The sequence below is a fragment of the Lycium barbarum genome, chromosome 11 (genome assembly GCF_019175385.1).
Source record: "Lycium barbarum isolate Lr01 chromosome 11, ASM1917538v2, whole genome shotgun sequence".
Classification (NCBI taxonomy): Eukaryota; Viridiplantae; Streptophyta; class Magnoliopsida; order Solanales; family Solanaceae; genus Lycium; species Lycium barbarum.
Window position 1 is genome coordinate 75,943,702 of NC_083347.1, and position 72,089 is coordinate 76,015,790.

Here is a 72,089-nt window from a genome sequence, read left to right on the forward strand (position 1 = left end):
TGTGTGCACAGATCTGGACTATCTTTAAAGCTGACTCAACAGGATCACAAAGGGCATACTAGCTTAGGCATACAGGATAGAACTGGAGGACAGTTCTTATTTTTTTTATTAGCTAGTTCATATTATAAACATGCTTAATAGACTGTTTTTTACATTATGCATATATTAATAAAAAGTTCTAACAGGCCTGGCCTGCTAGAGCACAATTTATTTTTTTAAAAAATAATGTTGCCTCTCTCTCTCTCTCTCTCTCTCTCTCTTCCTTCGATCAAAAGACCGACTCTTCCTCATCTCTCTTTCTCCAGCGCTCTTATCTCTTTCATCACTTTGTGGTGTTGATGATTTGCTGTTTTCTCCTCTCTCAGGTAATTTTTTTTTACTTTGACTTGGATCAAAGTTAGGGTTTGAGATCTAAAAGTGATAATGGTGATTTTACTTAAAGAAGAAGAAGAAATATGTGGATTTATCTTCAAAGTTGTTTATTTTGTTGTTTCATGCTTAAGAAAATTTTATTTGGTGTATTTGCTTAAGTTGTGATTTGGTGTTTGTAAATAGCATATACTGGTATGGAAATTATGTTTCTACTATTGTACTTGTTGTTGTTGTCCTTCTATGGTTAAGGAAAAAGGGACTTGCACTTGTTTTGATTTTTCCCAATAACTTAAGAAGTTGTTGCAACAAATTCAATATTTATTTGACAAAATCAAACAGCTGCTGAGGTTGCATGCTTAAAGAATCTCTTATTTGGTGTACTTGTTTAACTTATTGTGGTTGTGTGTTGTTGTTGTTATTGTTGTTATTGTTGTCCTTCTATGGTTTAGAAAAAAGGGAGTCGTATTGTTTTATTTTTTCCAACTGCTAAAGAAGCTGTTGCAACAGATTCCTCAGGACCTTAGTTGTTGGAAAAAATAAAAACAGTTGCTCAAGTTGCATGCTTAAAGAAATTCTTATTTGGTGAATTTGTTTAACTTGTTGTGGTTGTGTGTTTGTAAGTAGCGTACACTGGTAGTGAAATAGATATTGTTGTTGTTGTTGTTGTTGTTGTTGCTGTCAATCTATGGTATAGGAAAAAGAGAGTTGCATTTGTTTTGATTTTTTGCAACTGTCGAAGAAACTGTTGTAACAGATTCCTCAGGACCTCAGCTGTTGGAAAAAATCAAAACAGTTACTCAGGTTGTTGCAACAGCTGATACGCTCAAATTACACCTATTAATGGTATAACGCGGACGTTGTCAGATATAGTAACCCAACGAGGTTGGGGTCGAATCCCACAGAGAATATGGTGTGAAAAGTTTACTAAACAAGTATTATACTAATCTTGCGGTCCTGGTGTATTCCAGAAATGGGTTTTATAGTTGATTTGGTTTGTGGACTAATTTAAAATGATTAGAAATTTAAGGTTATAAATATATGGGTAAAAGAACCAAGGTTGTCCCCGTTAGATAAAGTGTATGATCATGGGTCTCGATCTTGATATACTTCTAATGGACTGTTTGTATGGATGCACTTAACCTCTATGTGAATCTAAACTATTTCCCAATAAGAAAAGATTATTTCTTTCTATGCTTTTTCCAAAGATAAGAAAGTATGCATAAAGAACGGTTAATTATGCCAAGTAAATTCCTCTTATTCCTAAGTGAATTTATCAAACAAGGTTTAAAGTCCTGAGTTCTTGTTATTTGTTCTTACCTAACCCTAGTTATTTTCCCAAATAAACTAAAGTTTATGGCGAGAGCTAATGTTTGCAACCACTAACTATATGATGAATACGAAGAACAAATAAACCCTAATAATCCATTATGTGTATATCTTTCACGACCCCCCATCACAAAACACCCATCCTTGGGTTCACAACCTTAGTAAAGGTGTTCAGCTACTCATGGCAATAAGAAAACAATAAAAGATTGAAGATTGCATAATTGAATTATTGTATTGAACTTACGAATAAAACTTGAAAGTAATGAATGTAATTGTCTGGAAGTCTTCAAAAGCAATAACAACTCAAAAGTAATTACTATAAGTCTAAAACTCCAGATGTCTGAAAATAAAACCTAAACGGGTATTTATACAAGTTAAAACTCGGAATAATCAATCCCAGTCCTGTTCCATCTCGGCTAGCACTTCGATGGGTCGTCTTTGCACTTCGTCGGTCGTCGACATTCTCGACGACCAACTCGACGATCTGAGTACACTTTTATCGCCCTACAGGAATTCCACCGTCGAAGCACTTCGACGGACAGTCGATCATGTCGACAGTGCAAGTCGACGATCTGAGTATGCTCTGATGTTTTTGTTACTTTGCAGGAACTTTTTGATGAGCCGATTTGACGGGCCGTCGAGCATGTTGACGGTCCATCCTTATGTTTATCAGACCAGATTGCCTAATTTCCTCGTTTTTTCGCTTTCCGAGCATTCTAACTTCAAAATACCTGCACAACACATAAAACACATCAAACTACCACGAACTTGCTCGAAAACAAGTAAAACCTAGAGTTAAAGAGCATTAGATGTGCCAAAATCCCGGCACATCAACACCCCCAACTTAAAGTCTTTGCTTGTCGTCAAGCAAGTCAACTAACAGACTCAATCTACAAATGTCTCGATATCACAAAGTAAAGCTGTCTACAGTGGTTGTGGAAATTAACTTCCAACATATCAAGTGTATCACAATGATTCTCCCCCCAATAAAGAAAAAACCAATCAAGGACTCGTTGCAACTAATCATGAGGCTTCGATTTATGACATCTAGTTATCACAGAACCCATAACACACACGAATCAAGACTCACGAGAAACCAATCACTTAAAAAATTCTATTGCCCTCACAAAGACCAAGGAATGTCCCAACATATATGTACACACAGAACGGGACAGAAGACAAAGGAGAAGAGAAACACTCACACTCACAAAGAAATTCTCTAGCTATACATGCAAATACCATAAGTTTGCCCTTATTTTCAGCGCCCTCGACTTTGGACAGTTTGGCTGTGATCACACTAGGACTTTTTCAAGGTTGTAATGTAGGCTTTGGGACGGGTAGGATAGATATTTGGATACTTGTGATTTACCTGTCCTTGAACACTACATCTTATTCTTCTCTTTTACCTTTTTCGCCTTTTGTTTTCTTCCCTTCTTTCGTTTTGTTGCCTCAGTGTGGTTTTATTACAATTATATTTCTCTATTTATTATTTTTTTTTTCTTTGTTTGCTGTTTTTCTCTTTGTTTTTTTTTTCATTTCATTTTTTTTCTAAACTTACCACACCACTGTCTTTTAACTAGGCATTTTACTTCAACCCCACCTCGATCCCCTTAGTCCACCTATCACCCCCAACTTAGGCTTTTAGCCTCAATAAATCTTATTATTTTAGTGCCAAGGAGGGACCGGGTGCAAAGAGATGGCTATTTTGAACGGGTATCGGCTTGTTACGGCTAGTGAAAAAACAAGTTTTCAGGCTCAAAATGGCTAATAAGGGATATTAATCTATGGGTCGGCTTATATTTAGGCTAAACATGGGTTCCTAACACTGTAGACAAACAAGGCCTAAGATCATTTCACAGCTTCACTTATCTTCAGAATGCAGGCACGACTAACCAGGAAAGTTCTAGATTACATACACAACTAGAGAATATATCTACAAAACCTCACAACACATGACATCAGAATTGTCAACACACTAGTCTCCCCGCTATAATTCCGCACACAGGTTAACCCAATAATCTAAATGTCACACAAAGAAGCATGCATGTCAATTAAACAACCCAGTCCATTTTTTCAAAATTTTCGGAGGGGGTACTTTTTCTCAAAATCAAAATACGACAGCCCTAAGTTAATCAAACCACCACCACATAAGTTAACAATACTCTACTTTATCTAAAAACGACCTAAACATTCCAGGTTCAACACGAAATAAACCCCTCAGGAAACGAACCATGGCAAAGAAAAGCCGAGGGGGTCCTAAACACATATGATACATCAAATACTCCCACTCCCAACTGAAAAAGTCTGCAATGTCCCCAATGCAGAAAAAATTAATACCAGGGAGTAGGAATACCTGTGGCGCACTAGGCGCGCTGCTCATCTCGCGACTCATCGGTCTGTGAGGCATCAGATGGTGCAACCGCACCAACAACAATCTCTGTAGCAACATCAGTAGTGGTGCCCGTAGGCACTGGCACTGGAGTAGGAAGGGGTGGTGGCAATGCCTCACCACTGGGAGCACTGCTCGAGGTGGCTCCTCTAGTCCCAAACTGGACATTCTCCACGAGCAATCTCTGAATGGCCTCTGCCACCTGCTGCTCCTCTATACTCGGACCCCTCAGACGAGTGCTCTCTCTCACCTCCTCCTCATCACGGGCCGCTCTCTTCCTCTTTCCCCGACCACCTGCTGCGGTAGGCGCAACTAACTGCACCACGGGGAGCTCCTCCTCAATCACCTCCGCAACAGACTGTGGTACTGCGACTAGGATCGGATCATGAGCCTTCAATAATAACATATCAGCCTTGAGCTGCTCCAAATCTGCCCTCAAATCATCTGTAGGAGAGGTCGGGTGAGCCATCTCCAATGCGGTCAATCTCATCTCAAACCCATCCAGCCGAGCGGACAGTTTCGTCGTCACAGGATCTAATGCTTCCTCTACTCTCGTCCTCACATAATCATCCATCTGGTTTACTATGATCTTTGACTGCTGGTCCACTGTAGCCGCCTGTTTTGCAAATTTCCTAAAGCTGTCCATTGAGAAGGCATATGGATCAACTCTAGCAGTACCCTGGGGCTGTGCAGCTAGACCCACTGGCTGTGGGACTGAACTCGGAGGCGGTGGAGCCGAAGTCTGTAGGTCAGGAATAGCAGTCTGAGTCTCAACGGAATCATCACCAACATCAGTAACTGGAGTCTCAGAATCTGCAGTCTGGATAGTCTCAATAATAGGGGCAGCAGTGGCGGGTAACTCCAGTGTAGAATCACCCGCGGCCCCAGGATGAACAGGCTCCTGCGGTAGAGGTACCCCTCCAAGTGCGACTGGGAACCCATCCGCTTCCCCTTGGCTCTCATCAACGACCTCATTCTTGCTCTTTTCTATCGAATAGACCGATGAAGCTGTAATTCGGTGGTCGATATCATCTATAAACCACACCTGTGACCTCCGAACAAGCTCAGTAATCAGGCATGGAAATATCAGGGAAGTGTTGGGCTGGGAAGCCCTCAACTGTATCTTCGTACTAGCCAATGCCCCGAAATCAATCGGGTATCTGCACATCAATGCGGCCACAACCACCTGTCTATCAACTGTAAGAGCATTATCAGCCTGAGTGGGGAGAAGCCGCAACTGCACCACGCTCCACCAAAACTTTCCCTCTAGAGTCAACCACTTCTTCTTTATCCAATTTTTCAAATTAGTACACTCGGCTCTCTTGGTCGGGTGACCCACCATTGTAGATACCCAGTCCCTGACGGACTGTTCCTTACACCTCCGTAACTTATCTTCAAGCTCAATCGTCTGCCTCGGGGCGGTGTAGTTATTACCGAAATATACTCTGTTGATAGCCTGGGCAGATATATCAACACTCACCCCTCTGATCTCAACCTCACTCCGCGGTGGTAGCTCCTTCAACTTATGGCGCATCTTTCTGACTTTCTTGATCAATGCCCCATATGCGGCATATATCTTACGAACCAAAACAGGACAATAGTCCGCAGGCAGCTCCTCTATGAACTCTAACTGATAGTGATGAATAATCTCTCTGGCTCTGGGTAAGATCTCGAGCCCCTCAAAACTGATCCGCCGCTCTTCATTTATGGTTTGTTTCTCATGTTGGGTGTCGTCACCTTTTAACTCAATGTTGTACTCATACAGCTCTCTGGCACCCTCAACAGTAAAGCGATCCCAGTGATCATTAACCCTCTTCCTTCTAAGCTCCCGAGCCCTGGCTGCCTCAGCATCAGTATCAGTATCAGCTTCATCATCACCAGGCTGTGAGCTCTGACGGGTTTGGGATCTAGAATGTGCCTGAGAGGACTGAGCAGCCTCCTCAATAGACTGCGCTCGCGCAACAGGTGAGGCATCTCTAGATGCAGCCTCTGATCCCTCCTCCTCGGATCCATCACCGGACCCAGATGTAGATAATTCCTCCTCGTCAGACTGGGAGGAACTGGGAGGTGTATGTGCTGGTACGATGACCTGCCTGTTCCACGGGGGAGGAGCAGCCCTGGTCTTTTTCACGGGCAGAACCTCGGGCTCATCATCCGACCCCTCGTCTCTAAGTGTGGGTTGGCCACTGGGCCTCTTTCGACCCGTTGCTCTTTGCGTTTGCCTCGAGCCACCCCCTCGGGTAGTTGTCAACTTGGGTGGCGCCATACCTGTAATCATCAAAAACCACAATCTAGTCAATCCGTACAAGTGAAATCAAAACCATTAGTTTCTGGATTTTTTTTTTTTGCTTCAGTTCTCTGATGTTCTGAGTCTGCAGACCGTGGATGTGTTTTGACGAGCCGTTGAACTTGTCGACGGACCGTCAAACAGCTCGATGGGACCGTCTTTGTACAAAGACGGTTCATCGACCTATCGACGGTGTTGTCAACATATTTACGGCCCTGCAGCAGCAAACAATCAGTTATCAGACATCGAACATTTGCTTCGGCTTTGCGTTTTCCACTTCAACCAATTAGAGAACCAATTTTTTTTTCATTATTAGGCACATTTGGGTTTTGGGATTTTCGGGTTACTCAGACTTCACCCTAATTTTCAACTTTAGGCAATTATCCGGGTTTTGTTTGGTGGGTATAACGATATCAAACCAAGGTTTTAAATCGAAATACCCTCCGACCCGTTGGAGTTACTCAGAATTCTCTCCCTAAGCATCAACAGAGAATTGGATTTTCCTTTTCGGACCATTGGCGGGCATAATGAACCAACAAGTTGATCAAAATGCTCACCGACTCAATGGGGGCACGATATTCTCGTCCCCACGAGTCCATCTAACAACAATCATACCAACTTCCCTTCCCCCATCCACAATTTCACAATTTTGCCAATTCAAACATAGATTTCATTCAACAAAGCATGATCTCTACCCTTAGTATTCATAGCACATATCTCACCCAAGTCTCCTAGTTAAAAGTACACCTGACTTACTTTAATACCATCAAATACAGCCTGGGTCCCATCCCTAAAAATTCCAATTAATTTAGGAACCCTAGGCCTTTTCTTTAGCAATTTTCAAACAAAACCCAGCATTTAAACCAAGAAAGGGCCAAAATTTATGCACCATACCTGATTATGCAAGGAAACCTTGAAGAAAAATTGGCTAAAACAGAAAAAACCCTGATCCAATTCAGAACTTTAGGGTAGAGGTGGTTTCTTTTTCAGTGGTGGTGAGAGTGAAGGGTTGTGGGATTGTAATGGGAGTGATTTATGGATGAAATTATAGAGATTGATGGAGGAAATAATGGGAAGTTATGGAGGGAGTTCGTGGGCGTAACTGAAACTTTTACACGTTTCTGCCATTTTAACTTGATTTAAATGCCAACTGTTTGCGCTACATTTTTTTTCGAAGTATTTGGACGAGGTCGACGTCTCGTCCAAGCATATTTATGACCAAAAAAATGTAAGGACAGAGCATACCTGTTGACAAGCATTTCGACGGCGTCGTCGAACGTGTCGACGGTCCGTCGATATGCTCGTCGATTTACTTACCTGCAGATGAGCAATTTCTAAGCCTTAGAATCTCAGCTCTGCATACCGTCATTGCACATTGACGGTCCGCCAACACGTCGACGGCCCGTCTTTATGCTCTGGTGTAACTTTGCTGGTTTTTTTTTAGTTTCAGTTCCCGCGCTCTCGACACCTGTAAAAAAATAAAAATCTAAAACCTACAAAAACAAAATTACAGAATTTTAAACTTGGGTTGCCTCCCAAGAAGCGCTTAAGTTAACGTCGCAGCACGACGGTGTTATTAGTTTACTCTTGGTCGGGACGCGCCGCTTCAGCATTCGTCCCAAGGTGCTTCAATCGATATCGGTCCACAATTCTATCTCCGTCAATCGTACCATGGTAGTGTTTCACCCTCTGCCCGTTCACCTGAAATTTCGAGTTCCGTCTTCGGACTTCAATTCAATAGCTCCATGGGGTGAGACACTTACCACTTCAAAGGGACCTGACCACCGTGATTTCAATTTGCCCGGGAGCAGCTTCAATCTAGAATTAAACAGCAAGACGGGGTCACCCTTGTAGAATTCCCGCTTCAGGATTTTCTTGTCATGATATTGCTTCATCCTCTCTTTGTATAGCGCTGCACTTTCTAATGCCTGATAGCGGAACTCATCCATCTCATTGAGCTAAAATAACCTGAGTTTGGTCGCTTCTTCCCAATTCATGTTCAGCTTTTTCAAGGCCCACATGGCCTTATGTTCAAGTTCAACTGGCAGGTGACATGCTTTTCCGAAACTAGCTTGAAGGGTGAAGTCCCAATTGGAGTCTTGAAGGCAGTTCGGTAAGCCCATAGAGCATCATTGAGCTTGCGGGCCCAATCAATTCTGTTTGCATTCACCGTGTTGGCTAAAATACTCTTTATATCCCGATTAGAGACTTCAACTTGCCCGCTTGTCTGAGGATGATACGGGGTTGCCACCCTATGCTTGACTCCATACTTCTCCATCAATCCCGCAAAGGCTTTATTGCAAAAGTGAGAACCACCATCACTGATTATTGCCCTTGGGGTACCAAAGCGAGTAAATATGTTATTTTTCAAGAATCCCATGACACTCTTGGCTTCATTATTAGGTAAAGCCACCGCTTCTACCCATCTGGAGACATAATCAATAGCCACCAAGATGTATTTCATGCCATAAGAGCTTACAAAGGGACCCATAAAATCAATTCCCCAAACATCGAACACTTCCACTTCCATTACAAAGTTCATAGGCATCTCTTGCCTCCTACCAACATTCCCCTGCCTTTGGCACTGATCACAAGAACGCACCATCAGATTAGCATCATGAAAGAGAGTAGGCCAATAATAACCACATTTGAGGACCTTTGCAACAGTCCTCGTACCACTATGATATCCCCCAACTGGAGAGTCGTGGCAAGCCTTCAGAATCTCCAATACCTCACTCTCTGGGACACAACGCCGACTAATGTTATCAGCGCAAGTTCTGAATAAGTATGGTTCATCCCAATAATACTGACGAACATCCCGCAAAAAATTCTTCTTCTGATATGATTTTATCTCGTCGGGAATGCTACTTGTTGCTAAGTAGTTAGCAAAATCAGCAACCAAGGTGCCACCTGTATAGACACCGCCAAAACTTGCTCATCTGGAAATGCAACTTCAATGTCAAGTTCTTCTGCTGGCACCCCAGTTTTTTCAAGCCTAGATAGATGACCTGCGACTTGATTTTCGGATCCCTTTCTATCTTTTACCTCGAAATCAAACTCTTGTAACAAAAGGACCCAACGAATCAGTCGCGGCTTAACTTTCTTCTTTGCCATCAAATATCTCAACGCAACATGGTCAGTGTACACCAAAACCTTGGACCCCAGCAAATATGACCGAAACTTCTCAAAAGCATAAACTATTGCAAGCAGTTCTTGCTCGGTCACCGTGTAGTTCATCTGCGCCGCATTACGTGTTCGACTAGCATAGTAGATCGAGTGAATAATTTTATTGTGTCTCTGACCAATCACAGCACCTATCGCAAACCCACTAGCATCACACATCAGTTCAAAAGGTAAGGATCAATCCGGAGTAACTATCACCAGAGCAGTAGTGAGACGCTCCTTTAATTCATCAAACGCCTTTCGACACTTGTCATCAAACACAAATTTAGCCTTTTTTTCAAGAAGCTTGCACATCTGGTTAGCAATCTTGGAGAAATCCTTTATGAAGCGCCTGTAGAACCCAGCATGTCCTAAGAAACTTCGGACACCTTTGACTGAGATGGGTGGAGGAAGTTTTGCAATCACATCTATCTTCGCTTGATCAACCTCAATTCCCTTTTCAGAGATTTTGTGACCGAGGACGATCCCTTCCTTCACCATAAAATGGCACTTCTCCCAATTTAGCACCAGATTTGTCTCCTCACATCTCTTCAGCACTTGACCCAGATGGTCAAGACAATCATCAAACGAATCACCAACAACATAGCAATCCTCTATAAATACCTCTAATAAGTCCTCTACCATGTCAGAAAATATCGACATCATGCACCTCTGAAAAGTGGCTGGTGCATTACACAACCCAAAGGGCATTCGGCTGAACGCAAACGTCCCATAGGGACAAGTAAAAGTTGTATTCTCTTGATCTTCCAAGGTAATGTTGATCTGATTATAGCCCGAGTATCCATCTAAGAAGCAATAGTAAGACCTCCCAGCCAACCTATCCAGCATCTGATCGATGAAAGGCATGGGAAAATGGTCTTTACACGTGGCAATATTCAGCTTCCTATAATCCATGCAAACACGCCACCTAGTAACTGTATGAGTGGGAATTAGCTCATTCATTGCATTAGGCACCACAGTGATACCTCCTTTCTTTGGTACACATTGAACATGACTTACCCACTTGCTGTCTGCAATCAGATACACTACCCCAGTATCTAACCACTTTATGATCTCCTTTTTCACGACCTCTTTCATGTTTTGGTTCAATCTCCGCTGATGCTCAACACTCGATTTGCTATCCTCCTATAGATGAATTTTATGCTCATAAATACCAGAAGGAATACCCCGAATGTCTGCTATGGTCCAACCAATAGCACGTCTGTACTCGCGTAAAATCTCCACTAAACGCTCAATCTGTTCCTCAGTCAATAATGCTAAAATGATCACTAACAATGTCTTGTTCGGACCAAGGAACTCATATCTCAAGTGTGCTGGGAGCTGCTTAAGCTCAAGCTTTGGAGGCTCAACAATAGAAGGCTTAGCTAGTGGAGTAGTTCGATTTGCAAGATCAAGATCAAGCTTTCTTGGGTGATAAGTGTAAGCACTTAGACCCTCAAGCGCGTTTATAGTTTCCACATAGCCCTCCATATCACCAGCATCAAAATTTATCATAACTGTAGCTAGAGCTTCTCCCAGACTTTTTTCTTCCATTTTATGTTCGACAACATCGTCAATCCCATCAAACGAATCAATAATTGAGATTCTCTCATAAGCGCTTGGCAACTTCATCCCCTTGCTTGCTTGGAAAGTCACTTCTTCGTCATTCACTCAGAACTTTATTTCATTCTTTTCAGAGTCCATAAGTGCTCTTCCCGTAGCAAGGAACGGTCTTTCCAAGATAATGGGTATATCTCTATCCACCGCACAATCCAAAATCACGAAATCAGTAGGTAATATGAACTTACCCACTTGCACCAACACGTCATCTATAACCCCAATTGGCTTCTTGATAGATATGTCTGCCATCTGTAATCGTATAAAAGTCGGTATAGGAGTCCCCAATCCAGATTGTTTGAAAATAGCAAGGGGCATCAAGTTGATACTCGCCCCATTATCACACAGATCACGAGCGAATGCATGAAGCCCAATATTGCACGGAATGGTAAACGCCCCTGGATCTCCCTTGTTCTGAACTGTGGTGGAAGCAATAATTGAACTCACACGGTGACTCAAATTCACTGTCTCATGTTGAAAGCCTTTTTCTTCGTAAGCAGGTCTTTCACAAACTTAGCAAATCCGGGCATTTCTTTGACAACATCCAAGAATGGAAAATTCACTGTCAGCTGCTTCAACTGATCATAGAACTTCTGACACTTAGCATCATCATTCGTCTTTGACAACCTTTGAGGAAATGGAGGCTTTGCTTTGTACATCTGAGTCAAAGGGCGAATAATCCCTTTTATCATGTGTTTCCCTGTATCAGCAACAACTTCTGGAATATCAGTAACCTTTTCTTCACCACGGACTTCCGTATCAATAATAGGCACATCAGACTGTACCTCTTCTTCCTCAATAATCGGCTCTAGATCAACCACCTTCTTGTCAGCACCTTGAAGTATTTTACCACTCCTCGTGCTAATAGCAAAAGTACATTCCACTCCGCCACCATTCTTTGGGTTTGGAATGGTATCACTAGGAAGCCCTCGTTTTCTAGCAGGATGCTGTTCTCTAGAAAGATCACGCATCTGCTGTTCAAGATTCGAATTACCGCTGCTGAATGAGAGACCACCGTCTCTAAAAGCCCAGATAGTGTCTTTTCAGTGTTCGTCTGGCTTGCTAACACTTTCTCAAGCATTGACTCCAACCTCGAACTACCTTGATCATTAGATTGCCCTTTTGGTGGAATGTAAGGGTTGGTACTTCTGTTCCCTAAAATTTTCATTGTTGTTGTTGTATCTCCCTTGGTTCGGTCCACTATAGTTGTTATTGTGGTTCCCTTGGTTGTTGTTGTAGTTCCCTTGATTGTTGTTGTAGGTCCCTTGATTGTACGACCCCTGCCCTTGTTGGGGTCGCCAGTATCTCAGGATCGGCCTAGGAATATCCCCCTTCGCTATGTAATCTGCATACTGAACATTCTCAACTTGCGGAGGGGGGCCCTCTTGAAACAGACCCTCTGGGACTTAGTACATTCCAGGCTGCATGCCTGAGATATCTTCACACACGTTTACCTTCTTCGCTTCTCCCTCATCAAGCCTCTTTGTCTGTAAAGAGAGACTAGTGGCCAATTGTGCCAACGTCTGCTGCGTTTCCTGAGTATCTTTCATAATATTTTGAATCAACGGTGTTCCAAGTGATAGCCCATCAGAATTACTTGAATGCCATGTTTGGCTATGGGTATTCAATCGGTTAAGTATATCAGTAATAGTAGCATAGGACTTATTAATTAAACACCCGCTGGCAGCATTATTGGCTATTGCTTGGGTCATAGGATCCAAACCTCTGTAAAACTTCTCCTTCAAAAGCTGTTCTGGAAAACCATGGTTTGGACTCCTATCCAAATATTCCTTGTACCTCTCCCAAGCTTCAAAAAGCTGTTCCCCATTACGATGTTTGAATTCGTAAATCTGATTACGAATTTCAGCCCTTTTACTCGAGGGTTACCACTTCCTGAGAAAAACTCTGACCATCTCTTCCCATGTAGCAATAGAGTTCCGGGGCAGCTTTGTTAACCATTTTCTTGCTTCTCCGGCTAACGAATATTTGAAGAGTTTCAGCCGGGCTGCTTCTTGAGTCACACCCTGTTGGATATGTTGAGAGAACACATCCAGAAAGTTGGTTATATGTTGGTGAGGGTCATCACCGACTGCATTCCGAAAGTATCCCTTTTGTTTGAGCATATGATAGAGGGAATTATCAAACTTGATAGTAGTAGCAGTCTGTTATATCCCGTATTTTATACGTTCGGATATTCTAAGGTAGTCGTGATGAAGTTAAGGGGACAATCATTTCCCCAAATGTACTTCAATGTACAAGTTGATTATAAATATTAATTATGGGCATTAGTAGAATGGAAATGTTGAGAAAGGCCGAGGGTAAGAAGGAAAATTTGCAAAAGGGTTCATGATAATAATGCGGGAGCTTAGGGGCAAAATGGTAATTCCGCAAGGTATTCATAAAAGGCCATTTTGGCCGAAAACAAAAAGGGGGAATTTATGCATGTGGTCAAAGCTTGCATGGCAAGAAGATTTGGTCATCTTTTGCAAAAAATTCAAGAAAACTCTAGAAAAAGGAAAATGGAAAAAGAAGAGAAAATTCTAGAGAGGGGCATGTGCCCCTCACATGCTACTATAACCATGTATATATATATAGGTGTGGTCTTCCAATTCAAGACAAAATAGGAACAAAAAGGAAAAAAAAAAAAAAAAAAAAAGCAAGCCTAGGCCATTCGGCCAAGGGCTTGGAAAAATCACTCCTTTGAATTCTTGATCAAAACATATTTTCTCCTAGCAATCCTACTAATTTGAGGGTCCTCTACATCATGGAGTGATTGTTGAAGCAAGTAGAAGGCTTTTTGGTGTCATATACCAACCCTAAACCAAGTGGGAAGTTGAAAAGAAAGGTAAGGTTTTCATCCCTTTTATGTGTCATGGATGGTTTGTGAGTACTGTAATGTGTGAAAATGGATGGAATTCATGAAAGTATGTGTGTTTGATGTGTGGCCGTGAAATACATACATATATATATATATATATATAGTGTATGGCCGTGTATATTGTGTATTATGATTGGAATGATGAACTAATTTTATTTAATGTTATGGTTGTTATGGTATGTGGAGATGAATAAAAGACATGAAAATATGGATGTTGTAAGTGGCCGTGTATGGTATGTGTAATGTTGTGAGGAAAGATTGAACTAATGTAGCATGTTGTTGTGGTTGTAATGGGTAGAGATGGATGAAATTGTATAAAAATATGTAAGAAGTTGTTGTGGCCGAAAATGGTATTGTTTGGTAAGTTATGGTAAATTGATGTAATTTGATATTGTGGTTGTCGTCGTTATGGATTATGCGATATAGAATGAATGGTGTGGTTGAAGTTAACGTATATGAACGATAATGAAATGTATGATTGGGGTTGGAGTTAAAGGTTTCGGATGAAATAGTGTGTCGAATAAGTCGTTGGAACATTATGTGAATTGAATTGAATGTTGAAATGTTGCTAGAATATTCGTTGGTATTGTTGTTGATAGTTTGGCCGGGTTGAATTCCCGGATTGTTGTTGATTAGAATTGGCCAAGTTGAACTTGGTGGGATGGAGTATTTACAGGGGAAATGCTGCCGAAATTTCGGCAGACAAAGTGTTACTTTAAGAATTCAATTCTAAAGGCTCTAATCAAGTTTTGGTAAACATGACCAATTTGTAGATTTTGGCGAATTTGGAACGTGAATTTGGAGTCGCATAAGAAGCAGAAAAGGTACGTAAGGCTTCACCCTTCTTTCTATGGCATGTCTTAGACGTAATATGTTGGATAAGAACCTCGAGGACCCTTCTACCCTCCAGAATCCGCATCTAAAGTTTTCTTTTTTTCAATCAGTAGAATTGAACTAAAAAGTGTGCAAAATGTTGGAAGAATTTCCTAAACCTCTAGAACTCGCATAAATAGGACCCGACTACCCTAAAACACTCACAAGTAACGCCATGACATGTAACATATGTAAATTTGGTACGCCGCCTCATTTGACCCGAGGTGGGCCCATGGTCCCCGAATTTTCCTTATTGTTCCGTTTGATCTATTTTGAAGCAGAATCCAAAGAAAACTTTTGATCCTTATCCCGTTCACCGAGTGACAAGTACTGTAACTATGCTAACGAGGATACTTCTATAATGACAATGATAATGATGATGTTAAGAAATGGAATATGCCTATGATAAGTATGACAAAGATGATTCCATGACTAAGATGATGAATATGATCTTATAATGATAACGATGTAGTCCAAGATGAGAAAATGCCTACGGTAGATGTGTTGGCAAAATGTTCTGCTATGAAAAGGAAAATATGGAAACGTTAAACTAATTCTCTATATCTCAACTCTATTACAGGTAATGACTACTCTAAAGGTCCTAGGTATATGAAACTGTACCCTATGACCCTATTTGATGTTTTCCTCATAATGACACTTTTCATTGGTAGTCTCGCCTCATAATACTCGTTCCTTCAAGGTGAGACAAAGCGACTATGGTTGTTCCATAATGTAATCGGAGGCTACCGACCTTCCGTCACTCCGATGGACACATGACTTTCTTTGAGCTCTCATGCATGCCAATGGTATGACTTATGTATATGAATGTGAATATGTATATGTATATGTATATGGGGAAAAAGGGGAAGGGCCACTGTTATATCACCACCTGATTCAGCTGGATTTCGTCCCGGACGCGGGATATGGGAGAGCCGGATACGGCGTCTGTATATGTGATATATATATATATATATATAATATGTTGGCACACTGTTGGGGAGGGGGTGGGAGAGCCGATGTACTCGGCGTCTGTAAATGTGAATAAAGGATACCATTTTCTGAAATGTTCTGTTTTATGTACATGTAAATAAGAAGTACTGTTTTTCTGAAAAAGGGACTAAGCATGCATGGCATCTGCCTGAAAGGCATTCATATGTACAGGTTACTTCTGTCCAAGATAATCTCCATATGTCCATTTCGTTATTAATCATACTGTATATTCCTTTATTATGTCACTATTCATGCCTTACATACTCAGTACATTACTCGTACTGACCCCTCTTCTTCGGGGGCTGCGTTCATGCCGCGCAGGTACACCAGATGAGCCACAGCTATCATAGAAGATGTTCCAGCGGAGTTGGTGGGCTCCACTTGTTCTGGAGTGCTGTCGAGTCAGAGTATATGAGCTATGGTGTTTGTTCAATGTTAGAGACTTTGCAGACAGAGTCATAAGTATAGAGTGTCAGCTTGGTAGACGACTTCACCAGTCAAAATGTTATTACGTTTCATGTCGCGGGTCCTAGACGATGACAGATTTTACTTATAAAAAAAATAAAAATAAAAATTGGAGAGCTTACTATGTAATTATTTCATAACTGATACAAGAGTTTATCTATGTAATAAGAGTCAGCGGGTTCGCTCGGCTCCAGATATGGGGTCGGGTGCCCATCACACCCTAGTAAAGTCGGGGTGTGACACAGTCACCCTCGGATGAACGATTGCAGATGCAAAGTCTTCATCTACTTCTGGTTCATCAGCAAAAACATTCTCGACTGGAAGTTCGTTGTTGGCCATGATTACCAGGTTTACAAGGTAGAAAACGAGGTGTGTTGGAATATGACAAAGACTTTAAGAAGAGTAAACACAATTTAGTAATTTCAAAACCGTATTCCCCGGTAGCGGCGCCAAAATTTGATGCGCTCAAATTACACCTATTAATGGTATAACGCGGACGTTGTCAAATATAGTAACCCAACGAGGTTGGGGTCGAATCCATAGAGAATATTGTGTGAAAAGTTTACTAAACAAGTATTATACTAATCTTGCGGTCCTGGTGTATTCCAGAAAAGGGTTTTATAGTTGATTTGGTTTGGGGACTAATTTAAAATGATTAGAAATTTAAGGTTATAAATATATGGGTAAAAGAACCAAGGTTGTGTCCCCGTTAGATAAAGTGTATGATCATGGGTCTCGATCTTGATATACTTCTAATGGACTGTTTGTATGGATGCACTTAACCTCTATGTGAATCTAAACTATTTCCCAATAAGAAAAGATTATTTCTTTCTATGCTTTTTCCAAAGATAAGAAAGTATGCATGAAGAACGGTTAATTATGCCAAGTAAATTCCTTTTATTCCTAAGTGAATTTATTAAACAAGTTTTAAAGCCCTGAGTTCTTGTTATTTGTTCTTACCTAACCCTAGCTATTTTCCCAAATAAACTAAAGTTTATGGCGTGAGCTAATGTTTGCAACCACTAACTATATGATGAATACGAAGAACAAATAAACCCTAACAATCCATTATGCGTATATCTTTCACGATCCGCCATCACAAAACACCCATCCTTGGGTTCACAACCTTAGTAAAGGTGTTCAGCTACTCATGGCAATAAGAAAACAATAAAAGATTGAAGATTGCATAATTGAATTATTGTATTGAACTTATGAATAAAACTTGAAAGTAATGAATGTAATTGTCTGTAAGTCTTCAAAAGCAATAACAACTAAAAAGTAATTACTATAAGTCTAAAACTCTAGATGTCTGAAAAATAAAACCTAAACAGGTATTTATACAAGTTAAAACTCGGAATAATCAATCCCAGTCCTGTTCCATCTCGGCTAGCACTTCGACGGGTCGTCTTTGCACTTCGATGGGTCGTCTTTGCACTTCGACGGTCGTCGACATGCTCGACGACCAACTCGACGATCTGAGTACACTTTTATCGCCCTACAGGAATTCCACCGTCGAAGCACTTCGACGGACAGTCGATCATGTCGACGGTGCAAGTCGACGATCTGAGTATGCTCTGATGTTTTTGTGACTTCGCAGGAACTTTTTGACGAGCCGATTTGACGGGCCGTCGAGCATGTTGACAGTCCGTCCTTATGCTTATCAGAACAGATTGCCTATTTTCATCATTTTTTCGCTTTCCGAGCATTCTAACTTCAAAATACCTGCACAACACATAAAACACATCAAACTACCACGAACTTGCTCGAAAACAAGTAAAACTTAGAGTTAAAGAGCATTAGATGTGCCAAAATCCCGGCACATCAACAACTAAAGAAGTTGTTGCAATAGATTCCTCAGCTGTTTGAAAAAATCAAACAGTTGCTGAGGAAGTTGGTGCAATTGTTTAATTTTTTCCAACAACTGAGGAATTTGTAGCAACAACATCCTCAGATGTTGCAACAACCTCTTCATCAGTTGTTGCAACAACTTCAATACTTGCATGCTGTAGTTTTTTTCCCTTGTTTACTTTGAATGATGCACGAATTAATTGATGATTTCTATTTGTCTCGTGTGTGCAAATAAAATGGCTCCAACCAAAAGAAAAGATCAGAAATCAACTATGCATCAATTAGAGAGATAGAAATCAACTACTGCATTGAGCACCTGCTTGTTGGCACTAATGTGACAATTCCCAACACTCTAATGAACGACAACTCAAAGGGGATGGGCTATGGGTGTGATCGATAAGATGCTGGATGCCCAAAGTGGGCTCGTGAACTGTTTTTTTTTTTTAAATTATGTTGTTTGGGGTCGTAAGATAATTATGTTTAATTTGTACTTATTGGATCCCTAAGGGGGGCTGACGAACAATTATTTATAAGTTTATATTTTATATTCTTGGTGGATTATGGTGGATGATGAACATTATGTAATTTTTGTTCTATATATATATATTGTGTGTTCAGTATCAATATATTATACGTTCAGTATGTATTTCAGTTGTTCAAATTATATTCAGTAGTTTCAAACAAGTCACAAAGTCATTGCAATAATCAAGGAAGTTGTTGCAACAGATTCCTCACATGTTGGAAACAAATCAAACAGTTGTTGAGGTTGTTGCAACAAATTCCTCACCTGTTGCAACAACATCCTTATGTTTAGTAGTTTCAAACAAGTTACAAATTTATTGCAACAGATTCCAAATCTATTGGTAATAATCAAACAACTATTGCAGATGTGGCAATAGATTTCTCATCTGTTGCAACAGATTAAACAACTGTTGGGAATAATCAAAGAGTTTCTTTGAGTAAATAGTTACACTAGCTGAGTAATCTGTTGCAACAGATTCCAAATCTATTGGTAATAATCAAATAGCTGTTGCAGATGTCTGTCACGACCCAACTAGGGGGCCGCGACGAGCACCCGGTGCTATCCCACTCGGGCACCCCTTGACAGACTTTTACATAATATCTAGGCGAGCCATATATTAAAACATACATTTTTATTCGTCCATCATACTAGTCCCCTTGGACAACAAGATTCTTTATATCATCATAGGCATTTATGCCACATCAATGTACATGGGCCGACGAGGCCAACAAAATGATATACAAAATATAGGCCAACAAGGCCAGACATATCTACCCATATACACGTGACTACGAGCCTCTAAGGAAAGTATAACATAACACATAAGCGGGACAGGACCCCGCTATGCCCATAATATGTACAAAAAAGAATAAGTACCCAAAGCTATGGCTCCGAAAGAAATGGAGCTCCGCTATGTAATCGCTAAGAATGTAGCTACGAATCAACTCTGTCTCCCTGGCCACCTGCGGGCATGACGCAGCGTCAACAAACAAAAGGACGTCAGTACGAAGAATGTACTGAGTATGTAAAGCATGATCATCATCAATATAAAAGCGTAATAGATAACATATGAAACAGCATCGGAGGGAAGACAATAACATTGTCGTCATGGCACTTACTTGCTTTCCATAGGGACGTTTCTTTCTTATCGCGTATCCGTATACATAGTCTTATTCATTCGTATTCATACTCATATTCATATCGTCTACATCTCATATACATAGCCTTTGCGCAACATTTACATATACTCAACATATTCGTACTCATATTGATGTCACATATATACATATACATATAGCCTTTATATAGCGTACCCGACCATGAAGGATCGGTGTTTCATACATACTTGGCCAACTAAGGCTCAAGGTAATACATACCTGGCCCTACCAAGGCTTCAAGGTTATCCGTACCTTCTGCAGAAGTGCGCGCGCGTTACGTAATCATTTACATACTCTATACATATTCATATACATACATTCTACCCGGCATCATAAGCTTGGGGTCCTATTATAGCCCTTCATAGGCACACATACATATAATAGCTCATAGGCATCTTTAGCATCATATTATTCTCATCATCATTGCTATCATTATCACTATCATCGTCGTTATCATTACATCTATCTTACAGGCCTACTCGTCATATGAGGAACTTAGTACAATGGTAGCATATTAAGCATCGTGAGCTTACTAGCCCGGAAGATCAAATCATTTGAAGGAATCATAGTCTTATAGGAGATTTAGACGTTTGGCCAAAGAACCATGCCTTATGAAAGAAGGGTTAGCCTTACATACCTTTTCGTTGAACTATTCTACACTTGCACGTACTCCTTCGATGCTCACGTTTCTACCTTCATTAGAGTTATACTATCATTAGAAAATCGATAGCTTAGCATACATGACTAAAGCTAGAGAAAATCGGACAGCATATCCTTTATTTACACGACATTCGTCCATATCATAATTCGACTCCCAAACGTCAATAATACATTCACAATATCATAACAATGGCCATTAATCATTCACATTATCTAGATTTCTCCATTCGCTCCTAATTCGCCCATATTCATGGTCATGTTACCCGACTTTGTTCATTCATGTAAAATGCCCATTTTCATGATCTTAACATCATTTATAACACATTCGTATCACAACACAACAACAATCATGATTCAATTCAAACTATTTCTCAAAACGTCACTATTCATCATTCATGACCCATTTTCCTATACTCACCCAATGTCCAAGCATTTTAACTCTCAAATACCTTAAACAACACATAGATATCATGAATATTACCTTAGATATTGTAGGAACAAGCCTTGGTTGATAATACTCCACTTGAGCAAAAACCCTAGTTTATCTCCATTTGGATCTCTTGACTTTGAATGATCTCAATGGGTTTACTTACACTTGATTCACTTGATTTGTGTTGTTGATCCTTAATAATCCTTGAAAACTTGGGGAATAAATGTAGAGAGATGTTTTAGAGAGAAGGGGTGTGAAGTGGAAGTGAAATGAAATAAACCTTGGTCCCTTATTTAATGATCCATTTTCAGCCCCGACCAATTATACGGACTAACATACGGTCCGTATAAAATCTACTGACCGTATGTTTTGGCCGTATGTTTGGTCCAGAGAGTTTGGCCAATCTGGGTTGATTATACGGTCCCAAACATACGGACCGTATAAATTATACGGCCAGTATGTTTGGCCGTATAATCCCCAGTGATTCCGAAGTTCGTTGCGTCGTCTCGTTTGGTCTCCAATCCTTATGGAACCTTCTTAACACTTGTTCAACACTTCAATACCACTCTAAGGGACGTCATCACTCTTCCCCAATACATGCTTAAAGCCTCGCTAACTCGTTACTCGTATTTCCTTTCCGATACTTATCCCATACTTTGCCTTCCCTTGGCAATCCTCTTCCCCCATCTCTAACATCTTTGAAATCTTATCTAGAGTCATCGAATTCCGTTTCTTACTCATAATTATATCGTATACTCTTACTCCTCACTAGTCCGTTCACTTGCGTACCGACGGAAGATTTTCTGAGGTGTAACATTCTCCCCCCCTTAAGAACATTCGTCCTCGAATGTTAAAGTCTTCGGGAATTCTATAAAAATTTCGCCAGAGTTTCCCCTATAATATGGCGCTACCAGCTTGTCACAACAACCCATAATATGGATGCCTCACAGGGCCACAACATAATAGCATTAAAATTTAGCCACACACGACCACAAAGCATAAAAAGGAAAGTATACATGCCTTAAAATCTTGACGTCTCACCTTGTATCTCTTCTAGGGGCTGAAAAAAATGCGGGTATCTGGATCGCATACTCTCTTCCGCTTCCCATGTCATTTCCTCTCTTTTATTTCTTCTCTATAAAACCTTAACTGACGCCACTTCTTTATTTCTAAGCCTCCGTACTTGCCTATCTAGTATGGCAATGGGTATTTCTTCATACGTCAATTTCTCTGTCACTTGTACATCATTTACTGGGACGATCCTCGTAGGATCTCCAACACATTTTCGAAGCATCGAGACATGGAAAACTGGATGGACTGACTCTAACTCCTGAGGTAAATCTAGCTCATAGGGCACCTTGCCTATTTTTCGCACAATCTCATATGGCCCAATATACCGGGGACTAAGCTTCCCCTTTTTGCCAAATCTCATTACACCTTTCATTGGTGACACTTTCAAGAATACTCAATCTTTAACTTGGAACTCCAAGTCTCTTCGACGATTATCCGCATAGGACTTCTGACGACTTTGGGCTGCTAATAACCGATCTTGTATGAGCTTAACCTTCTCTATGGCTTGCTGGACCAAGTCTGGCCCTATCAATTTAGCTTCTCCAGTTTCAAACCACCCAATTGGGGATCTACACTTTTGCCCATATAAAGCCTCATACGGTGCCATTTGAATGCTAGAATGATAACTATTATTGTAAGCAAATTCAATGAGTGGAAAATGATCATCCCAATTACCTCCAAAATCTATCATACATGCCCATAACATATCTTCAAGAGTCTGAATGGTGCGCTCAGCTTGTCCATCGGTCTGTGGATGAAATTCCGTGCTAAGGATCACTTGGGTCCCTAAACCCTCTTGGAAAGACTCCCAAAATTTAGCTGTAAACTGAGTCCCTCTATCAGAGATAATAGATACTGGAACACCATGAAGTCTCACTATCTTCTTAACATAAAGCCTTGCATAATCTTCTGCCACATATGTCATTCTGACGGGTAAGAAATGAGCTGACTTTGTGAGTCTATCGACAATCACCCATATAGAGTCATACTTACGTCGAGAACGGGGCAATCCTGTAATAAAATCCATGTTAATCACTTCCCACTTCCAAGTTGGGATTTCGATAGCTTGCAACAATCCGTTTGGCTTTTGGTGCTCTATTTTCAGTTGTTGACAGTTGGGACATTGAGCCACAAATTTTGCTACATCTTTCTTCATCCCGTTCCACCAATATATAGACTTAAGATCATGATACATTTTCGTCGCCCCGGGGTGGATAGAATAACGGGAACAATGAGCTTCTCTCAAAATCTGGTGGCGTAGACCTGCCACATCGGGAACACATAATCTGCCTCGACATCGAAGAACTCCGTCTCCTGAAATATCAAATGATGACTCCTCTTTCTGAGGGAGCGTATCTCTGCAATGCATTAGCATGGAATCCTCATATTGTCGCTCTTTCACTTCTGCCACTAGCGACGAGACTGCTGAATTCCGAATTGTAGTTCCCCTGCTACCTGAGTCCACTACTCGAACTCCTAGGCTAGCTAACTGCTGGAGATCACGAGCCATTTCTCTCTTCTCTGGTCGTACATCACATAAACTTCCCATAGATCTACGGCTAAGAGCATCAGCTACAACATTTGCCTTTCCGGGGTGATACAAGATATCAACGTCATAATCTTTTAGCAATTCTACCCATCGTCGTTGCCGCAAATTCAACTCTTTCTGCTTGAAGATATACTGAAGGCTCTTATGATCGGTATAAATATCCACATGGACACCGTATAAATAATGTCTCCATATCTTTAAAGCATGAAGCACTGCGGCCAATTCTAGATCGTGGGTCGGATAATTCTGCTCATGTTTCCGCAGTTGCCTTGAAGCATATGCAACCACTCTACCATGCTGCATCAATACACAGCCTAGCCCAACACCTGAAGCATCACAATAAACAACATACCCTTCCAATCCCTCTGGAAGTGTCAAGACTGGGGCAGAAGTCAATCTATCTTTCAACTCTTGGAAGCTACGTTCACAAGCATCTGTCCATTGAAACTTTGCTGACTTCTGGGTCAACTTTGTGAGTGGTGCAGAAATAGAAGAAAAACCTTCAACAAATCTCCTGTAATACCCTGCTAATCCCAGAAAGCTACGAACCTCCGTAGGAGTCGTGGGCCTTGGCCAAGTCTTCACGGCCTCAATCTTTTGACTATCCACTCGAATACCATCGGCTGCAACAATATGCCCGAGGAATGCCACTGAGTTCAGCCAAAACTCACACATGGAGAATTTTGCAAATAACTCTCGAGTTCGAAGAACTCCAAGGAAAATACGCAAATGATCCGCAAGCTCTGCCTCGGATCTAGAATACAACAAGATATCGTCGATGAATACAATCACGAACAAATCCAGAAGGGGCCTGAACACATTGTTCATCAGATCCATAAACACCGCCAGTGCATTAGTTAGCCCGAATGACATTACCCGGAACTCAAAATGACCATATCTTGTTCTGAAGGCTGTCTTAGGGATATCTTTCTCCCTAACTCTTACTTGGTGATACCCGGACCTCAAATAGATCTTTGAAAACCACTTGGCACCTTGCAATTGGTCAAATAAATCATCAATCCTCGGAAGAGGATATTTATTCTTAATCGTCACCTTATTCAATTGTCGATAATCAATGCACATTCTCAAGGAGCCATCTTTCTTTCGGACAAACAATACAGGTGCTCCCCACGGGGATGAACTAGGCCTAATAAAGCCTTTGTCAAGCAAATCTTTCAATTGCTCCTTCAACTCCTTCAATTCTGCGGGTGCCATTCTATAAGGAGGGATAGATATAGGCTTAGTGTCTGTCAACACATCAATAGCAAAATCAATCTCCCGCTCGGGAGGCAGGCCTGGAAGCCCTTCCGGGAACACATCCGGAAATTCTTTTACTACGGGGACTGACTGAAGGGTTGGCGATTCAACTTTTATATCTTGAACTCGCACTAGATGATAAATACATCCTTTTGTGATCATCTTCCTTGCCTTTAGATAGGAAATAAACCTACCCTTTGTTGACGCCGTATTCCCTTTCCATTCTAAGACTGGTTCTCCCAGAAATTGGAAACGAACCATCTTCATTCTACAATCAACATTGGCATAACAAGAAGCCAACCAATCCATGCCTATAATGACATCAAAATATACCATCTTTAATTCATGCAAGTCAACTATAGTACAGCGGTCACATATCACAACTACACAATCTCTATATACTCGGCTAGCTATTACCGATTCACCCACGGGTGTAGACACCCCAAAAGGTTTGATCGACTCCGGATCGACTTTAAATCGACCCGCAACATATGGAGTAACATATGACAATGTGGAGCCCGGATCAATCAATGCATATACATCATGAGAGAATACCGATAATATACCTGTAACCACATCAGGAGAAGACTCAAGATCTTAGCGTCCAGCCAATGCATAAATACGGTGCTGAGGACCGATAAAAGTGGAAGCTCTCCCTCTGCCTCTACCATGGCCGACTGGCGCATGTGGACCTGGCCCCATAGGGCGTACAGATGCTGAAGATCTGGCTACCGACCCTGAAGGCTGGGTCCTACCTCTACCATGAACTGAGGGGTAATCACGCATGATATGGCCTGGTCGACCACATGAATAGCAACCATCTGAACCTAATCGGCATTGACCCCAATGCAACTTCCCACACTGGGAACATCGTGGCATGGGCGGCCTCGCCTGACCCGAATCACCTCTAAACTGGGACCCTGAAGAACTCGGACTCGACCCTGCACGAGCAGATCTATCAAATCTCTGGCCTGAAAACCGTGGAGGTGCACTAGTCATAGAATAGCCTGAATGCCCGGGAAACTGCTGCCTGTGGCCACCTCTAATCTCACTCATCGGACCCGAAGATCTGGCCCTCTTGCTATGGCCCCTATCTTACTCACGTTCCCTTCTTTGCTGTTGCAAGCTTTCTTCTAAGTTCTGAGCATGGGCCTGAATGCGTGCAATATCCATACCGTCCTGAAGGGTCGCAGTCAAGCATCTATCCATCAAGTGTGGCCCTAGGCCTTTCACAAATCGGTGCACTCGGTCACCCATATCCGCTACCATGGCCGAAGCATACCTAGCCAAGGAATTGAAGCGGAGACTATACTCTAGAGCACTCATGCTACCTTGCCTCAAATTTAAGAATTTATCGGCCCTAGCTCGCCAAAATTCTGGAGGTATATAATGTCGGAGAAAAGCATCAACGAACTCCTGCCATACCGGGGGAGGTGCATTGGCTCCCCATGAAGCCATCCAAACCGTATACCATTGGATCGAGACATCTCTCAATCTATACGACGCTAACTCCACCGACTCGGTGTCTGAAGCATGTATCAATCGAAGCGTCCTTAACATACCATCAATAAAATCCTGAGGGTCCTCCTCCGGCTTTGATCCAAAGAATTCCGGAGGGTTCAAAGTAATGAAGTCACGGGCCCTTGCACTAACAGCCCTATCACCTTGCCCTGAACCTTGCCGCTGAGTCTGGGCCGCAACCAACTGAGTAAGCAAATGTATGGCCTCTTTCACATCTTGGCCTGAGGCATCCGGTGGAGGCGTTGGAGGTGCTGGAGCTGGGGCTGAGGCTCCCTCACGCTCCTCAGTAATAGGCACTGTCTGGGAGGACTGGGATTGAGCCGCACTGTGGGACTCATTTTCCTCTACTACCGGTGGCGGTGCTCTTTCAGCCCGCTTTTCTGCCACCGTCTTGCCCTTTTGGGCTGCTGTAACTTTTCTCTTTCTAGGCATTTCTGAAATACACAACACACAGTTAAGGAACAAGAATTTCTTACATCATAGCTCTATCGCACGATTCTTATGAAGAAAGAAGGTCATTTATTCCTAAAATGTCCGCAGCTTCCTGTTTATAAGTGTGGCGCGCAACACACTCATAACCAAAACTCTACTAGACACGGCTCGTAGACACACCCTAGGACTGAACTGCTCTGATACCACTTTTGTCACGACCCAACTAGGGGGCCGCGACGAGCACCCGGTGCTATCCCACCCAGGCACCCCTTGACAGACTTTTACATAATATCTAGGCGATCCATATATTAAAACATATATTTCTATTCATCCACCATACTAGTCCCCTTGGACAACAAGATTCTTTATATCATCATAGGCATTTATGCCACATCAATGTACATGGGCCGACGAAACCAACAAAATGATATACCAAATATAGGCCGACAAGGCCAGACATATCTACCCATATACACGTGACGACGAGCCTCTAAGGAAAGTATAACATAACACATAAGCGGGACAGGACCCCGCTATGCCCATAATATGTACACAAAAGAATAAGTACCCAAAGCTATGGCTCCGAACGAAATGGAGCTCCGCTATGTAATCGCTGAGAATGTAGCTACGAATCAACTCTGTCTCCCTGGCCACCTGCGGGCATGACGCAGCGTCCACAAACAAAAGGACGTTAGTACGAAGAATGTACTGATTATGTAAAGCATGATCATCATCAATATAAAAGCGTAATAGATAACATATGAAACAGCATCGGAGGGAAGACAATAACATCGTCGTCATGGCACTTACTTGCTTTCCATGGGGACGTTTCTTTCTTATCGCGTATCCGTATACATAGTCTTATTCATTCGTATTCATACTCATATTCATATCGTCTACATCTCATAGACATTGCATATACATAGCCTTTGCGCAACATTTACATATACTCAACATATTCGTACTCATATTGATGTCACATATATACATATACATATAGCCTTTATATAGCGTACCCGACCATGAAGGATCGGTGTTTCATACATACTTGGCCAACCAAGACTCAAGGTTATACATACCTGGCCCTACCAAGGCTTCAGGGTTATCCATACCTTCTGCAGAAGTGCGCGCGCGTTACGTAATCATTTACATACTCTATATATATTCATATACATACATTCTACCCGGCATCATAAGCTGGGGGTCTTATTATAGCCCTTCATAGGCACACATACATATAATAGCTCATAGGCATCTTTAGCATCATTTTATTCTCATCATCATTGCTATCATTATCTCTATCATCATCGTTATCATTACATCTATCTTATAGGCCTCACTACAAGAAATCTTCCTTATTGTGGCGACGAAAGTCGCCACAAAATCCCCAGAAGTCGCCACGAAAAACCTATAGCAGCGACTTTCCTCCGTGGGTAGTAGTTCCATAACTAAAGGGTTGTTGTGACGACATTTGGTAGTCGCCACAATAAGCAGCTATTTGTAGCGACATATATTGCCACAAAAGGTAAGCAAGCATGTCACAAAAAAAATTCTACAACACAGATATTGGCTTGGTCGCCACTGAATAAAAGTTTTAGTGGCACCTATGTCGCCACAATACACACGAACTATCGGCAGCAACTTTTATCTCGCTACTAAAAAGTGATATTTTGTAGCGACTTTGGTCGCCACAAAACTCAATAGACTATCAATGGCAAGTTTGTCCTCGCCACTAAATATTACTACTAGTAGCGACTCTTGTCGTCACAAACTGAATGTACTATCAGTGGCAGATTTAATCTTGCTACTAAAAAGTTACTTTTAGGAGCGAGGACAGTCGCCACAAAAACTACTAACCTTTGTGGCAACATTTATCTTGCTGCTGAAAAACAACTTTTAGCAACAATAAAAATAGCCAAAAACAATTAAATCATGAAGATTTACTATAGACAATTGAATTGTCTAAAAATAATATACTGCTACTAAAAGTTTTCAATAATAAATAACAAACAACAAAAGCATTCCCAAGCCGAATATTATAAATACTTTCATTACTTAAAAGTCAACTGCATATATATTACGTACATATATATAGTACTTCGGTTCATTGTGTGAATATACATATGATTCAAAAGCAAAAACTTCCATTGTATGCATATTACATATGATCCAAAAGCAAAAACTTCCATTGTATGCATATTACATATGATCAAAAACTTTCATTGCACGCCTTGAAGCTCCTCTTTGGGCAGCCCCATTGCTTAAGAACCTTGTCCCTGCTATTAAAAAAAACACGGGATCACTTTGAAAGTTCTCATAATCCAACACTAATAATAAACTAGAGCACATAAGAATCTAAAATTCAATGACATAATAGTTCCAACACTTTATAAAGATAAAGGTTCATACTTCATCTACTTTACCAAAACTGTACCATGTTGTAATTCAGTTCCAAGGAAAGCAAATCCAAGAAATATGTATAAGATAATATGAGCCAAATTGAAAAAGTATTTAGGCCTAACTATAGTGTAACATAATCCCAACAGATACCATCATGGCAATATATTTTTTATCATATCTTTAATATCCATGCAATACTCATCAAAATTTAAAATTTAGTATCAAATATCATGATTGAGTTACAAAATCTAAACCTGCACATATACATCAGTTCCTACTAGCGGTGTACATAGGACGGGTCTATCAGTTCCCAAAATTGCTATGAGATCAAGTTGGTATATATGCTTCTTCTTTCCATCAATTGCTAGAAAATAACCTCAACTAGTAACAATCGCTAGAGAAATTCCACACTTAAATCTAGGGGTGGGTGTTCGGTTCTTCGGTTCAGTTTTCTCATACATCGGTTTGGCTATTTCGGGTTCGGTGTTTTGAACGTGGACACCAAACACCGAACCAAACTAGTTCGGTTCGGTTCTTTCGGTTTTTTGAAGTTTGGTTCGGTTCGGTTCGGTTTCAATTTTTTCAATTCAGTGTTTTCAATTCAGGCTTTCAGCACCACAGTTTCAGCAGCTGCAGCGCAGCTGAAACTGTGGCAGCAGCAGCACAGTTACTCAGCTGTCTCAGCAGTCAGCATTCATTTTTTAACAAAATGCAGTCATTTCAGTGCAAGAACAACACCAAACTTACTCAAGTTTCAGCCAACATAACACACCAGCAGAACGATCAGAAAGGCTCAGCAGCTATCAAAACAACAACCTTGTCTAGTGTAGTATTTGTTTAAACACAGAAGCCTTGATCAGGTATAGTAACCTGTTCATTTTTATGCAATGACTTAAGCCAACAGAGCCTAGCTGCAGCTCAATCACACACACGCGTGAGAGTCTGCATGGCATCTGTCTGTTCTTTGAACCAAAGCTGCAACTCAATCACACAAAGTGTGAGAGTCAGCTTCCATCATGGCATAGGAATGCTCTTTAAAGAAGGCAGCAAACTGATGATCAGCAACACATTCAAAATGAACCAGATTATCCTAGGAAAACAGCAACCACAAACAACATCTATGTATAGCCTTGGGATGTGGTTACAAATGCCAGAATCAGTCATGCCTCAAGATGCAGTAGCATCAGCAGTTATGTATAGCAAAGAACACCTTTTCTCCTGGTGCAGCCAAGCATGAAGTCACAAATTGGCTCAAAATGCCACAAAGATGGCTCAGAACATAGCTAATATCTTCTTTCTTCATAAATTCACTTATTAGCTGTTTCCAGTTAAATCCAACCCATTCCAAGAGCATTAGAGACAAATTAGAATATGGAAAAACTACAAACTACATTACCGAAGACTGCAAACCAGCAATTTGTTTATGCAGTAACAACTGGTGTTTATGCAAAAAACAAAAAACAGCTGGTGTTTATGCAAAAAAAAAAACAAAAAAAAAAACCACCTATGATAGAGGCTGGTTGTGTCAAAGGGTGTGCAGGCCTGGAGGTTGGACTAATAGAGGACTGGTTGTGTTGCAGGGATTTTTGTAATAGGTAGGGGAGTTAGAATAGGGCAGCAACAGCAGGTTCTACTAATGCTGGCCTCTATCAGACAAGCATTAGAGGAGCAGCCTGGTGCTGGCACTTTGTAGCCTTGGTTGTTGCTGTTGGTACACAAGGTGTTTGCCACAAGGTGTGCATAAAGGCAGCATTTTGTTGCTGCTGGTGTAAAAAAAAAAAATTAACGAAACACAGGAAAAACTGCTCCCTCTTTTAATAAACCAACACATTAAACGATCGGAAAGGACAAGAAGAAGGAACGTTACTTCTAAAATCAGCAACTTGAAATTGTAACAGAACTTTAGTAGCAGCGAAATACAAAATTCTGCTAGAAAATAAGATTTAGAGGAACTATCCAACAACTTATATGGATCAAGACACAAAATAATTTTCAAAAGTAAGAAAGAAGAATTGTCAAGAGCAAGTACCTGTAGAATTCTAGTCATGAAAGCAGCCATTTGGTCTTGGATCATCTTGTCAAATTCTCCTCTCATGTGTGCACGCTCCTCTTCCAATGTTTTTTGCAAATCTTCTTCCATCTCTCTTTTTAAGTCGATAGCCATCTGTTCATTTTCTTCTTGCAACTTTCGGTTCAGTTCTTCTTGGAACTTCCGGTCCATATCAGCTTGCATCTCTTGACGCATAATTTCCATCGCAGAAGACACGCTAGCTTCTATGTTTTCCTGCTGCATTTGAGTCTTTCTGGGAGGCTTCTTTCCATATCCAAAACCACGAACATAGCCTGATCTCTGACCAAGAATGGATGAATACATCTCTTCTCTAGTCATGGGATGCTCAACCTCTTCAGATTGTTGTTCAACAACAAGTTGCTGAAGCTGGCCCTACATTTATGCATAATCATTTACACCAAGACATAATAAACATATGAAAGTAGCAAGTAATATGATGGAAAGATAATAAGGCAGTGATTTTAGGGAGTTACATGAATTTGTTGGGATTTTGAATCCAACCACACCCGTTCTCCGTTAACATTCTTATGTGTATGTTGGATCTCCCACACTTTATCTGGTGTGTCCTTTTCTCCAGAAACCGGATCTCTCTACAATATAGTTTTATAGGGAAAATTTATAAGCAGATAAATATATAAATAACAAAGCATTATATGTTATAATAGGGGAACAATAGTATTTTCACCGTAGATTCTTCTACTTCTGCAAAAGACCTTGTACCACAAGCATGCTTAGTTATTTGCTTTGCCCTATTTCTTTTGTTTCTCTCACTGACAACCTGCAATAAGTCAAGAGTTCAGGATAACTTTATTCAAAGAGTAAACACACTTTGTATTTACTAACTTCCAAAATACTAGTTATTAAGTTACCTTGAATTCCTCACTTCCAAAATACTTTACTAGGTATTTCCAGTCCTCCAACTGAACATCCTCGGGTCGATGAGACAATCTTTCTTCATCAGTAGAATAACGGAGGTAATCAGTGTGCAATCGAGCTTTCCATGCTCTAAAAAGCCTTTGCATACTACTTATCACAAAGCCTTGCAACTTATGCTCTCGCAACCCGCCACAAACTTCAAATTTGTTCTGAACATATTGTAACATTATATTTGATATAATAATCATATGAATAAATCATGAATCTAAAGGAAATATAATATTGACAGTAATTTGTTACCTTGACCTGTAACCACATTGCTTCTCCGTATTTCAAAACAATCTTTTGCCATTTTCCCTCTCGGAACGACATATAGGTCCTCATGATCAAACCAGAGTAATTAACAATATCTCTAGCCCCGGAACCCACAGCTCTATCAATGTCATCTGGAATCATTATTGTGATTTTTCCTCCATACTTAGTTTTTATATCTACTGTTTTAGATTTATATTTTCCCCTTCCTCTCTTTTTATTGATGCGAGAAACTGCAAAGCAAAAAAAAATATATCATCACTACTGATTTTAATATATATCAGCTACAAAGAGTCTTAACTAACAAAGAGAGTGAATTTATCCGGCAGCTCTGGGGGGAATATAAGATTTTCTACAATGCAGATTTTAAATCATATGACATTACAGGGAGACATTCAGGTTCTGAAGTATGGTTCGACTGGTTCAAGCGTAGCAGACATTTAATGAGAAAAGTTACTATTAGCATTAGTGTCATGAAATGGTTGGTGGTTGCCTTCAATACGGCATTAGAAGAAAAGAGAAAGATAGTAAAGAGATGGCATACGAAGGAAGAACCTTGACACTCGAAGTTAGACTTAGCACATATTTAGTTAATAACCGATTTTAACGAGACACTCGAAGAGGAAGGACTTCTACTAATCCCAGATCAAAACCAATCCCCGGCCTTGAAATTCCTAATAGACCTGCAGGACAACGACCTAAAACTGCTCCTCAACCTGAACCAAATAATATTCATAATCATGGAGGACTTGGTCATATGGGAGGATTGGGAGGATTGTTTCCCACAGCAACTGCAAGATTCGGTTACTCAGCTTCCAGTTTCATGGATTTCCTGGTCCGACAGCGTATCCTACCACATCAAATTACCCATTTGGATATACTCCTGCATATCACGGGCCACATGTTCGTAATGCTCAAGACACAGCCCAAGTACAAGCAGATAGCAATCTCAAGTTTATGTTCTTACTTGTTGGTTTTCTTGTGCTCATTTATTTGTTGGGCTAAAGAATGGATTCAGTCTTGGCCTGATGCTAATGTGGCTGTCAGATTTTGTGCATGTGTATATGTCAACTCTGCACTCACTTTGAAGTTTCTTCTTACTTTGGTGATCTGTAGATGCTGGTACTTTGTTAATTTAATGTAACCAGTTTATTTTTCTGTGAAATATGTACATTTTGAATACTTAATTTGGTTCTAGCTCGTTTCTGCATTCCCTTTGGGTAAGAAAACCAAATAACACATGCTCTTGATGGCTTGTAATGCTTTTCAGTTATGTGTTATTGGATCCAAGAAATGAGGACAGAAAAATAAAGGTTCACGACAAGATATTCCGAATTCAAACGAAAGGTAAAAGGTTGACAGTTAAGAATCCAAAGAATGCTCTGCTGGTCTCAGAGAAACCTTATAAAAAACACAAACCATGAAAATTTACCAAGTCATTCTCAAAATAAACGGTTTCTTTAATCTTAGCGAGATTTTTCTCTCCAAGCAAACCAAGTTCTTAGGCAAAGATTGTAACATTATCAATTTAAGAAACAAATCAAACAAAAATGAACAACCCCACCTTAGAGCGACCAAATTTACGTCTACATTCATATCCAAGAATCACCATGAAAAAAGAATCCCATAGAGCAACAAAACAATTCAAGATCAGAAAATTTAACGGATAATTCTGAGAAGAAATAAGCATTTGAAAAGGATCAGGAAAATAAGTCTACCCCATAATAATTGTTATGTGATGATGAATGTCTTTGTTCATGGGAAAATATAAAACCCTGAGAGAAACCACGCATGTATGTATGTGTCTTAAACCCCCAGTTCTTTATACAGTTACTGGCTCTAACGGTTAAAGCCCGTAGATGCACTTGCCATTAATCAAAGGTCATTCTCCAAGCCCCCTCTACCCTAAAGGAGGATTTACAGTAGGTCATTCTTCTTTTACGAGGGACTATAATAGAGAACTAACCTGCAGCATTTTCAGCCTCTGGAGAGGGGCATGCATTTTCTTCTAGATTCCTTGATGATTGTGTCTCTGGAGATGTTCTTTGGAGAGGGTTACATGATATTTGTCCGGACTGTAGAGTTCCTTGACTTGGGTTACTTGATTGTCCTATCTCCAAAGGTACCTCGTTAATCCCTATTGATTGTATTTGTGGTTGAGACGTCGTTCCAGAATTTCCACGTCCTCGAAAATTTCCACGTCCACAGCCTGCCCCGCCTCTCCCGCTTTTACCTCGTCCAGTTCCTCTCATTTCCTGCAACATCAGATTAAAAAAGGATAAGTATCACAATCAGAAATTAAAGATGATAAAATATATATTTATATGTTGGAGAAAATATCAATTCATTAAGCAAAATATTAAATCAATCATTTAAAAAAATGTGAGACATTTTGCTCACAACTGTACCTTTATTGATGAAAATGTTAACAGTAAACCACTAGTTTTACTTAAACACTGATTCTATCTATAAAGAGAACTAATAAGAACAAAAATACAAAGAACTTCTATAAAAGTAAAGCTAAAAACATCTTGGTTTTTAGTTTCATGTCAGCCTAATAAGAACAAAAATACAGAGAACTTCTCAAAACAAGATGTAGTCATCTATATCATCAGTTTTTGCTTCTTTATCTTCAAGAGGATGTATCACTATCCTCTCCATCATTATCATCAAGTAACTCTTCTTCGTCTTCTTCATTCTCGGATACATCTATATCATTGTCATTAATGAAATCATCTTCCTCATTTCCTTGGTCATTGGTACGCAAAACAGTTTGTGGTTCAATATCATCCCTATGTAAAGACACCCTAATCACAGTTTGTTGGTCATTGGTACGCAAAATATTACATTCAACTTCCTCTTGTTGATAAACTTCTTCGTTAAGTAATGCTTCATCTTCAACTTCAGGAATATTGAAAAGGTTGCGAGGATTTGTCTTTACAACAACAAGCCAATCTTTATTGACCATGTCATTCAAGTAAAAGACTTGCTCGGACTGAGACGCCAACACAAATGGCTCATTTGTATTCAAGGCACAATGAGTATTCACACTTGTAAAACCATATTTGTCAATTTTATATCCTCTTCCTAGGCGAGCCACATCCCACCAATGACACTTGAATAGGTAAACTTTCTTGTTCCCCACATAAGACAACTCATAAATGTCCTCTAATACACCATAATACTCCTTATTAGGGTCTGAATCATCTCCTCTAACAAGAACTCCACTGTTTTGTGTTTTTCTCACAAGCTCTTTTGTTTGAAATCTAAATCCATTCACCATAAATGTTGAATATCGATGAACCAATGGGTCAGGACTGACAGCTAAGCTTATGAGATCATCATTTGCTCATCCTTGTGCAGATAACACAAATATCTACAGAAACAAACAACACTATTATGACTAATATAACACCTTGGGATAATTACACTAATAGTAAAAGTGTCATTTAAGTAAACACCTACACGTGCACGAAACCAATCAAGAAACTCATTGTTATGCATCCTATGAGCTCTCATTGATCCTTAACTTTCAATCTCTCCCGTGTATTCCCTACATTTTGTGTTAATGAAGATTAATTGAATTGTCTCAATCTGAAATTATCTTGGAATAAATAAGAGACTTACTCCAAGAATTGCGACACCTCTTCACAATTTTGAAGCATACATGCATGCTTGGTTGAACTCATCATGAGGTAGCTTCTTGCTATCTGTAGCAGCACCTTTTGGTTGCCCACTGTTTTTAAAGATGGACATCTCACCATTTGACCTAGATCCATCGTCATTTCTAGTTGGTTTATTGAACTTGGTTGAGATATTCTTTAAATATCGTGAGCAAAACGTGAGGCTTTCCTCTGCCAAATAACCTTCTGCAATTGAACCTTCTGGACGACCTAGGTTGCGTACATATGACTTAAGTGTTCGCAAATACCTATATATAGATTTCTAATTAATATAATTGTAGAATATGATATTCTAAATATGTGGCATTTATATTATAGAAAGACACGTTACCTCTCAATAGGGTACATATCCCGATATTGAACTGGTCCACCAAGCTTTACCTCTCTTGCCAAGTGAATTGTCAAATGAATCATGACATCAAAGAACGCCGAAAGAAAAACCATTTGAAGTTTGCACAATATGATAGGAATTTCAGCCTCTAGGATATCAAGATCTTCAATTGTCAAGCACTTAGAGTATAGATTCTTGAAAAATTTGGCTAAGGCTATAATTGGTTCACAGACTTCCTTAGGCAACAAACCACGTATAGCTACTGGAAAAATGTATTGTAATAATACATGATGATCATGACACTTCAATCCATGTATCTTTTTCTCAAGTATGTTAACACACCTTGAAATGTTTGATGAAAAGGCATCTGGAACCTTCAAATTAGCTAAGAAATCACATACCTTCAACTTCTCTTGTAGGGACAATGCATAGCATGCCGCCGGTAACAAAATATTGTCCCCATCCTCAATTGGATGCAATCCTTGCCTGATTCCAAGGTCCACCAAATCATATCTACTTTTCAACGTGTCCTTTGTCTTTCCAACCATATTCATCACAGTTGATAAAATATTATCGGACACATTTCTTTCTATATGCATCACATCAAGGTTATGTCGCAACATAAGATTCTTCCAATAAGGCAATTGAAAAAAGATACTCTTCTTCCTCCAATTGTAAGCATTGTTAGAAACATTACGCTTTCGCTTTTGCACTTTACCATAAGTCACATTGCCCAAATCTTGTAATTGCATAAGTGTTTCATCACCTGTTAAAGGGCTAGGTGCAGCCCCCATTTCCACTTTCCCATCAAATAACACCCTGTTTCTACGCCATGGATGGTTTATGGGAAGGAAGCGACGATGACCCATATAACATAACTTATTACGTAAGGAAACTGGTTGTGTGACTTTATGGCAACAAGGGCATGCAAGCTTGCCTTTGGTTGACCATCCTGAAAGGTTCCCATATGCAGGAAAGTCATTAATCGTCCACAGGAGAGCCACACGCATAAGAAAATTAGATTTTGAGTGTGCATCATAAGTCTCCACCCCGTCCCATAGTTCTTTCAACTCTTCAATCATTGGTTGTAAGTATACATCAATATCATTGCCTGGACACTTAGGGCCAGGAATAAGAAGTGTCATCATGAAATATGGATTTTTCATGCAATCCCATGGTGGCAAATTATATGTAACTAGTACGACAGGCCAAATACTATGATTGGAACTCATATTCCCATAAGGTTGGAACCCATCACTTGCTAAACCTAATCTAACATTTCTTAACTCAGTTGAAAAAGTAGGATGACGCTCATTGAAAGATTTCCATTCTATTGAGTCGGATGGATGCCGCAAGACACCATCATCAATATTTTCTTCCTTGTGCCACCTCATCTTCTTTTCCGTCTCTTTTGCCAGGTATAATCGTTGAAGCCTTGGTTTGATTGGAAAATGTCGCAATACTTTATGAGCTACTTTCTTGCCTTTGTGTCCTTCTGACTTCCATCTAGACTTACCACACTTCGGACATGATTGGGCATTGACATAATCGTGCCAATATAAAATACAATCATTCTGACATGCATCTATTTTGGTGTACCCCAAGCCTAGGTCACGAAGAACTTTCTTCGCTTCATAAAAAGATTTGGGTACAAATGACCCCTCAGGAAGAACTTCTTTAAAGAAGCTCAACAACTCATCCATTGATTTGTTGCTCCAATGGTTAAGACACTTCAAGTGAAGTAATTTAACAACAAAAGACAACTTTGAGACTTTTGTGCAACCAGGATAAAGTTCTGTCTGAGCATTTTCTAACAATTTGTAAAACTTTGTTGCATGCATATTTGGCTCTTCATTGCCCTCAGAAGAATTAGTATTATCCTCCACATTCATATATCCGTAAGCATCGTGAATCATTTCAGTAATATTATCCTCTTCAATGCTATCATCTTCGACTTCATCATCAACTCTAACTAACACTTCTCCATGCAAGTCCCACACTTTATAAGAATCCCAGAAGCCCTTGTTCAACAAGTCTCCTCTTACATTAATCCTTAGCTTGAACACGGTGTTCATACACCCTTTACAAGGACATCGAATAATAGTGCTCACCCCGGGTTGACTGAATGCCCAATTAAGAAAGCTTTCTACTCCATCTCTATACCTTTGGTCAACTCTATTCCTAATATTCAACCAACTTTTATCCATTTCCTATTTTTCAACAAAAAAAGGAATAAATTAATTAATTAGATTTTTCATAATGATAAACAGTGGAAAATTCTAAGAAGAGGCCTATGCAAAGGCGTCAGCATGAATAAGTCAATATAAACTTCATATTTAAAAAATTAATATATTCATAACTAAAACATACTCTACTTTATATGAGAGGTGCATTCCAATTATCAGAAGAATAATTGTGATTAATATAATTTACGAGGAATATGATCAATAAATCATGCAGTAGACAATATACAGCAACCACTAGTATAACTCCAAGTGCAGCTAATGTTTTCTTTAAAGGACAACAACATGTACCAAACATGGTGGCCATTTAAACCACAGGTATGGCAAGCCTATCGAATGTAGTATCTATTCTTTTTACAGAACAAAACCAGCAGGCAGCTAATTCCCCCTTAAAGTGTAGCATTTGTTTTTATCAAAGTAGCAATAGTTCATAGCAAACAACAAAGAGCCACAGTTCATAGTAGACTAGCTGAACCTTTCAAAAATGCACAAGTTATTATGCTCAAATGGAAATTAAAATGCAGCAAGAATCTCCAGGTTCAGCAGTTGACAACAGTAGCAGCAAGGCAAAAGCTATGCAAGTGATAATCTTATCCCAAACAAGTGTCAACAATAGAGTTTGGAAGCATATATGCAGGCTATGGGGAGAGTTCTCAGAAAATCATCACTTTTTGGCAGGCAATGGTCAGCGAATCAGGTTCTGGAAGGACAAATAGCTGGGAAACTCAACATTAAGACATGACTATCCTGCTATTTTTCAGATTACTTGTCATCCTGACTCTACCATCACTCAAAACAAGATTGGGCACATCTGGAACATCACACTGAGGGGAATCTTCAAGACTGGGAGGTTGAAGATCTAGTCAGGCTTCTAGCCACATTGAACGACATCCTACTAAATGAGCATATCACAGACAAGTTCAAATGGGGAGGTGCAAGTGATGGCAGATACACTGTGAGGAAAGGATATAAAATGATTATGGAACAAAATGGAATTACTGATTTCTGGCCTTGGAAACTAATCTGGAAAACCAAACTGCCCCCCAGGGTCATCTGTTTTAGCTGGACTGCTCTTTATGAGGCATGCTTGACCCTGGACAACCTTATGAAAAAGGGAATTCATATGGCTAATAGATGTTACATGTGTCACGGGAAGGCAGAAACCAATAACCATCTGTTTCTGTATTGTAGATTTACATTATATTTTTAGAACATGTTCTGTTCACTTTTTGGAATAAGTTGGGTTATGCCTCGCACCATCAAGAATGCTATCGAGTGCTGGAGCAGCTGGAGGGTTGATAACACCATCAAGAACATTTGGAGAATGATACCTGCTGCAATTTTTTGGAGCATATGGAAGGAGAGGAATAGAAGATGCTTTGATGGATTATCAACCCCAACACCAACCTTGAAAGCAAACTGTCTTTTGTATTTATTTAGTTGGGCAAATGTCTCCCCTGTAGATTCACATGAAAACTTTTTGGACTTTGTTAGCTCACTGTATTTAAGATAGTTGTTTTGACTGTAGAAAGCTAACAAGGTGATTTTTGCTTTTGAAGCTACTAGGTAGCTCTAACTTTACCTATAATTTGCATCTTCTTGATGCCTGATGCTAATGATAACAATTATTTCATCAAAAAAAAAGTGTCAACAATAGAGGACTTGCCCAGCTTGCTTGTAACAAAAAATATGGCAGCAGTTAGAATCTCAGAGTGCAGCACCTGTTTAATAACAGTTTCAGGATCCTAGGTGCAACCATCTAATTGCAGCAGTTCAGAGCAACATGACAGTAGGCAGGGTGATGGAAAAAGTTTTTGAGTAAGAAAGACAATGCAGAACTACTTTGATCAGGACTTGGATATCATCACAAGTAAACACACAAAGAGACAGTTTCTTAGAGAAAAAACAAACTTTCAAACGAGATACATGTTTTATCTTTTCAAGCCTCATGCCAACAGTATCTACCAGTATTCAAAGTGAAATTATGCAAACACAGTTGGTCTTCTACAACTAGGAGGGCTTTTAAATTTGTTCACTAAATGCAAAAGGAAAATGCTTATACCAAATCTTATTACCTCCAAGGAAATGACCAAATCAGATTCGCTTAGATCTCACTAAAAAGTGTTCTTTAGGACATGCTAAATTCTATCTCTAAAAACCAAAACCGTTGTTTCGAGCTTGTTTAATGTACAAGAAGAATCGGAAATCAATACTTAGTTTTTGAACAAAATCACGGCATTACTTCAGCGTATACAACATTTAATAAACTGTCAACCGCAAACTCATCTGATGCACCACAAATCGAGTTATAACGTCCATATTATCTAATAAGCTGTGAGAATGAGATTATTTGATCTTTCAGATCATGTAAAAGTATCAGTACATTGTTTAAACATCAGGGAGTCTCTTGACAAGGCAGTATCACATGAATACAGCCTTTTCGAAACTCAATACGATTTAATCAAAAACTAGTTTGCTGCATATGCAACTTCGGGATATTTGAAAATATAAATAAGGACATTAACTACTTTATCAACATTTAAAAATGAAGGGGAAATGCAACAATTCGTGTTTGCCTTCATATTTACTAACTTACACATACACACACAAAAAATCCAAAGAGTAGAGTATATTGGGCTGAAGTAAATAAAGCAGCAAAGAAAACTACCTTTACCAATCTCTCTTTTAAGAAAAAAAAAAGTACATGTTCTGCATATTAAATACTTCAATAAATTTCTTATAACTCAATACTTGAAAACCAATAGAATACATCTTCAAAGCTAAAAACCCAGATAAATTTAATCTAAAAGAAGCTCTTTTCTCTGCATAAATCACTACATTCAAAATACCCAATGTAATATGAACATCCAATCACAATAATAACATCAAAAGGCCTAGAATTTCAAAAAGAAACTTCCAGCTTACCCATTGAAAGAGATAACTCAAAAATGACTGTCAAGATCGAGAATCGACAAAATATGAAAAATAAAAATAGGGATAAACATGAATGGTACCTTCAAAACTTTGAACAACTTCAAACACTTGCAGCTTCAAACTTCTAACTTTGAACTTTCTTCCAATTTAGATAACTCGATTCCTATAGATTTTCGAATGGGTTAAAGAAATGGAGGTGAAATTTGCCAAAAATATGTACCATCGAAAAGGAATTTGAGCACGTACCTAATGGAGTCACAACTTTTACTTAGGGCTTTTGGGTCTCTAAAATATGGTCACATTTTGTGGTATTAGCATACAAATTTAAGAGATTTGAGCGAATTGAGTAGTGAAAATTTGAAGAATTTTCAACTGAGAAGGAGAAAAATGTTGTACAGATGGAGGAATAAACAAGAAAGACGACTGAGCTGCTACTTTCTAGTTTTATCTTTGTTTCTATTTTAAAATTAAATTAGACTATTTGCAGCGACCAGGTCGCCACAAAATATATTCAGGGACGACTATTTACGAGTCGCCACTAAAAATATGGAGGCAAAATTTTGATATTAGCGGGAATGAAAAATTATAGAATTAGTGACAACTATTAATGGCGACCTATTATAGCTCGCCACTAAATATTTAGCCTCTGCAGCAACATTATTTGTTGCCACTGAATATGTAACTATTGTGGCAGCTAATACTGTCGCCACTATATGTCGCCACAATAAATCTTGTTTCTTGTAGTGACTCGTCATATGAGGAACTTAGTACACTCGTAGCATATTAAGCATCGTGAGCTTACTAGCCCGGAAGATCAAATCATTTGAAGGAATCATAGTCTTATAGGAGATTTAGACGTTTGGCCAAAGAACCATGCCTTATGAAAGAAGGGTTAGCCTTACATACCTTTTCGTTGAACTATTCTACACTTGCACGTACTCCTTCGATGCTCACGTTTCTACCTTCATTAGAGTTATACTATCATTAGAAAATTGATAGCTTAGCATACATGACTAAAGCTAGAGAAAATCGAACAGCATCTCCTTTATTTACACGACATTCGTCCATATCGTAATTCGACTCCCAAACGTCAATAATACATTCACAATATCATAACAATGGCCATTAATCATTCACATTATCTAGATTTCTCCATTCGCTCCTAATTCGCCCATATTCATGGTCATGTTACCCGACTTCGTTCATTCATGTAAAATGCCCATTTTCATGATCTTAACATCATTTATAACACATTCGTATCACAACACAACAACAATCATGATTCAATTCAAACTATTTCTCAAAACGTCACTATTCATCATTCATGACCCATTTTCCTATACTCACCCAATGTCCAAGCATTTTAACTCTCAAATACCTTAAACAACACATAGATATCATGAATATTACCTTAGATATTGTAGGAACAAGCCTTGGTTGATAATACTCCACTTGAGCAAAAACCCTAGTTTATCTCCATTTGGATCTCTTGACTTTGAATGATCTCAATGGGTTTACTTACACTTGATTCACTTGATTTGTGTTGTTGATCCTTAATAATCCTTGAAAACTTGGGGAATAAATGTAGAGAGATATTTTAGAGAGAAGGGGTGTGAAGTGGAAGTGAAATGAAATAAACCTTGGTCCCTTATTTAATGATCCATTTTCAGCCCCGACCAATTATACGGACCAACATACGGTCCGTATAAAATCTACTGACCGTATGTTTTGGCCGTATGTTTGGTCCAGAGAGTTTGGCCAATCTGGGTTGATTATATGGTCCCAAACATACAGACCATATAAATTATACGGCCAGTATGTTTGGCCGTATAATCCCCAGTGATTCCGAAGTTCGTTGCGTCATCTCGTTTGGTCTCCAATCCTTATGGAACCTTCTTAACACTTGTTCAACACTTCAATACCACTCTAAGGGACGTCATCACTCTTCCCCAATACATGCTTAAAGCCTCGCTAACTCGTTACTCGTATTTCCTTTCCGATACTTATCCCATACTTTGCCTTCCCTTGGCAATCCTCTTCCCCCATCTCTAACATCTTTGAAATCTTATCTAGAGTCATCGAATGTCGTTTCTTACTCATAATTATATCGTATACTCATACTCCTCACTAGTCCGTTCACTTGCATACCGACGAAAGATTTTCCGAGGTGTAACAATGTCGCAACAGATTTCTCATCTGTTGCAACATATCAAACAACTGTTGGGAATAATCAAAGAGTTTCTTTGAGTAAATAGTTACAATAGCTGAGTAATCTGTTGCAACAAATTCCTGACCTTGTTGTTAAAAATCAAAAAACTGAGTAAATTATTGCAATAGCTGAGTAGTCTGTTGCAATAGATGGCTCAGCTGTTACAATAAATCAAACAGTTGTTAAAGCTTTTGCAACAAGTTACTAATATGTTGCAATAGATGGCTCAAATATTATAACAAGTTACTCATCTGTTACAACAGATGTCTCATCTGTTACAACAGATGTCTCATCTGTTGCAACAATGTATTTAGTTGTTGTAAATATTACTCTATTGATCACTAAATATCATTGATTTCCTTTGTTTATCACTAAATATGGGTGAATCAAGTAGTTCACATCAAATCACTCTAATGATCACTCGATTTAGTGCATAGTGACTTAGTTGAGCATTTGTCCTGACTCAAAATACCATCAAATTGATTAAGTATATATTGATCACTAAATATTATTGATTTTCTTTGTTTATCACTAAATATGAGTTAATCAAGTAGTTCACATCAAATCACTCTAATGAGCACTCAATTTAGTGCATAATGACTTAGTTGATCATTTGCCCTGACTCAAAATACCATCAAATTGATTAAGTATTTATTGATTACTAAATATCGTTGATTTACTTTGTTTATCACTAAATATGGGTGCATCAAGTAGTTCACATCAAATCACTCTAGTGATCACTCAAAATAGTGTATAGTGACTTAGTTGATCATCTGATTTTTACTCAAAACACCATCAAATTTATTAAGTATATATATTGATCACTAAATATCATTTATTTCCTTTGTTTATGACTATATATGGGTGAATCAAGCAGTTCACATCAAATCACTCTAATGATCACTCGATTTAGTGCATAATGACTTAGTTGATCATCTGTCCTGACTCAAAATACCATCAAATTGATTAAGTATATATATTGATCACTAAATATCATTGATTTCCTTAGTTCATCACTAAATATGATTGAATCAAGTAGTTCACATCAAATAACTCTATTGATTAGTCGATTTAGTGCATAGTGACTTAGTTGACATCTGTCATGGCTCAAAATACCATCAAATTGATTAAGTGTGTATATATATTGATCACTAAATATAATTAATTTCCTTTGTTTATCACTAAGTACCATTGATTCTAGTTGTTGATCACTAAATATGGGTGAATCATATCATAGCTGTTGCAACAATTGCAGTATCTGTTACAGCAATTGCAGTAGCTATTGCAGCAAGTAACAGAGCTATTGAACAAGACATATCACTTGTTAGATAAAACACAACAAGTTACCTAGTTTCTGCAACAAGTCATTCCACTTGTTGGAAAAACTCAAACAACCAACCTAGTTGTAGTAATAAGTCGTGTCAGTTATTGGACAAACCCCAACAAGTAACTTAGTTGCTGTAACAGATTTGTTAATTGCAACCAGTCCTGTCCACTTGTTGGATAAAGTCCAACAGATAAATGGTTGTTGCAATAAGTCCTCCTATTTGTTGTGATATGTTCAACAACTAACTAGTTGATGCAACAAATCCCATTACTTGTTGGGAAAACCCCAACATGTTACAGAGTTGTTGCAACAGATTTATTACTTGTTGGAAATTATTCAGTAATTTATTAACAACAGAATATACATTTGTGATTTGAACAAGATCAACATTCACTTAGGTGAGTTGTTGCAACTGATCAGTTAGTTGTTGGAGACATCTTCGGTTGTCTCTGTTTCATCCAACAACTGTAAAATATGTCCAAAAACTAATGTGGCTGTTGCAACAAGAAGTCTAACTGTTGCGACAAGTCAGTGAGTTGTTGGAAAGAGTACAAGTTGTCCAATAGCTCTCACAGTTGTTGCAACAAGTAGGCTAAATTATTTATACATATTTTAGCAGTTGTTGCAACAGATTAGTATATAAGTTGCAACAACTGCGTAAATTGTTGCAAAAACTACAATAGATGTTGCAATAAATTCAGAAGATCTTATACAACATATTTAGCACTTGTTGCAAAAACTATGACTGCTACTGTAAATTGTTCAAAAATCAGCAGCTATACCCAGATGAATAATTGAAATAAAATAGCATTGTTTTACTTACCAAATGAGCGGAAATTACCTATGAACTAATGCCCAGTGCTACACGAATGAAATCCGGTCTGAAAATTACGTAAATTGGGTGAGTTTTTTCTTGAGCAACTTTTTTCAAAATGAAAGAAGAAAGCAACAGCAGGAAAAGAGAAGGGGTGGGCGGGGTGGGGGAGAGGGGAGGGAGAGGCGGGGCTGATGGTTTTTCCCCCCACCAATTTTAGGTAATTAGGGTTTTATTAAATTGGGTCAAAGTGTAAAAAATAAAACTTGGGGGAAAGTTCGAAAATTAGTCAAAGCTCCTTAATCACTAATCCAAATTTTGTCGCCCCTACTCAATAAAAATAACTCGAGTTACTCCAACTTAAATTTGAAACTTTTTTGTCACCTATAATTAATTGTCCCAAGTTTCAACCAGTTGCAAGAGACACTCATGAGGTAATGTTGTCACACGGAGGTAATTCATTCTATGTTACATGGATCTTTAGAGTTGAGGTGACATACTCATCATAATCCCAAGCAAGTGAGACTCGGCCATGTGATTATATTGACTATGTTGCTTTATTTAGAGTTCACTCTTGAATTAAGATTAACACAAATAAAAGTTAAAATTATTAGAAGTTCCTTATATTTTTTATTGGCATATTAATTCTTATCGGACTAAAAGGCTCCTAAAAATATAGGACCAATAGCAAAAGTACTAACATTATCAAATATATTTTAGTTCGACATCGTCAATTTTTATCTTTCATATATCCTATTTTTGGCTAGATTTGCATGGACTCTACTAGATTGTAGGTCTTTTCAGACAACTTTCTTCCTTGTCATTTTTGATGATTCAAGAGATAACGCTCTATCCTATTAAGAGTCCACGATCTCCACAGTAGTAAAAAATAATACATGTGTAGGGTACCGAAATGTAATTGGTTAGGTCAACCCTATATTTACCCCATTATGCGTAGATTGTACCCCATCTAATTTTTCTCTTGAATATAACTGTTACACCTTGGAAAATTCCCTGTACATGTACTGTGAATAGGGAAACGAAGGTCATGACGCATACGGTATTTTGATGAGTAAGAAATAGTATTTGATGACCCTAAAACGAGAATTCAAAAGCATACGAGGTAAGGAAAGCGAATCACATAGTGTGTATCGGATAAGAATAACAAGCAACGATTCTGCGATGGCATAATGATGTCTCAGAGACAAGTAATAACGTCCCTTAGGTTGGTATTAAAGTGTTAAACAAGTGCCAAGAAGGTTCCATAAGGATCGGAGATCAAACGAGTCGACGAGAACGAAAACGGAACCACTGGGCATTATACGATCCAACCTACGGACCGTATAAATTGTACCAGCCGTATATGGGACCGTATAATTGGCCAAAGAGAGAACCAGCCACTGGACCAAATATACGGCCACACATACGGTTCGTATAAATAGTACGGACCGTATGTTGGTCCGTATATTGTTGGTCGGCCAGCTTTTAAATTCATATAAGGGACCATTTTTTTCATTCCATCTTATTTCATTTTCCATCTCTCCAACTCAAGAAAGCTCTAGAACCCTCCAAACACTTCAACCATAAGAATACCAAGGAAATCAATGATCAACAACATTAAATCCATGAAACAAAGTGTGTGAAACTCAAGTAAAGTTCATCCAAACTAAGAAATCCCAAAAGAGGTGAAGTAGGGCTTTGGTGCAAAAGGAAGGATTCCACTCTAGGCTTGTTCCACCACCATCCAAGGTAAGTTTCATGACTTTATCATGTTTTTTAAGGTGTTGGAAAGCTAAGATGCTTGAAATGTAGAAAGGCATGGAAAATGGGTCTTAAATGGGTGAATAGTGTCACAATTGAATGGTAGTTGAATGGAATCATGAATGTTGGTATGCTATGATTATGAAGATGTTTTAAATGATGTTTAGGACATGAAATGAGTATTATCTATGAGAAAACGCGATAACGAACTATAACCATAAATGTGAAGAAATTGGAGAGAAATGATGGAAATGATTGTTGATTACAATATTGTGAGTGTTGTTGTAAATGTTTGGGAGTTGAAATAGAACATGGGAAGAGTAGTAGAAACAAAGGAAATGTTGCCCAATTTTCCCTAGAAATAACGACACGTTTTTATAGTCGATTAACTAATGTTAATTCAAATTCTCTCGTGAAGGTAGCGACGTGATATCGAAGGAGAACAAGTGAACGATAGATTAGCTAAGCGACAAAGGTATGTGAGGCTAGTCCTTTCTTCTATTGCATGAATCCTATGACATGATTCTTCTTTCCTCTCCACGACTCTCCTATGTTTCTAAAAGCTAAGAGTCTAAGATCATGAATAGTTATACGAGATAAGAGCAATGTCATGAGTTCAGTAGTGATATGATGTCATTCCTTGCTTACACTCACCTCATACATTAATCCCTTCAAGGTGAGGCAGAATGTTTATAAATGTTCATAATGGGATCGAGGGTTCACGACCTTATGTCACCTCGATAAAGTATAGTTGTTCTAGAGTCTTTATGCATATACTATGATGAGCATGTTATGATGATATTACACCGTGCCTAGTCGGTCGGGCAGTCACCGCTAAGGCAGGCAGCTTATACACCATGGCCAGTTGGCATGGGCAACACCACTAATGGGCGGCATGAGATGATACCCCGGACGCGGGAGGCCTAGACACGGGCTAATGTTATTGATATCACACCGCACCTATATGATCGAGCAGTTTATTTGTACATATACATGTTATGCATACATGGGTTGATGATGAGTATAAAAGTAAGTCAGCATGCATTACTTCTCGCATGATTCACAGTCAGTTACAGATGCTCCATATTTGATGCCTCTCTTATTTCCTTGATACATGTTTTGTTGTTGTTTATGCCTCTCATACTCAGTACAACATTCGTACTGACGTCCGTTTTCTTTGGACGCTGTGTTCATGCCCACAGGTAGACAGGGAGGTGAGCTTGACCCAGATTCCTAGTAGCTGTCAGCTGATTGAGAGCACTCCATTGTTCGGAGGTGCTTATGATTATTCTTTTGGTACATATGCATATTTTGGGCACGACGGAGTCTTGTTCCGTCTATATGTACAGTATGTCAGTAGAGGCTCGTAGATGAGCAGTGTGGGTTAGATGGCCTCACAAGATTACTATGGTATATTTGTATATATTATTTTGCTAGCTTAACGGGGTATATGTATATAAAATCAATTGTGTTTTCAAATGAAAGATGATAGTCTTACGATCATGAGATTATGAATGATGAAGAAATGTAAAATAGTTATGACGAGTGAGGGAATGAGTGGTGCTCGGTGGTTAGCCCCGGGTACCCGTCGCAGCCCCTAGCTGGGTCGTGACAATAACATTGCTCTCTACTGATCACCACAACCATTCGATTATACACACATTTGTTCATCAATCAAGCAATTACATTAGTGTTCTAGGAGATCGTATAAGAATTCCTTTCTATTTTGTTATTCAGTTCTTCAATTATTATTAACTATCTCGCCTAACTTTTTAATCATTATTCATTTCTTGAAACGTTTTGATCAAAATTTACAAATAAATGGATTAATTTTGTTGGTAAAGACCCCTTGAAAGCAAATTCAAATGATTTGCTTATAAACAACATTTCAACAGATTGAATCACACTGCATGCAGTCAGAAATCCGTGATTTTTGAAAGCATTCAGACGGGATTGCACCTTCAGAAAATAGTGAAGTTCTAGTAGTATTTATGTATCATTCAATACTAAATATCTGTAAAGCAACAAAAATGAGTCCCTACAGACCATGTTGAACCTCTCTTTACTCACTTTAACAAAAACTGAAAAAACACATGTGATGACTCGATTGTTTTTAGTTTTAAAAATTACCATTGCTCGTACATCTTGAACCATGTTCGAAATGACCCTCTGGTGAGTGACGTGTGGACCATATTCAAAACCTTGTTTGGGCAGTCATATGCGGAAGACTATACGTACGATGACTTGAACAATTGATGATAATGATTGGACCTCTTTGGTTATCTCTAAGCAAAAACTCTCTTTGCAATATTTCACAAATACATACCACATGCACAAAATGAGGAGTCGAGTTCTTTATAATTATTTTAAAAAAAATGTTATTTATGCGGAATGCGTTCCAAACCCGGCTGAACTGTCTTATAATCTAACCAGAATTTACATACAAGGCCAAATAGTTATCCGAGCTACCAGAAGTCTCGAAACATGATTTGAACTTTTAAAACTAAAAGCAATCGGGCCATCACATGTATTTTTTGAATGTGTTAAGGTGCTAAAATTAAGAGAGGTTGCAACATAGTCCGTAGTGATTCATTTATGATATTTAGTGATGAAAAAAACATAAATAGTGCTGCTAAAATTTCATTATTTTTCTATGTAACGACTCGTTTGGTCGTTATTGCGTTATTATCATTTTTGCCCCCGTTGACTCATCCCCCAGCCTTGTTAGTTCTATTTTGATCCATGGGAATCGGTGGCACAGTTCCCTAGGCATCATTTTGGGTTTTGGAATGACTTTTAGAAAATTTGGTCTTAAAGCGAAAACCGCTCAACTCGAAGTTGACTTTTGGGTAAACGTGCTCGTAATCGAATTCCAACAGTTCCATTAGGTCTGGAGGGTGATTTATGACTTAGTGGTGTCATTGGTTTGGTTCCCGAAGGGTTCAGGTGTGATTGAATCATTGGTTGAGAAACTGGTTAAGTTAGAATTGGATTTGACCACGGTCAACATCGGGTCAAGATGATCCCGTGTCGATGTTTTGAAAGTTCCAATAAGTTTGCATGATGATTTTGGACATGTCCACAAAGTTTGGTTAGATTCCGATGAGTTTGGGATAAGTTTGGGTTGTGTGGTGATTGTTTTCGGTATCGACGTCGATTTGAGCATAAAGGGTACCATATTGAGCAAACGGCCTTTGATTCGTGTTTCGATTGAACCATTATATCCGTATTGTAATTTTGGAACCATAGCAACTGAAATCATCAAGTTTCGACAACATATGAGGGATTTATGGTCACTTTACTAAGAATTAGTTGCCAGGTTTTTCAGATTAATTACAAAATTGCCACTGAATTCGTATTTAAAAATCTACACTATTCCAAATATTGAAACCAACATATCTCCTTCATTATAAGGTCAAATGGGGTGATTCAAAATCCTAACTTGACTGGAATTTCACAAGGAATCCATTGGAGGCATCAAAGCGAGTTTAGGGATCATTTGGCACAAGAAACGAGGCAGAACAGCTGGGCGTTTTTGGCTATTAATGTTGTTGGAGTTTTTCTCATCTTGAAAGTTTGGGTTTGGGAGAATTTAAGGATGTTATTCAAGTTTCTTCCATGGGGTAAGGTCTAACCATAATCTAAGTATTTCCTTTGATTCATTCCATTGGTTTAAGCTTTAATCCATGATTTCTAAAGTAGGAAATTGGGGTTTTTCATGAAGAAGGTTTAATGGGTCTTTCTTGAGAAGTTCATAAAATTGGTTAGACTTCCTAAGTTGCTTTAAATGATGAAATTTATTGGCTTTATGCTAGATTATGATGTATCTAAGGTTGATAATCATATACCTTCCTTTATTAGTGTTGAATTCTTGAATTTAAAAGTTAGGGTTTATACCCAAAATTGGGGGGTTTGCTTGGATTTCGAAATTGGATGAATCCTTGAGTTAATATAGCAATTAGTTGATGGGTTTTGATCACCTAGTGTTTAATTGGATAATTTAACCCCTGAATTTCCCGTTTTGCCCTTGTGGGTCCCGTTTCCCCAAATTCTAGGGTTTGTTTTGACCTAATTTGAATGATAGCAATATAGGTATCGATCTTCATGATTTCTAATCTAGATTTCTAATATGAATAGAATTTCTTGATCTCGAGGCTCAAGGAAAGGAAAGGCTAAGGTGTGATTGTTGGTGATATTGATGTCCGGCCTTCCAGGTAGGTTATGGCTTACCCTTAGTGAGACTTCGTGTAGCAAAGCATATATTTAGATGATATTGTCGGAGACAGTATGTAAACCTTCGGGTATGAAGTTGAGTTGGATATTGTCTTAGGTTGGGCCCTGTTGTGTGATTGGGGTTAGCCACCCCGTTGTGTTGTGACTTGATTTTTCTATCGTTGTTGGCTTGATGCCACGTGTTGATAGTAGATATTGGGGACTGTTGTTCCATCGTGTTTGTGATATTGTAGTACCTTACTTGTTGATGTTGATACGAGGATATGGTTCTATATGACTTGTGTAGTCTTTCATGATATTGTTGGCGCACCCATGTTTGGTACTTGTGATATTGATTGACTATTGATGTTGAAACATACATTGCACGCATTCTCATCCTTCGTGATATACTGTTGATACTTGATGAAACACTGTGATGAGCTGGGCTCGGTTTGGATGACAGTGATGTGAGAGTCTGATATCCGATGTTTGTCCTGGAATCCTAGATTGAGTGAGCGCATGGACTCCGCAGGTCCCCCAGGGTGGTGCTGATGAAAATCCTCCATGGGCAAAGATCCGGAGTCTCGTCTGTCTGTTGGGTAAAGATCTGGGACGAGTAGCACTTAGACTTCACGAGTCACCTTGGGTTGTGCTACCAAGACGTGGAGGTATTTTGTCCGAAGTACATGTGTACACACCATTGCATGGCATTGCATTTGCATTCATACATTATTGCATTGCATTGCATCATGGCTTTTATTGTGATGATCTGGTGTTTTATTTGTGATGTTGGTTTCGGATTGGACATATTGAGACTTGGCACACTTGGGTTTAGATGCTTCCACCTAGGTGATGACGTGTACTTGGTTTTGTTTGTAGTTGACTTATACTTGTTGATTTATCTGCTTATCTTACTTTATTGTCTAAATTATGTTAGCTATACTTAGTCGGCCGATGATACCTACCAGTACTGTCGTTTTGTACTGACCTGCACTTGTTGCATTCTTTTATGAATGCAGAATTCCAGGTTGGATCTACTTCTATTTCTAGTGGCTGAAAGTCGCTCCGAGATTTGCTTAGAGTCTACAGGGTGAGCACGAGATCGTTCGCCGCCTTGAAGATTCTTCTTATCTATGTCTTATTTCCTATTCTGAGACATATTCGGACTTGATGTATTATTGATATTCCAGACTTGTAGATTTTAGTTAGATGCTCTTGTATGACCATAACAAATACTGGGGCGGATTTCATTTACTTCCGCATTTTCTTATTATATTATAATTGTGAGACTTTCGCTATTTTACTTCTTCCGCTATTTTCTATTATTTGTGAATGTTGAGTTAAGGGTTCACCTACCGAGGTGGGAAAGGTAGGTGACCGCACGACTTAGTGAAATTGGGTCGTGGCATTTGAAGGCACAATCAAGTCAGAATACTCTCTAAAATCAAGGATTTCTAACAGCATGTAACATGACTCAGTCTATTGAAAAAAACTCAATTGAAAACTTTTCAACAAAATCCCTCACAGAACTCCGACGACTTTCCGGCGAATCTCATAAACTACACCTGACAAGAACACAACTTCTTTCCTTGATCATTTGGCTTTTTACCCTTTAGTTTAATACATCTCGACACCCATCCTAGTGCATTCAAACACTTTATGACCTTATTACTCTCAAGTGGTCTCCACGCTCCTCACATAATTTGACTTTGAGATTTTTAGTTTTTACATAAGTTTATGTAATTGTATACAAGATAGAATATTAAGTACTCATGTATTAGCAATACCTGAGAATAGATATCCCCTTAAATAATATAGCTTGGCTGACAAAAATGTTGTCTCAAATAATGTAGATATTTACGCATTAACTTATGATGAATAAATCTTTCAATAAAAAGATATGAATTGTTAATACATGAATAATGACACTTACGATGTTCAAAAATACCTAGAAACATATTTTCCTTACTGACCTTATCTTAATGCAAGACACTTGTTGATTTAGTAAATGGCACTAGAATTATATAAAAATTCGAAATCATTATGATATTTTATACTAGTAACTAGTAAGAATAAATGTTTTAAAAGGCGTGAGCGTGAGGCAAGGAATTTTATCTAAGACGAGATGAGGCGTAAGCCTCAAGGCGCGAGACGTAAGCCCATTGAAATTTAATTTTTAATTTTTTATAAATTAATAATAAATTTATAAATAAAATTAAATACATTAAAATTATAAAAAGTTTAAGAAAGTTATAAAGTTAATAGGGAAATGAATACGTTTATATAACCATGCTAACATGTGCACAAACGTTACAAAATTATTATTTTTCGTACTTGAAAAAATAAAAGACGTAAAGATGCATTGCACCTATAACATGATTATGATAGAACACAATTAAAATTGTAAGAATGAAACTCTAGTTCCTAAAAATTTAGAGAATAAAAATGATTATAGAATAAATTTAATATTTGAAACCTAAAAACTAAAAATCAAAGCACAAATACTGATTATAATACAACTACAACATCTTTCAGAATAGTGTATCATAAACAATATCTAAACTAAAGGGATATCAAAACAATTTTTAAATAAATAACTTACTTGAAAAAAAAATAGCTTTTTTTTTTGTTGTTGAAGAAAATGAAGCATAAAGAAGGAAACTGCAAGCGTGGAAGCAGAATAAGGCTTTAATTAAGATTAAGACGTCTGAATCTGAATGCACATCTGAATGATTAAGATGTTCTCTCTAGGTCTGAACACTGAATGATTAAGACTGTTTGTTTTTCACTATCTGAATGTGCATAATGTATTTATTTAAACATAATAAATATACAATTCAAATTAAAAAGTAACTAAATAGTAGCAAAGAAATATAAATTTAATAAAATAAAATATTATTTTATAAAAAAAATGAAACATTTATGTTCACTAGTAATGGTGAAAATGTTTTGTTGTCGTGGTGGGCGGTGAGTGGGGGTGGAGGGGTGAGTGGGTGGTTGGGGTGAGGGGTGGGGTTGGTGGGGCGTGGGGTTGGTGGTGGGAGGTGGGGGTGGGTGTTGTGGGGTAGGGGTTGGTGGTGGGGAGTGGGATTGGTGGTGGGGTGGAGGTGGTGGGGAGTTGGGGGTTGGAGTGGAGGGTGGGTGGTGGGTTGGGGTTGAGGTGGATAGGTGGGGTTGGAGTGGAAAGTGGGTAGGGGTGGGGTTGAGGTAGAGGGTTGGGGTTGGGGTTGGAGCCTGTGATAAAAAAGTTTCATACAAAAATACCTCTTAATGATATTAAGACTTGGTTCAAGATCTTAATGATTAAGACCTATTCAGACTCAATAAGTGCTTAGATCTTAATGCAAACAAATGCACTTAATGACTTGAGGTCTGAACCATTCCAGTAAGTGCAAACAAATGAGGCTTAAGTGTGGGAGGATTAAGCTCTTGCTTTTTATATAGTTTCCACTCAACATAGAAAGATCCAAAGAGTTTTTGAAAATCTGTGAATGATTAAAAAAAAATTATGATATTAGGGTAAACAATTAGAAAAGACCTTTAACTTTTGAGTTTTTATTAGTTTGAAAATTTACCATTAGTTAACTTTTGAAAATTTAAGTATTAAAACAAATTAAATTAAACACTTTTAGCTTTAATATGGATTTTTTTTGGCTTATGCCTTAAATAAACACCCAAAACTTTGGAATAAATGGCTTAGTGAGCGCCCCAAATATTGAGATTTACACCCCCATTATACTTGCATCCCGCAAGTAAGTCTTGGTGTGCTCAATACACCAGTAAGAACTCTAAAATAAATTTGAATTTAAAATTAGAACTTCTCGTACATATATATTACTCCCTCAATCTGAAATTATATTTCATGATTTCTAAAGATAGTCATCTCAAATTATTTGTCATTTTAGAAGTTCATAATAAAATTAATTATATTTTCTCATTTTATCTTTAGTAATTGTTCTTGAAGAATACAGATATCTCAATCGAGTAAATATGTAATGAAAATATATTATATGTTAAAATATAAATAACGATAAATAAGTCAAAAACCCATTATAATTAATGTTTTATTAAGATTTAAGAGGCGTGTAAAAGAGAAATACGACAGATAATTTGAGACATGAAGTAATTTTAATCTCCTTATGTTGATATGCTTATAAATTTTAAATACAGTTTTCCTTTGTTCATTTAATATATTAAGTATCTATCTAACTTCTCGTCCCTGCCTTTCAAGAGTTACATTTTAATGCTTTTATAAAAAAAAATCTTTAAAAAGGAAAATGCATCAAAAACAATGTATACTACAAAAAGAATAAGGAAGGGGAAGAAAAGTATACGAGCGAAATCTCTTCGATCAATTTTTGCCTTATTTTTTTTTTCCTTCCTTTAACCCTTTTCCCTTCTATTTTCTTTCTCTTATTCTTTCTTTCTTGCTTCGTCGCCCAATTACTATTTACTTTTTCTCTTTCTTCTTTTTACCAAAACATCACATTAGTTATTACCAATAACTTCACTCTAAAGCTACTCTTTTTCATTTTCAATATCCTCGAAACCATACAAAAATTTCATAAAAACTAAGAAATTGCTCATTTCGTTTAAAACATTTTCCTATGAATTCAACACACGACATCATCAAAAAAGGAGAGAGCAGTCAAATAGAACGGAATTCCAAGCTTCAATTTCATTGAGAATGGTTTTGACAATTGAGAATTTGATTATTTACTATTTTCGTTTCATTTAAGAGATATAAAATTATATATCCAGAAAATATATATATTTTTTTTAAAATAATTTATATCTATTTAAAAAAAATATTTTAATATTTTTTTAAAAAATTATTTTTTTGCTCAAAGGCTTAAAAAATTACCTCAAACTTTTGTGTATGAAAGCTGTATGAAATGTGTATGTGTGAGCGAAATTTTAATATAATTTTCATACACAAAATTGTGAGTAAAAATTTTAAGCCTTGAATATTGTATGAAAGTTGTTACAATGTTGTTGTAGTTGTATTAATTTTCCAGAAATCTAATATGAACTTTATATACGAAAAATGTGAATGAAATTCTAAGTTTTGAGTGAGATATACACATTTCATACCATTCTCATACATAAAATTTTGAGCATAATGTTTAAGCCTTGTTCGAGATATACACATTTCATACGTTCTTCATACATAAAATTTGAGCGAACTTTTTAAGCCTTGAGCAAGATATATACATTTGATACACAAAAATTCGAGCGATTATTTTAAGTCTTGAATGTTGTATCAAAGTTGTATACAATATTGTTGTAGTTGTATTAATTGTACAGAAATCTAACATGAACTTTATACACGAACATGTGAGCGAAATTTTAAGACTTGAGCGAGATACAAATTTCATACTGTTTTCATACACACAATTTTGAGCGGATTTTTTAAGCCTTGAACGGTATATACACATTTCATACACTAAATTTTGAGTGAGCTTTTAAACCCTTGAGCGAGATATACACATTTCATACATAAATTTTTGAGTGAATTTTTTTTTAAAAAAAATAAAATAAAAAAATAAAAAATAATTTTTAAAATAATTTTTTAAAAAAATAAAAAATATTTTTTTAAAAAAATAAAAAAAGAATGTTTTGTATAGGGTTTGTAATGTTATGTTTTGTAAATATAAAACTATTGTTACGTTTCGTAAATATTTCTCCTTAAGATGTATATATACTTAGTTGTCCCAAGGTTTATTTAGGCTGATTCAGATGTGGGCTTAGATGCCAATAAATGGCTATTATTAATCCACACATTAGTAGCAGAAATTAACTAAAAAATGCAATAAAAAATGGGAAAAATGCCCAAAAAAGGAGAAAAAAAGATAAATACAAATGCTAGCCAAGAGGTGTCACATCACCTTGTCTATGCTTAGTTTTATATTATATATAGATATAGATTCCAACAACAACGAACTATACTAGACGCAAAACGACATCGTAAACCGTCTTGGGATTTCAAATTTGACGCCAAGATAGTATTATTATTTTGCCACTCCACCAACTTTAAAAGTGCCTGCATAACCACTCAGTCACGGACAGTTTTATTGTACACTGCAAAAATGCACTCTACTGCTTTGAGCAGTAGAAGAGAAGAGAAGAAACCGTGGAGGGGTCCATTTTTCTTCACTCCGTTTCACTGTATGGGCCTTACTGAAAACTTTCATCTCAACCAATCTTTTTTGAGTCATTGGTAAAAATAAACTAAATTATTACTTTTTCGCGAGTTTTATGCACCAATAAGAGAAGAGTTTAAATTTTATGGATTCTAACCTTTTAATATTTTTGATTGAGCACGTTATATTTTTTAAGTTATGGCTTCATGTTTATTTATTGCAATTTTAATAAATATTTACATGTAAATTTATGCTGCGCGTGAAAGTTAGGAGTTTGATTGAACTCATTCTTTAAGTGCATCCGCCCTGACACTAACTATTAGTTGTTCTCTTTTACTACCTGAACTATTAATATTTATGTATTAAAATATACCTCAAAGCTGACTAGGCCAACTATGAACTGTTCCCTTTTCCTACTTGAATTATTAATTAGGTGTTTTTTAATACATAAATAATAATAGTTCAGCTATAACAAGAGAACAACTAATAGTTGGGGCGTGAAACTCGCAAAAAAATGACAATTTTAATGGGGTTTGGTGTAAGACCTAAAGCAGTCTCGTGAACAAGATCATGTATGACTGAAGCTAGAGCGGTGTGTGTCTTGGCAGGCTCATGAGAAGACACCCGAGGAGGTGGCTCCGATGGATGTACTGTTGCCCAATCCTAAGATATGAAAAATTATGAAATAATAAGTACCACATATATTTAAAATAATTACTTTAATGTTTTAAATAAGTATTTTAAACACTAATTGGCGAGTAGAGAAACTGCGCGAAATCCATCCATGACGCCTCATTCGTGTCATAGGTCAGCTCCCTGCCACCGTCTAGATTTCTCACTGGCCGCTCATCACCTACTGATGTGCGAAACACATTTCAATCCATGTCATCACGTACTTTGAGGTACGCATTACAACTAGGATGGGATGAAGACTCAGGTATATCTGTAAATAGGTGCGCTGGTGTAAACGCAGATGTCAACGGTCAGGATGAAGTCAATGGGCGAGCTGAGCTGCGGCATGGCTGGAATAGCTGCTGCTGGGCAACAAGAACTGCGGCCTCATCTACCAGGTGGTGTCCTCATCCACCACGTCCTCTATCACCAGCCCCTCTGCCACAACGTCTTCTATTACTAGCTCCTCTATTACCACCTCCTTTACTAGGTTGTACTCCTCGGCCGCCTCCACGATGTCCGCCTCCACCCACTGCCTGATAATGACCCTCTGAAACATGATCATGCATACGCCTAGACTCTCTTGCCTGCTGGATACCATCCTCGAATATCCGTACAACCTCCCCAGCTAACCCCGCGGTCTCGGGGTTAAACGTATGGTCTATCCCGAATAGGCGCAGTCGTTGTACGGTCACCAGCTGTATTTGTTTTCAACAATAATAATTAGCTAATTTTTGAAGTAATAATTAATACTATTAAATCAATCCAAGTGCGATAAACTTACCAACGCATCATACTGTCCCGAGAGTGCTATGTATTCTCTACGTAAAGTGGGGTTGCCAATGAAACTGCGTGTGATCTACTTGTACTACTATATGTAAACCCTGATGGGAGTCGCATGACCGACCTCCACTAACCACCCCAACCTGTGGTCCCAATGATTAAGCTGGATGCCCATGAAAGCAAGAAATGCAACATCGATGGGCGATCGATCATCTCGCTTATAGTGGCGGTGCTCATACTGTACGCGGGGGAAGGGAGATGGATATTCTGTCGATGCCCAAACTATCGTAAGACGCGGTTGTGCATATGGTCCTCAACGATGTCCATGTGTATCAATGGACACTGCGACATCCATACGACCTGATCAACCCTGCAAAACACCGACAATGGTTCCAAAACCTAGCAAACGGCGTCCATAAAAAAAGCTGTATAAAATGCAGCTACAATTTAGTGATCAGCAAATAGAAAATAAAATACTTAAAGTAATAATGTAAAATTAAACAATTTTACTGCATCGTCCGTCAGACGATCAAGTTGGTCCCCGAATTGAAGAATATTGTGGTGAATATCCACATCCCGATCAATTCCTACTGTTGATTAGGGCATCTCACCTTAGAGGCCAAGCTTCCTAGGTACGGGCTGAAAAGGCAGCATCCTATCCCACACCCATAACTTAAAGCGATATTAAAAATGTGATTTTTTAGTCGTCGTTTCAAGAGGTATATTTAGAATAAAGGAACATACACTTAAATATATTACCTGGAGTGGAGCAAAAAAATTCAGCGACATCACTGCCATCGTCAATAGACTCTCGGCATAGACATCAGTAGAGGTACGCCAAAGCAGCACCGCCCGAGCAGTAGTCTCCTAAGCTGTCACGCCCCGAACCATGGCCTGAGCGTAACACGTCACTCGGTGCCTGACTGCATGTGACCAAGCGAACCACATGACTTGTTGAATCAACATGGGGCATAAACATGAGCGGAATATAACATGAAACATGATGGGACTTAACAAAACATGAGAAGTCATAATATATTTAATAAAATACTTATTTAAATCGTGAATGTGGAAATGTCGTAAACTGAGCCAAAGATGGCTACACAACTCTGAGTATTTGACATAACTGACTGAGTAGTCTATGAAACCTCTATCATGAATCTGAACTGTAAAACATACTTGCTAGGACAAGGCCCCCAGTATACCTTAACTTGTTAAACATGACATGGAAATAAATAAGGGTAACACCCTGAATAAGATGGTACTGACCAAAAGCTGATACGTGAATAATCCTATTGAGCAGATTCGTCGTCCAGTAAGTCCGTACCTGCATCGTAAAATGCAGGCTCCCGAGCAATAAAAAAGGAACGCCAGCACATTGAATGTACTGGTAAGTAAAGCAACCGAATGAAATAGACATGGCACGTGAAATAACATGATGAGGGATGAAACTGAAACTGAAACCTGCTCATGAGCATGAACTTAAATACATACATATAACATGAGAAACGTATATGTGGGAGAGCATTAATGTAATTGACATGAAACCACCACGTTAGTACGTGGCGTCTGATCTCTGCTCGATCAGCTAAGCCATCTTGTACCTTGCCGGGGGTACAAGACATGAACATGACATGATTGGATCCAATCCCTCATTGGGGAATATATGAAGGAATCGTCCTACTGGGCAGAGCGATCCTTATCCTAAGTTGGCATACGTAGTTTCAGGTATAAAACCTTCTTGATAATCTGTGCAACTCCCAAAAACAAGAACATGATATAGTTGGCTGAGAAGACCGTGAATTTCATAAACATGACTTGTCATTGCATTATAACATGAAGATAAATATATAAAATAACTTGTACGAAAACATATAGAAGTTCATGAAAATAAACATAAAATTTCATATCTTGCATTTAAGAAACCATGGAATGCAAAGTATGGGTTTTCATGGATTACGGATAGATTCTCAATAACCAGAATGGAATATTAAGTACACAATAACGAAGTAATCTTACAAACATGATATGTCCTGGTACATGTACATAGGGTTATCATGAACATGTCTAGAACCCTAGTTTTGGTAAACTTACGTATAATCCTGGAAGAACGTGGCGTGGAGAAGAACAATGATGTTCCCACACGTGGGTAGAAACCCTACATACCTGCTAATGCTCCCAAAACTTGTATCAATAATATGAACTTGAAGAAGAATCCCTAAACCTTTAGTCTTGAATCCTTTAAATGAGTTTTCTTGAAAACCCTAGGTTAGGAATGATGAACTCTCATTAGATCACATGAATACATGTTAGAATTGACATGGAATGATTGAAATAGGCTTACCTTGGTGTTTTGGATTGTTGGGAGGAGAAAACCTTCGTTCTAGGGCTTGGAGAATGTGAAAAGTGGAAAAAGAATCGAACATGATGTATTTATACTGAACTGAGTCGGGAAATTATACGGTCAACTTATACGGTCCGTATAACTGACCGTATTTACGAATGCTTAAAATTTTCAGAAACTGAGATTTTTCAAACAAGATTCACGGACCGAATCCGTATTCTATTATATGGTCACAAAGTATGGTCCATATAACTTTATACGGTCCTTATTAAAGCATTTTAAAACTTTGGCAGAAACTGGAATTTTGCACCTGCCAAATATGGTCTGTAAGTACGGGTCGTATAATAATATACGGTCCGTATATCTGGACATAAAATGGAACTTTGCCGAACTGTGATGAATTTATTTCCAACACTTCTCATCTGCTCTTCTAAGTCCCAAATCATGAACGTATCCTAGTGTAAAGGTACGAGGTGGTACAATATCTCTCCCTTGAGATCATTCATCCTCGAATGATGGGTCATGATTAAGATTGAGACTAGACGAGGCTCGAATACATGAACGTGAAGGAAACATGACATGAAACATGGAGCTGAAGTAACATGACATGGTTACATGGAAACATGAATACTGAGACATGGAACATGGGCACTAGATACATGACATGAGCATGAAACATGAGACATGACATAGACTATGGAAGGGTTACTTTGAGCGTTCTCTGCTTTCTCTTCAAACAAATGGGGATATCTGGATTTCATGTCCTCTTCGCCTTCCCATGTAGCCTCTTCGACTTTCTGACTCCTCCATAAAACCTTTACTGAGGCAACCTCTTTAGTTTTCAACTTACGAACCTAACGATCAAGAATTGCTACAGGGATCTCTTCATAAGTCAAACCATCCTTGACCGTTATAGTATCAACAAGAACAAACAACAACAGGTCTCCCACATATTTCCTCAACATGGATACATGGAACACTGGGTGTACAACAACCAATTCTTGTGGAAATTCAAGCTCATAAGCTACTTGACCAACCCTTGGCAGGATCCTATAAGGTCTAATATATCTGGGACTGAGCTTTTCTTTCTTGCCAAATCTCATAACACCCTTCACAGGTGAAACTTTAAGGAACACCCAATCATCAACTTGAAACTCTAAGTCTCTTCGCCTCACATCAGTGTAAGGCTTCTAGCAACTCTAAGCCGTTTTCAAAAGTTCCTGAATTAACTTGACTTTCTCCATAGCCTGATAGACCAAATCTTGTCCTAGCAGTTCTGCTTCACTAACTTCGAACCAACCAATAGTTGATCTACACCTTCGCCCATACAAAGCTTCAAACGGTGCCATCTGAATACTAGCATGATAACTATTATTATAAGTAAAACTCAATGAGGGGCAAATAGTCATCCCAATTACCTTTGAAATCTAGGACACATGCTCTCAACATGTCCTCAAGAGTCTGAATAGTGCTCTCTACCTGGCCATCTGTCTGAGGGTGGAAACTGTGTTGAGGTTTACCTTGGTACCCAATCCCTTCTGAAAGGATTTCCAAAAGTTCGCTGTAAACTGAGCACCACGATCTGAAATAATAGACAAAGGAGCCCCTTGTAATCTGACAATCTCCCGAATATACAACTTAACATAATCTTTTACTGAACTATGGTCTTGACGGGCAAAAAATGTGTTGACTTAGTGAGTCGGTCCACAATCACCCAAATTGAATCATGCCTGCGGGTAGGGCTGGGCATAGACACCGAAAATCGAAAAATCGGACCAAACCGAATTAATTTGGTTTTTCGGTTCGGTTTCGGTTTTTTTTATAACAAATTCGGTGTTTGGTTCCGGGTCAACGGTTCTTCGGTATTTCGGTTTAACTGAAGTTTTTTTTTTTTTTTGAAGATTTACTACATGAATACAATTTTTTTTTTTTTGGGAAAAAAACATAAGTAGACAATAATATTATAATATTTACATACTCTTAGCAACTAAATGTTATTAAACATTACATGGCAGGTTAAGTGTTTTATAGTAAATCAAATTGCTATAAATAAGGAAACCCTTCAGACGTGAATAACTCCAATACCTATTTGTTGTTCATCTTCCTCCTTATTCTGCAAGATTTTTTTCCAGCGTTTTTTTCTTACCTTTTCTACTTCCTCCTTATTCTCAACTTCTTTCATTGTTCCATAAAAAATAAAATCTCAGTTTTCATTTAACACTACAGGATATTGAACACAAGTATAATAATAATTTGAGTGTTAATTTTTATTATATATAGTATAATAAAAATGTTATACATAGAATAATATTCATATAATTTATTTCACCTATTATAATAAATTAGATATAACTCACATAATTTGATTATACACTATATAAAATTTTATATACCTCGTATGATTTTATTATACATTGTATAATACATTATATTTTGTATATAGAAGATATTATCTTGTATGTGTGGATGATTACTATGGTTGGATTCTAAAGTCATCAAACCTTCAAACATTTAGTCTAGCGTAAACCTCTGTAACTCGAAGCAATCAAGAAAGAAAATGGAAATAAATGGAGAGATGTGTAATTGATAAAAAAAAAAAACCGAATTAGAAAAACTGAAACCGAACCGAACCGAACTTCAAAAACCCGAACCGAACCGAACCGAACTAATTCAGTGCGGTGTTCGGTGTCCACTTTCAAAAAACCGAAATCGAAAAACCGAACCGAACTTTGAAAAAACCGAACCGAAAAACTAAACGGCCACCCCTACCTGCGGGATTAACGAGGTAGACCTATTATAAAGTCCAGATTTATCATCTCCCATTTCCAGACAGGAATATCAATATTATGTGCCAAGCCACCAAGCCTCTGGTGTTCGGCTTTCACTTGCTGATAATTCGGACACTTAGCCACAAAATCTGCTACATTCTTTTTCATGTCATTCCACCAATAAATCTCCTTAAGATCATGATACATCTTAGTGGAACCTGGATGAATGGAATACCTGGAATTGGGAGCTTCCGACATAATTCGCTCTCTGAGCCCATCTACATCTAGAACACATAATCTGCCTCGGTACCTTAAGGTACCATCATCTCCCCCTTGTTCAAAAGCTGTTGTCTTATGCTTGTGGATCCCCCCTTTCAGTTGTAACAAGTAGGGATCACTAACTGATTCTCTTTGACTTCAACCACTAAGGAGGAATGAGCTCTGTTCTGAACAATAACACCACCATCCTCGGAGTCCAAAAGTCAAACTCCAAGACTGGCCAAACGGTGAACTTCTTCGTCATAGTTCTCATATCTGCCTTAACGTGGGCTAAAATTCCCATGGAATGCCAACTAAGAGCATTGGCTACAATATTCGCTTTCCCTGGAAGATAGAGAATATCCACATCATTGTCCTTAAGCAATTCGAGCCATCTTCTCTACCTAAGATTCAACTCCCTTGGCTTAAAGATCTACTGCAGGATTTTCTGATCGGTACAAATATCCAGATGTACTCCATATAAGTAGTGATGCCATATCTTAAGTGCAAAAACCATAGCTGCCAACTCTAAGTCATGTGTCGGATAATTCTTTTCATGAGGCTTAAGCTGACGAGATGCATAAGCTACAACCTTACCATGCTGCATTAAGACATATCTGAGACCAATTATCGAAGCATCACAATATACAACGAACCCGTCGATTCCCTCTGGTAGCGTCAAAATTGGAGCGAAAGTCAACCTTGTTTCAACTCCTCAAAACTCTGCTCATACGCGTTTGACCATTAAAATTTGACCTTCTTCTAAGTCAACTTAGTCAATGGGGTTGAGATTGAAGAAAACCCTCTACAAAAAGTCTGTAATAGCCTGCCAGACCCAAGAAACTTTTGATATCTGATGCTGAGGTGGGTCTGGGCCAATTCTTCACAGTGTCTATTTTCTGAAAATCGACTTTCACGCCTTCACTTGAAATCACATGGCCTAAGAATGCCACTGACTCAAGCCAAAACTCACACTTTGAGAATTTTACAAAAAGTTCACGATCCTTAAGAGTCTGCAACAGTATTCTGAGATGTTCTGCATGATCAGCCTCACTATGGGAATATACCAGAATATCATCAATGAAAACAATGACGAATAAATCGAGATAGGGCTTGAAAACCCTGTTTATAAGGTCCATGAAAGCAGCTGGCACATTTCGCAATCCAAAAGACATGACAAGAAATTCAAAGTGTCCATAACGGGTTTTGAAAGCTGTCTTAGGAATAACAACTTCCTTAACCTTTAACTGATGGTAACCTGATCCGAGGTCAGTCTTGGAATAACACTGAGCACCCTGAAGTTGGTCAAATAAATCATCGATTCTAGGGAGAGAATACTTGTTCTTAATGGTGACTTTATTCAACTGGCGGTAGTCAATACATATGCGTAGAGAACTATCTTTCTTTCAGACGAACAAGACCGGTGTGCCCCAAGGCGAGACACTTGGTCGAATAAATCCCTTGTCAAGAAGATCTTTCAACTGAACTTTTAATTCTTTCAACTCGGCTGGAACCATTCTATATGGCGGAATAAATATCGGCTTGGTGCCGAGAACTAGATCGATTCCAAAGTCAATCTCCCTATCGAGAGGGACGCCGGGTAGGTCATCTGGAAAGACCTCTGGAAATTTACTGACAACTGGTACTGAATGAAACAGACATTGCATATGAAATAACATGATGAGGGATGAAACTGAAACTGAAACCTGATCATGAGCATGAAATTAAATATATATATATATATATATATATATATATATATATATATATATATATATATATATATATATATATATATATAACATAAGAAACGTATATGTGGGAGAGCATTAATGTAACCAACATGAAACCACCACGTTAGTACGTGGTGTCTGATGTCTGCCTGATTAGCTAAGCCATCTTGTACCTTGCCGGGGTACAAGACATGAACATGACATGAATGGATTCAAATCCCTCAATGGGGAATATATGAAGGAATTGTCCTACTAGGCGGAGCGATCCTTATCCTACGTTGGCATACGTAGTTTCAGGTATAAAACCTTCTCGGTAATTTGTGCAACTGCCAAAAACAAGAACATGATATAGTTGGCTGAGAAGCCCATGAATTTCATAAACATGATTGTGAACATGATTTGTGATTGTATTATAACATGAAGATAAATATATAATATAACTTGTATGAAAACATGGAAACATGGAAACATGTAGAATTTCATGAAAATAAACATAAAAGTTCATGTCTTGCATTTAAGAACCCATGGAATGCAAAGTATGGGTTTTCATGGATTACGGACAAATTCTCAATAACCAGAATGAAATATTAAGAACACAATAACGAAGTAACCTTACAAACATGGTATTTCATGGTACATGTACTTAGGGTTATCATGAACATATCTAGAACCCTAGTTTTGGTAAACTTTCGTATAATCCTGGAAGAACGTGGCGTGGGGAAGAACAATGATGTTCCCACACGTAGATAGAAACCCTACATACCTGCTAATGCTCCCAAAACTTGTATCAATAATCTGAAGTTGAAGAAGAATCCCTAAAGCTTTAATCTTGAATCCTTTAAATGGGTTTTCTTGAAACCCTAGGTTAGGAATGATAAACTCTCATTATATCACATGAATACATGTTAGAATTGACTTGGAATGATTGGAATAGGCTTACCTTGGTGTTTTAGATTATTGGGAGGAGAAAACCTTCGTTCTAGGGCTTGGAGAATGTGAAAAGTGGAAAAGGAATTGAACATGAGGTATTTATACTTAATTGAGTCGGGAAATTATACGGTCAACTTATACGGTCCGTATAATTATAAACGGTCCGTATAACGACCGTATTTAAGAATTCTAAAAATTTCTAGAAACTGAGATTTTTCAAACAAGATTCACGGACCCAAAATACGGTCCGTATTCTATTATACGCTTACAAAGTATGGTCCATATAACTTTATACTGTCCGTATTAAGGAATTTTAAAACTTTGGCAGAAACTGAAATTTTCCACCTACCAAATACGGTTTGTAAGTATGGGCCGTATAATAATATACGGTCCGTATATCTGGACGTAAAATGGAACTTTGCCGAACTGAGACGAATTTATTTCCAACACTTCTCATCTGATCTTCTATGTCCCAAATCATGAACGTATCCTAGTTTAAAGGTACAAGGTGTTACATAAGCGTTCCAGATCGTCCAAAAAGATCAAGTACCGTAAGCTGAAAAAGGCACCCGACTTGTTCAGGAACATGATGCCCCCGAATATAATGAGCAAGTACAGACGGGCATGACGATCAACAACCATCTGATCAGTGTCGTCGTGAATAGGAGGCAAGTCACGCAAATAATCGCAGAGGGCACTAATCCTCACTCGACTCTATCCCCAGATAGTAGGGCCCACAGCCACGAACTCGGTGAGCCTAATTAACTCCGTTGCGCATGTCTCACCAGGAGAAGGCTCATCCCGACTATATAATGGGTCTCCATCTACCCGCAATCCAAACAACACCGCAACATCCTGAAGCGTGATTGTGGCCTCAACAGTGCGGAGATGAAAGGTGTGCATCTCAGGCCTCCACCGCTCAAGTATGACCGTCACAAGAGCTCGATCATGCTGTACCTGACCAATTGAGACACAGCGATATATACCGCCCCAATACAATATCTCTTAGATGCAGGGATGTAGGGGCGCTGGCGTAAAAAAGCCCACGCCATTTCCATCTTACGGGGATGGAGCGTGCCCCCATATGTATAACCTCACCCCATAATAGCTCGGACCTGTGATTATCCTGTAGAGCAAGTACTGATCTATCGATGGGCCCCGGGTAAACGTTGGGATCCATGGAGGTTTGTCTGTCCAAACTAAATTATTAATTATTCTTGAAATTAAAGGGAAATTATGTTAACTAACTAATATTTTAACCCAAATTATATTAACTAACTAATCGTTTATAAAAATAATTATATTAACTAACTAATCGTTTATAAAAATAATTATATTAACTAACTAATCCTTTATCATTCGTTATCCGGGATTTAGTTTATCCTTCTTTATTCAAAATTTGTGGCTTATGAGAATTATGTTGTATTATAATTTTTGCAAAATTATATCTAATTAAAAATTACTAAATTAATTAATTTCTTAACTAAAAGTTTATTATTAAATAGCTAATTTATTCAACGGAAAATTATGTTACATAACTAATCCTTTATAGGGAAATTATATTTGTGATGTAATCCTTTATAGGGTAAGTTTATTAACGATGCCCAATCCTAAACTAAGGATTTAGTTTATCGTTCATTATTCGTTTTATGATTGTGAATTATGAGAATTATGTTGCATTATATTCTTATGAAAAATTACCTACTTAATTATTTTCTTAACTAAAAGTTTATACTAAACGGGAAATTATGTTAACTAACTAATCCTTTATCAGGAAATTATATCAACTAGCGAATTACTAATTAACAATTGCTAACTAATTATTCTTCTAACTACAATTAAAGTAATAACGAATAATTCATTAAGCGATAAATTAATTAACTAAATAATTAATTAAATAATTAACACATAAAATTAGATAACTAATTAGCACATTAACAATTAACATAGGATAAACAAACAATTAACATAGGATAAACAATTTGATAATTAAATAAATTAAAAATTACATAATTAAAAAATAATAGGAGATTACTATATTTTTTCTAATTAAATAATTAATAAACAATTAACAAAAAAAAAATTAACAAAAAATAAAAATAAAAATATAACTCACTGCAGTCCCAACTGCCAGTGAAAACATATAAAAAATAATTCAAATTCATGAAATTTTTTGCGGAAAAAGGTTTATTTTTTGAAACTTGAGACTATGAAACATTGATCAAGCTTAGAATTCTAATGTATTTAACAAAATAATTAGAAAGTTCATAGTAAATACCTTGATCGAAGCTTGTTGTAGGGTTGTTTCAATCGAGTTGTACATCACTTTATTACGAAATTGAAGCTTCTAATATTGTTCCTTGACTTGAATATACCGAGAATATTGACTTTTGGGATGAAATTTGAAGCGGAATGTTTGTTTTTGGAATGTGGGCCCACGGTTTTTCTCTTTAATGACATTTTGGTTTTTATTAATTTGAGTGGGGGACCAGTGGTGGGGAAGAAGTCTGATGGGCGGGTTTTAATGCCCCTTTAGCGCAGGAATTTTTGGTATCTCTTTTTTTTCTTGGAGTATTTTGATTCACTAGTTTAGTGTATGCGCTTTGCGCGTGAACAAAGCGCGTACATCATTTAATAGCAAACATTACAAGAAAAAAATGAACTTAGCTAATGAAGTTCTAAGGTACACGAAAGTTTCCTACTTTAATTTTTTCAAATTTTGGCGTCACTTTTTACTTATATATTTATATAACAAAGAATACAATCTCTTTAACCTAAAGGGAAATTTAGGCACATGAAAGGTTCCTACTTTGATTGATCTAATATTGGTGTTATTTTTCAAATAAGGAAGAATTTATGAATACATAAAAGTCCTATATATTAGGAAATATTAAATCACAAAGTTTGTTCAGTGTGAGAATTCTCTTTAAAAGAAAGAATTAAATGAAAAAGGTAAATAATTGCATTCCTAAAATTCTTGAAGGTAAGTTATAGAATCCTAGAGTCATTTGCATTAGAATTCTATTATTAGTTGACTTCCCTTTTATTTACGCCCAAAAATTTTGGACTATGTAATGTCACTTGTCAATTGCCATACAAACTACTTCAAAAGAACGTACACAAACTGTGTATTAAATTGACTTTTTAAGGATTTTTAATATAAAATTTTGATTTATTTTATAGTCCTAAAATATAAGTACATAAGGAAAGGTTTAATAATCAAATTTCAATGGATTTCAAATCCTAAATATTAGGAAAATAATTTAATGAGTATTTTATTTAATGTGAAATCTATTTAAATTCTTATTTTGTCCAATGTGAACACTATGTAAAAAGGCAAAAAAAAAAGAACGAACGGCATTTCGCTAAGGAGCTTCATGCTTTTAATATAATACCAGTTATAGTGTACGTGCAATTATCGCGTCCATTAGTAAAAATTGTATTGTTCCTCTTCACTTACCAGAAGTTTTTGAACTTAAATAAACATAAAATAATTCCCTTTCCTTTAACAATATATAGTTACAGATTCATAATCAATTGCATTCCTAAAAAACGATGTAACTCCTGAGCAATCCATTCTACATACACTCAATTTCCATCAAGCAGAATCACATTCTTATCATGTTAGTTAATTAAAACATAAATAAATTACAAAAATTCTACATACAGGAATTAATCAATCACAAAGCAATCAAATAAGAACTAAAGACCAATGTTTTAAAAGGTGCGGGCGTAAGGCGAGACGTTTTATATATGCCTCGCCCAGGTGTAAGCCTCGAGGCACGGGGCGTAAGCCCCATGTATTTAATTTTTAGTATTTTATAAATTAATAAAATAAACATATAAGTAAAAAAATACATTAAAATCGAAAAATAATAAAATTAGTAGAAAAATGTATATATCTACTATTAACAAGCTAACATGTACATGAACCATTAAAAAAATCTTGAATAGTGAATAACGTAAAGATGCATTACACAATAACATGACTATGATGAAACACAATTAGAGTTGTAAAAATGATACTCTGTTCTATTAAATCAAAGATAAAAATGACAATAATATAAGTTATTGTTTAAAAACCTAAAACTAGATACAAATTAATACTCATTATAATACAAATAGCCATAGCCAGAAGAGAGTCTTCAAAATATTATCTAAACTAGCTCGATACCAAAAGAAATTCTAAAACTAAAAACTATTTTGAAAAAGATAAATTGAAGAATGCGAAAAATATCTTGAAGAAAATAAAGCATAAAGAAGGAAAATTCAAACATGGAAGATAGTAAGAATTGGAGGACAAAGCTTTTTGCCTTGTAGTTTGCACTGTGCATACAAAGGTCTAAAGTGTATATGTTACTTTGTAAACAACAAAGAGAAAAGATGGTGAATTAGGATAAACAATTAGAAAAAACTTTTGACTTTTTGAGATTTTTAGTTTGAGAATTCAGTATGAGTTAATTATTGTATATTTAACT

The 72,089-nt window shown here is 38.0% G+C and overlaps 2 protein-coding genes and 1 long non-coding RNA gene across 3 annotated transcripts; 1 reads left to right on the forward strand and 2 right to left on the reverse strand.

Annotated features, from left to right (window-relative positions):
* Positions 1–30,189: 30,189 nt before the first annotated feature.
* Positions 30,190–35,069, reverse strand: LOC132619926 (uncharacterized). Its single transcript, XM_060334676.1, has 11 exons — positions 35,040–35,069; positions 34,875–34,928; positions 34,433–34,721; positions 32,455–32,699; positions 32,148–32,363; positions 31,964–32,056; positions 31,752–31,868; positions 31,075–31,650; positions 30,863–30,970; positions 30,418–30,594; positions 30,190–30,297 (listed from the first exon to the last, which is right to left on the reverse strand). The coding sequence occupies exons 1-11, from the start codon at positions 35,067–35,069 to the stop codon at positions 30,190–30,192; spliced, it is 2,013 nt and encodes a 670-aa protein (XP_060190659.1).
* A 29-nt stretch (positions 35,070–35,098) lies between these two features.
* On the reverse strand, positions 35,099–38,687 carry LOC132619927 (uncharacterized). The gene is made up of 3 exons (XM_060334677.1): positions 36,481–38,687; positions 36,134–36,397; positions 35,099–35,732 (listed from the first exon to the last, which is right to left on the reverse strand). Exons 1-3 carry the CDS (start codon positions 38,685–38,687, stop codon positions 35,099–35,101), a joined length of 3,105 nt encoding a protein of 1,034 aa, XP_060190660.1.
* Positions 38,688–51,193: 12,506 nt separating this feature from the next.
* LOC132620433 (uncharacterized) lies at positions 51,194–53,268 on the forward strand. Its single transcript, XR_009574899.1, has 3 exons — positions 51,194–51,391; positions 51,906–51,982; positions 53,000–53,268. It is a non-coding gene; the product is annotated as an uncharacterized LOC132620433 (long non-coding RNA).
* Positions 53,269–72,089: the final 18,821 nt, after the last annotated feature.

Excerpts from the sequence above, each read along its gene's own strand:
- LOC132619926 (XM_060334676.1), bottom strand. The coding sequence starts at position 35,069 with ATGACTACATCTTGTTTTGAGAAGTTCTCT. Across the intron at positions 34,722-34,874 it reads TAACATTTTCATCAATAAAG|GAAATGAGAGGAACTGGACG; the intron begins GTACAGTTGTGA and ends CTGATGTTGCAG. Across the intron at positions 30,595-30,862 it reads AGGCTGCTCCTCTAATGCTT|TTTGTAGTTTTTCCATATTC; the intron begins GTCTGATAGAGG and ends TCGGTAATGTAG.
- LOC132619927 (XM_060334677.1), bottom strand. The coding sequence starts at position 38,687 with ATGGATAAAAGTTGGTTGAATATTAGGAATAGAGTTGACCAAAGGTAT. Across the intron at positions 36,398-36,480 it reads GATATGTACCCTATTGAGAG|GTATTTGCGAACACTTAAGT; the intron begins GTAACGTGTCTT and ends ATCTATATATAG. Across the intron at positions 35,733-36,133 it reads GAGTTCAACCAAGCATGCAT|ATTTCAAACAAAAGAGCTTG; the intron begins GTATGCTTCAAA and ends GAATGGATTTAG.